The sequence below is a fragment of the Acipenser ruthenus genome, chromosome 7 (assembly GCF_902713425.1).
Source record: "Acipenser ruthenus chromosome 7, fAciRut3.2 maternal haplotype, whole genome shotgun sequence".
Lineage (NCBI taxonomy): Eukaryota > Metazoa > Chordata > Actinopteri > Acipenseriformes > Acipenseridae > Acipenser > Acipenser ruthenus.
This window is the reverse complement of record NC_081195.1, coordinates 5,711,051-5,783,139: the sequence shown is the minus strand read 5'-3', so window position 1 is coordinate 5,783,139 and position 72,089 is coordinate 5,711,051. Positions and strand designations below refer to the sequence as shown.

The window sequence follows — 72,089 nt, the reverse complement described above, 5'->3', positions numbered from 1 at the left end:
CCCTGTCACGAACTGCAGTAAATGATTGACCTTCTAATAGTATTTTAGTCTGTACTGTTCATTGATCAAAAATCACCTGGTCTTATTGTTTTATTTACCCTGTCACCACTTTCAGCTTCTGTTGGGAATTCTGTTTTCTGCTGAGCTTGCGATGTTTGATGAGGTATTGATTTAATTTCAAATTATGATCCGCTTGAGGGACAGCTTCAGTTGTAGGCAAACCTGGCAGCATGCATAACCACATAGTTTTCTTTTTTGTCTATATAAAGACAGATATGTGATGCAGTGGGTGATTTCTGCCTTTTTCCCCTCCTTGGCTAGACATCGCCCATCAATCTGGTGACAGGTCTCAGAAATGTATCACAGATTGCTTTTCGTCCAAGTTTGTTTCATTCTGTTGACTGGGCAATCCTGACACAGTAATCTTTTAAAGGGAATCTTAATGGGAGTGCTGTCCAAATTACTGCAGCTGACAGACGGGCAGAATGATCCCATATTATGTGTAATACAATACTTGCATTGTATACACGTTATGATTTGAACTATGTGGGGGCGGAGAGTTTCTGGGCTGGTCTTTGTCCTCTAGAGGCCAGTAACCTGCAGACATCCGCTCTTGAGTTCCTGGGTGTAAAAAGATGCCGATTGGCTCGTGGGATCAGAGGACACCCACTGAGCCTCGGGGCCCTGAGCTGTGTGGGGAATCGCCACGGTGAAGGAAAATAATAATAATAATAATTGGGCATTCCAAATTGGAAGAAAATTGGGGGTAAAAATAATTGGTGATTCTAAATTAAAACAAAATAAAAAATACCGTGTTTAAGCAAGAAAATATAAAATGTTTTAGTGGTAAGTTGTCGAGTTGTCCTGCTAACCTAAAGTTGATTGATAAATTGATAAATCTATTTTTGTGTGTTTGTGGATGAAAACACACACACACACACACACACACACATGCACACACGCACACACACTGGGAAAGTCACTTCACAATGCTGCTGTGTAAATAAAAATAAACAATGAAAAAACACTTGTAGAAGAGCAATGAAACTTGGAAAGTAGAGGCCTCATATCGCAGACAACACGAGTCAATTACTTTCACCATTGGCCATGTGTTTTTTCTATTACTTGTTTAATATAGCCACTGTTGATCTTTCTTTATATTGATGGCTTTTTAAATGACACTCAGTATTGCCACTCAGTTTGTCTGCGGATGGTTTTTCCACTTTAGCAGTGAGAAGTAGCCAAGTGAGTTGATGTAGTATGCATACTGTACTGTATAGTAAATGATTCTCGAGCCCTCAAATTACATCCTATCCTATATCTAATTCAGGTATTACAATTAATCACCATTCTAATAGGATTAGGTTCACAGACACTGACTGCTCAGTGAAACACAGAGCACAGTGGCAGTGATTAGCATTCTGCTGTTCTTTCACTCTTATCTGCACAGCTTGTAGATTTTACATTTCTGAAGAATGAAACGCATGCAGTTCCTGGATCTGCTCTCCTGGAGAGATTAGGTGGCGTTCAAGGTCACTTCTGCTATCATTTAAAGACTGAAACAATAGAAAGGTAATTAGTTCTTCACTGTCACCAAGAAGCACGTTGATTGTCACCTGGCTGTTTTCAGGGTTTAAATTACTGCAGGACGCTTCTTGAAAATTAATGGGGAGTGAAGGTTGTGGGTTCAAATCTCAACAGGGGTTCTTACCAGAAGCCTGCATTTCAGCAGTGATATAAATATTTGCGGCATATATGAAAAAATGTGGGTACTACACACATCACCCCCCGTATAGCCAAGCCACAGAAACAGGTAGGACTTGTTGGGAATTTTATAGTTGCTGTCTGTCTTTCCTGTCTTCTGTTACCATTAGGATTATGCTATTCCTTTCAGAACAAAATTGCTTTTGCCTTTGCACTTCAAAACAGGGCCCCATGTGGTTTAATCTTGTGAAGGAGAATAAGATGCCTGCACATTATCTTCCGTTTAAATTGGCACTGGTTCACATACATGTGTGACTGAGCCATGAACCATTCAAATACAGCAAGTATCCCTCTCTCTATTAGCATTACAAGTACTTTTCTGGTATGTGTTTAATGTTGCACATTGCTGTACACAACCCATCTCTGAATACTGTATTGAGAGTTAAAAGTGAAGGAACGAATGCTTTACAATCCCAGGTTTGTTTTGTACATCTCAATGCTTCCTCATTAGGGAATGACATCATATCCCTGATGGTACTTGATTACCCTTGATCCTGTGTATGGACTCGTTTTCAAACAGTGCCAACCGGCTTTGAGGTAGGAGACTAACAGTGATACGGTCCATGGCATAAATGCTGCTCGCCTTGTCTTTCCCTTTCCTCGTTTCTCCCACGCTACACCGCTGCTCCGCTCTCTGCACTGGCTCCCTATTGCTGCTCGCATCCAATTCAAAACTTGTACTCGTCTATCGCTGTTTTGACCTTTCTGCTCCCTCCTGTCTCCAGAGCCCACTCCTTCTCCACCCTTGCCCCTCAGTGGTGGAATGACCTACCCATGGATATCAGGACTGTTCAGTTCCTGACCACCTTCCGGCGCACCTCTAAAACTCACAACTGTCGACTATATGGCACCCAGTTGTACCAGTACTTGCATCAGCTTGCACTTGCACTGAACTGCTCCACACCTGCCGTATTCTACTACTGCTCTTAATTATAACTACTTCCTGTATCTTGTATTTGACGTTACTCTTATAGGTATCCATATTCACGTTTTTTGTAATTGCTGTTATTGAAATCATTCTCATCCATTGTACTTACTACGCGCTCATACAGGACTTAACTCGTATAAGCAAATGTTTTTAATATAAATTAACTGCTCTTAGTCGAACCCGCTGTTCTGTGTAATTATTTACTGTATTCTCCAGTATTCTCTGTATGCTCTTATTTGAATTTTATCTTATTTGCTACTGATTCTATTGTATTTTATAACTGCTCTTATCTGTAATGTGATATTCTGTAATGTGATACTTTACAATGTGATATTTTGTAACAGTTGTAAGTCACCCTGGATAAAAGGGCATCTACTAAGAAATTAATAATAATAATAATAATAATGATAATAATAATAATAATAATAATAAACACGGACGTACCGGAGTGGTTAAGTTCAAAATGAAAACATGGATTTAGGGAGTTACTATCAGATAAACAGTTAGCACAGATTTTAGTCATGTTCTATGATCTGTTTTGTTACTTCTTTCTCACATGACCGCCTCATACTCACACTTTTACAGTCACTGGGTCACTGGGTAGGAAGTGTAAGCCAGCAGATAAATGGCAGTGTCTCACAGGGATATAAAACAAAATGCCAGCACCCTGCCTTGTCTCTTGTGGTATAGCTTTTCTAAATAGTGAAAGCTGGGAAGCTTGTTTGAAAATGTCCCTTTTTTGTATCCTTGTTGTATCAGGTTTAAGTGGGAGCAAGGTAGTTTTGTTTGCAAGCTGCTGGACCTGTCCTGTTGTTTCTTGTAGGACAGAAATGATAATGGAAGTGTACGCTCCTTCATTTAATGTTCGCTCTTTCTCAGGCTTGGCATTTTGAATACTGATCAACTGAGCCACTGACATCTATGGCACTTAATGAGCCAGAATGCCTAAATAATGCGGCTTCAGCCAAAAGGAATTTCCATCTCTTTAGACTGCTCATTGTAATACATTTTCTTTACTACACGTCCGTTTCACTGTTTAGTTTCATGTCTGATGTGGTTGAAGGGCATAGAATGCTGTGAAAATGTCTTATACAAAGCTTTGTGGGTGAAGAGCTGTTTTTTTTTTAAATCCTAAAATGGCTTGATAATAGGCATCAATCAAGAATGATGGACTTAGTTGAGCATTAGCATTACTTTGAGCAAACGGTTGAATGATGTTTTTTCGAAGACTGTAAGCCAGTGGCTGTGCTTGCTGAATATTGTAGGTAACAAAGGGGTTTACCTATAGCATCCCCCAATTGATGGCCTTATAATAGCTTCTCTTATGCATAGAGATAGTTAATTGTTGTTGAAATAAACTTTCAGGCATATATATATCAGCTGACATCAAAAGTATCAACATCGTTCCTGCAGCTTGTGCAGTACTGAACTGAAGCGTCTCACAGGAGATATACATCATTCTGAATGATGTTAATTTGAAAGAAGGAAGGAGACATTTGAAACAAAATTGTTTGGTTTGATGCAGCTTCCTTCTCCCTTGAATCACAGGTCCGGGAGTACTGTACCCCATATACTGTGTTCTTTACATCGCTGTTCCTATGGGGTTTTTTTTCCACGAAATGGAGTCTAGGGAGAGAGCTGACTTATAGTAGAGTCATCTTAGAACTGGATGGCATTGATGGTGTTTTTCAGCATGCCAACTTAGATGCTGTGCCATCCTGCTGCATCGTTCTGAAACTGTGAGATAGTTCAAGAACACAACATGAGAGTGTTGGGGGACTGCTTATGGACAGATGTTTCAAAGTTAAGAAAAAAAATACATGAAATGAAATGTTGAATGAACCAAAGCTACAAACAAGGATGTTCGTTTTTAGTGGTTAGTCTTAAAGACTGCAGTTTGTACACTGACCCCTGACCCCTGTGTTGTAAAATAATGGAGTAGCCTGTCATGTACTGCGTAGCGTCACACAAGCACCATTCATCAGTGAGGACAGGCTTTTCAGAACAGTCGTTTTTGAGTTATCTAGATTTATGGATAACGGTGAAAGTTTTTCCTTGTTCTGACAAAAACAAAAATAGAAAGTGTTTTAGTGCTGTGGTTGATAATTACATTGAAGCATGGAACACTGGGCTTTTAAATGTTTCAGCAGTGTTTAGAGGAAAGGATTCATTAGTGATATCTAATAGATAGATTTGGTTTGTATCGTCATTCCACTGTGATGATGTAATGAAGCCAGTACTCAGCTAACAGTTGTAAAAAATAATGTCCATTTACACTCAGATCAAAACATCACAGCCTGATTTTAAATCAGTTAACAGACTCAAATTGTTAGGTAATGCTATAAGAAACTAAGGGGATAATTTGATCAACCTATACCTGTAACACCACTGGGATAAGCCAAAGCTTTATTTATGTAGAGCACCCTATAGCACTGTGAAACCACCCTCCATCGAATCAACCACCTACAGTATGGTTATCCTGAGATGCAATTCAGAGGGATTCCCTGGTGCTGTGAAAAGCTGTAAATGAAACCAGCTGTGGCTTACCCAGTGGAGTGTACAGTAAGTCTGTTAACTGGCTCATTGGTGTGTCTCTTTTGGATTAACCCAGGATGATTCGCTCAATACAACAATTAGTCAGTTTAATACTAATTCTTAATTAGGCTTACAGAACAGCATGCAATATGAACAATGCATACTTACCAATTTTGTGGCAGTCTTCTCTTCTTCCTCTGGCCTAACAAAAGAGCTCTAATAACCCTTTTTATACATAACCTGTGGTTCCATCATTCTTCAACAATTCTTTCTTTTTGTAACTGTTCTCCAGTACAGGATGGTATCCTTCTGTCTCTTTTCTCTCTTGCTAATAAGATATATTACTGTAAGAGATTTCACAGACATTGGTACAGAAAAGTACAAGACAATATGCCAAACCCAAATAAGAAATGTGTCCTTATCAGTAACTTTCTGCAAGCCTGCCTTTACATTGAGCATAGCAACATAGAAAAACAATAGCAAACCAACACCTCATCTTGCAACATGTTTTTTTAAATCAACTCCTGTGTCAGAGAGACATGTTTTAGTTCACTGTCTTTATAAATTCACTATGTTATCACACTGATGCGTGCAGCCAAACGTGACAACATTTATTCGTGGGTTGCCCATTGATCTCTTCATTCGGCTTATCTGATCTGTAAGTGGATTAGAGTCATGAGACGACATTCAACTTGTTAAAAAAAAACGAAAGAAAAGTGCATTAAGTATTATTGTGCAACAGAGATACATATTGTCTCTACATAAATATCTTGTACAGTAAGTTGTTATGCACATCACTGAGCTCCGCCAGGGTCGTGTTCACTTTAACAGCCTCGCACAAAATGAATTGATAATTACTAGATGGTTTCTAAAAGCTGCAGTAACATTGTTATAAGCGACAGCATTTTAAAGCCTGCCCTATAAGCACAGAGTAATGATGATCCAGTACTTCAGAAGTGAATACTAGCTCTGATGTGGGTAACGGCTCAAAAGGCTACAAGGCTGCACAACGTATACAAAGCATATGCACCACAAAATATCTGTAGTATAGCTGTATGTGATATGCACGCTGTGGTGAGCTCCACTGAGATCACTAACATGGTTTCCTGTACTGTCCAATCTAGCACCATGGCCTATCTATAGCCATAAGTTTTGTAAAGAAAAGTCACATTTGTAATTTTAGTAGTATGTTCTCATTGTTTTACACTTTTGGGGAGAATTTCTGTTTGTTGGATAATTCTTTATAGTATATTATGGTGTTTTTGTTGTACCCTTGCTTTTACATATCTGATTCAGAATGAAAAGAAGTTCATCTGAAATTTCCAGTCATCTAATGGTGTTATTGAACTCCCGTACCTAGCTGTTCTTTATGATGTGTCCCACTATTCGAATTTGCATGTATTTTAATTTAAAATTATTTAATGGCATTGCAGTCAAGCAGAATATAGTCCACCTAATAATCTTCCAAAACATCCATACTTCATAACCCCAGACAGATATCTGAGTGAGCGTGTGGCATTTCAGAGGTGTTTTTTCTATTTTTATATAAAACATGCAGCCTGAGGTTATTTTTACATACAATTATTATTATTATTTTTACATACAATTATTATTATTATTTTTACATACAATTATTATTATTATTTTTACATACAATTACATTATTTTGTACACATTATTTTTACATACGATTACCCATTTATACAGTTGGGTTTTTACTGGAGCAATCTAGGTAAAGTACCTTGCTCAAGGGTACAGCAGCAGTGTCCCCCACCTGGGATTGAACCCACGACCCCTCTGGTTAAGAGTACAGAGCCCTAACCACTACTCCACACTGCTGCCCCAGTTGCTTGTTGCTTATGTAGTTCTTGGGAATAAAAAAGTAATGTATCTACAACATTGCAAACCTGTTTACTGTAAATTCATCCATGGGTGTTTTCTTTATTTTGTGTAATGGTTTCCTCAATCAATCTTGAATTGGAGGAGCTTAATCATTTTATGTAATTCTCTGCAGAGTTATGATCGACCTGTTTCTGTTTGCCGTGACCACCATGACACCGGCCCAAAACAGCACAAACTCAAACAGCACCAGCGGTGAGTAGATCTGTACTGACTGTCTCAAAGTACTGCACAGCGAGCGGGCGGGCAGGCGGTGTGTGTGTGTGTGTGTGTGTGCGCTTTGTAGCATAAATAACCACAACAGAAGAGCGCGAAGACTTGAGATTTAGCTGACACAACTACGTGTGCAGGGGAAAATGCTAACCAGTTGAATCAGTCATACATGCGTAATACAGTTTAAGGTCAGTGTATCTCATTATTTACATAGTTCCTCTACAGTAACATGACTAAAACATCCAAAAATACTCAAACCATTAGGCCTGTTTAGGTTAAACAATGCTTTGAAAATGAGAATAAATTAAGAAAACCACTCTAAAATGAACAATGTAATTAATCAAAATAGGCTTAAAAAGTGTCACAGCACTCCAGAGAACTTGGAAATAACAGGTTAAAGTTAACAAAGAGTTTCATAAACGGCACGTTTGACCCATGTGGGAATATATTCATATCTCAGATTGCTCAAATTGGTAATGCATGATCTACCATATTTGGCATATTAAAAATAAACCAAAATGTGCTGGATCTAGTACCGGAGAGCCAATGCCAAAACTGGTCAAGATCCATGGATGCAAACAGCGAGCAAAAAAGAAGCAGGGCCGTTCATAAGAATCTCTTGAGAGCAGCATGGTTTCCTTCCCGAGCCTGCGTGGTTATGAGAGGAAGGTTACAGCTAAAGAAAAATAGCAGAACAGGAAGTGTAGGCACGTCTGCAAAAAAGTACAGTTTTAGTATCATTTCATAGACTCAGAATATGTGGTTGACATTCACTAACAACCTGACAAAATATACATTAACAGGAACATTGTACATGTACAACACATTGGAATAATCAAAACCAGAAAGCTGTTAACATAGGCCTACACATTGTGGTAATATTGTGCTACAGTACTTTATATTCACATGGCGTGGGAGTCTGAGAATAACCAAAGTGATCTATAGAACCGTTTGCTTGTCCCCATCGACTCCCATTATGTTCTGGCCGGGACATTTCAATCTGTTCATAACAAGTAGGGCAGCAGTGTGAAGTAGTGGTTAGGGGTCTGGACTCCTGACCGGAGGGTCGTGGGTTCAATCCCAGGTAGGGGACACTGCTGCTGTACCCTTGAGCAAGGTACTTTACCTAGATTGCTCCAGTAAAAACCCAACTGTATAAATGGGTAATTGTATGTAAAAATAATGTGATATCTTGTAACAATTGTAAGTCATCCTGGATAAGGGCGTCTGCTAATAAATAAATAAATAATAATAATAATAATAAAAGTAGAGGGTGACATTAATACGAGTGATCTTAAAGGGGTTTGACTGTAAATGTAAACTAAATGGGGCAGCAGTGTGGAGTAGTGGTTAGGGCTCTGGACTTTTGACCTGAGGGTTGTGGGTTCAATCCCAGGTGGGGGACACTGCTGCTGTACCCTTGAGCAAGGTACTTTACCTAGATTGCTCCAGTAAAAACCCAACTGTATAAATGGGTAATTGTATGTAAAAATAATGTGTAAAAAATTAATGTAATTGTGTAAGTAATATCTTGTAACAATTGTAAGTCACCCTGGATAAGGGTGTCTGATAAGAAATAAATAATAATAATAATAATAAATGTAGCAACTAATTAAACCAGGTGTCATCTTAAACCCAGCAAGCTGCACAATTTATAGGCCAAGAGAGGAGTGCCAGACTCAAATCTGACTTGCTAGTGGTGGATGAAACTAGTTATTTTCTTCCTGGTACACTAATATCAGCATTTTGTGTTTAGGTCTTGGAACAAAGACAGATTCGAACACAAACATTGTCACGCCACTCCTGGTGCTGTTCCTGCTGCTTCTAATCTGCATTCTTTCAGCTGTCTATCTTCTCAGGTAAGAGGGCGTTCTCAGAGAGCTATGGGGATTGCTAGCTGAGACAAGTGCTGTTCCTGTAACCGCCCCCTAGACGAGGTACAGATTACTCACTAAGCCTCTCTGAGACAAACTGAAACCACCATCCAGGAAGGGCATTTTCTGAGCTGAAGCCTGTCAACTGGTTAACAACATACTGTATGTAGCCAACTAACCCTGGATTTCTGATGAGAAGAAGCAAGCTTTCAAGTTTTAGATGGTTTGTTGGATATATATGCATATACTTTATAGTAAGACCTGTTAACCTTGTTCAAGTTTGAAGTGCAATCTGTTAATATTTGTTTCTGATTTATTTACTTTGTAGGTTTAGAAACCAGAGGAAGGCAGATGTCAGTACTGTGGACAAGAAGATACCAAATGGCATTTTAGAAGAACAAGGTAGATTTACATTCTTATTTATTTAGTTGTTAGCTGTACACTTCAGAAGGGAAGAGCTCTTAAACTAAAAAGAGGTTATTTCTGTTTTAATATAGGAGAGCTCAGAAGCGTTGAAATAGTGTTTCCTGTGGGGTGTAGCTTGTTCTGTAGCTTTGCATCTGATGAAATGTACTTTTGTTTTATATGGGGAGGCTTAGTCAGAAGTCGCAGATAGACACAGACAAAGAGATGTTTTGTTTTGTTTCAGAGGAGTAAATAAAGTTTAATATTTGGAATGGTAACCTTTTTGTAAGAAAACAAAACAAAAGCATTATCATTTTTACTATTGAGAAAATAATGTATATATTTCTACGCAGCCATTATCATGCATTTTTAAAATGAAAGTTGTACAGTTCAGAAGAGATTCATTCTGCTGGGGCATATTTTATGTTTGTATGGGGTGTGTGTGCGTGTGCGTGTGTGTGTGTGTGTATAATATATATATATATATAATATATTTATTGGTAATAAAGCTAATTTGATTCAATTAGGTGAACAAAAGTACAAAAGGTTAAAGAACCTCTTCATCATATTTATTATATTTTGCTTGCTGTTTACTTGTTTAATGTAGGTTCAGTTTGACAATTCTACTTTGACAGTTTTATTTCTGTTTTTTCATTTCAAATACTGATAATATGTAGGATAGTACTGTACGCATCATCACAAGGTTCCCAGCCTACTCCATCCATGGATTATGGGGGGATGCTTTGAGATGACCTTTGAGAACCATATAAATAAGCCTGTGTGTGTATCACTGTCCACTGTTTGAGTATCTCATTACCACCACAGTTGCAAGCAGCAGCAGCAGTAAAGAAGAGCTTGTTCATATTAAACACGTCCACTGCTTCCATTTTCTGCCTCCACATAGTACCAGTTCCAATAATATATTTGCTGCTGCAGCGTTAGTCATGAAGGTGGACATCATACCGTGTTGAAATCTCCTCTTTCTAGGGTATATATACAGACGTGCTCAAATTTGTTGGTACCCTTACAGCTCATTGAAATAATGCTTCATTCCTCCTGAAAAGTGATGAAATTAAAAGCTATTTTATCATGTATACTCGCATGCCTTTGGTATGTCATAGAATAAAGCAAAGAAGCTGTGAAAAGAGATGAATTATTGCTTATTCTACAAAGATATTCTAAAATGGCCTGGACACATTTGTTGGTAACCCCTAGAAAAGATAATAAATAATTGGATTATAGTGATATTTCAAACTAATTAGTTTCTTTAATTAGTATCACACATGTCTCCAATCTTGTAATCAGTCATTCAGCCTATTTAAATGGAGAAAAGTAGTCACTGTGCTGTTTGGTATCATTGTGTGCACCACACTGAACATGGACCAGAGAAAGCAAAGGAGAGAGTTGTCTGAGGAGATCAGAAAGAAAATAATAGACAAGCATGGTAAAGGTAAAGGGTACAAGACCATCTCCAAGCAGCTTGATGTTCCTGTGACAACAGTTGCAAATATTATTAAGAAGTTTAAGGTCCATGGAACTGTAGCAAAACCTTCCTGGGCGCGGCCGCAAGAGGAAAATAGACCCCAGATTGAACAGAAGGATAGTGCGAATGGTAGAAAAAGAACCAAGGATAACTGCCAAAGAGATACAAGCTGAACTCCAAGGTTAACGTACGTCAGTTTCTGATCGCACCATCCGTCGCTTTTTGAGCGAAAGTGGGCTCCATGGAAGAAGACCCAGGAGGACTCCACTTTTGACAGAAAAACATAAAAAAGCCAGACTGGAATTTGCTAAAATGCATATTGACAAGCCACAATCCTTCTGGGAGAATGTCCTTTGGACATATGAGTCAAAACTGGAGCTTTTTGGCAAGTTTTGGCAACATCAGCTCTATGTTCACAGACGAAAAAATGAAGCTTCAAAGAAAAGAACACCATACCTACAGTGAAACATGGAGGAGGCTCGGTTATGTTTTTTGGCTGCTTTGCTGCACCTGGCACAGGGTGCCTTGAATCTGTGCAGGGCACAATGAAATCTCAAGACTATCAAGGCATTCTGGAGCGAAACGTACTGCCCAGTGTCAGAAAGCTCTGTCTCAGTCGCAGGTCATGGGTCCTCCAACAGGATAATGACCCAAAACACACAGCTAATAGCACCCAAGAATGGATAAGAACAAAACATTGGACTATTCTGAAGTGGCCTTCTATGAGTCCTGATCTGAATCCTATCGAACATCTATGGAAAGAGCTGAATCTTGCCATCTGGAGAAGGCACCCATCAAACCTGAGACAGCTGGAGCAGTTTGCTCAGGAAGAGTGGGCCAAACTACCTGTTAACAGGTGCAGAAGTCTCATTGAGAGGTACAGAAAACGTTTGATTGCAGTGATTGCCTCTAAAGGTTGTGCAACAAAATATTAGGTTAGCGGTCCCATCATTTTTGTCCATGCCATTTTCATTTGTTTTATTATTTACAATATTATGTTGAATAAAAAATCAAAAGCAAAGTCTGATTTCTATTAAATATGGAATAAACAATGGTGGATGCCAATTACTTTTGTCAGTTTCAAGTTATTTCAGAGAAAATTGTGCATTCTTCATTTTTTGTGGAGGGGTACCAACAAATTTGAGCACGTCTGTATATATATTTGGACAGCACCAGAGATCTGTCCCATCAGCAAATGTGAACTCACAAATGCAACAAAAAAGTTTAAGAATTTTTTCAAAACCGTACAATGCTCATTCGAAAGTCTTGTATTTTACACCCTGTAACAAATTCTTAATAATGGTTCTTATAATATGGCAGCTGTGCAAGTATATCACCATACCAGCACAGCGTGGAGCTTCTAGAACTACTCCCACCAATTCACTTGACAACCAGTGTGGCAGGAGCAGCTTGGCCTGGTGCCGTACAAACCGCCCAGAGTGTGGAGATATCATATTTGAACACCCCTGTGTGTTACTGTGTTCCTGTTGCTTTATTTGAAGTTGATAAGGGCTCCTTAGTTGCCTGTATTTTTTTCCTCTAATTGCTGTTATGTTTTAGACCTCATTAAAACTCAGGAGGACAATGCTGGAGAGCTGAGCACACCGTGCTCTCAAGGTCAGGTATAAACAATGCTCCTTCTCTGTGCCACCAATACATCTCGGCCTGTGTAAAACACCTTCTGCTGCCTCACACTCACATTTTTTACTCACCACATTCTAACTGCTGTAGTAGCCAGTCATTGGGAGGTGGTGTTTAGGATCGTGTTCCGTACTAACTGGGCTGGGCTTCTCTGGACCGATTCTACTTGAACCCTAGGCCAGCTTTAGAGGAGAATTACTCACTGGTCACTGGGTTAACATGCCCTCCCAGTCTCCTGAAGAGGCAGGTAGGTAGTTCTTACAAAAAGGGCAACCCACAGGCAGTCTCTGCAGCTACTCATATCCACAGGGGCCATACACCTAATACTGTATGCTTGATAACAGCAACAAGCATGAGCATAAAACATACTTTTTTCAAGTATTCTTTCTGCAAAGTATCTTTGATAACAACCTTTTAATTACTTAAATGCTATACAGGACTTCAACTTCATTGGCAAATGTTTAAAGAAAGGGGGTTTGTGTGTTTTATGGGTTTTCTGTATTGAACTGTATTCATCTCAACAACAGGGTCTATTAATTTCAGAAATTCCAGTGTACTTCCATAGGACGGAACGGTTTTACGCTGAAATCCTTGAAATTACGAGTCCTACATTATACAGAATTGTGTGTTTGTTAAATTCAAGTAAAAAAAAAAAAAAAAAAAAAAAAAAGTTGTTGTTGAAACCCCATGTTATGAATCCAGCGCTTGCGGGTTCATACAAACAGTGCTGCCTTTATAACCCAGTAGCTTGCAGTCAGAGGCTTTGCTACTTATTCATTATGGGGCTAATGGGAGCTATAATATTAGACAATTCAATTTTAATGAGGAAGCACTGATTTGTGCTAAATCCAGAAATCATATAAAGTTGTTTTTTTTTTTTTTTTTTTACAGCGTTTACTGTATTTGTCATACACTTGTTACCGTAAATGCTAATAACAGTGTATTTCCATATCGCAGAACAACAGACTGTCATGCTTCTCACAAGATCACCGTCTGCTTCTAAGAAGTACTTCCCCATTCCTGTTGACTGCTTGGAGGAGGAGTACAGGATACGCTCAGCCGATGACGGAAAACTCTTTCGGGAGGAGTTCAACGTATGTGTTTTAAAATGATTGCTTTTCATAATACCACCTCAGTAGACCTGACTTGATGACACCTTTTATGAAGGATAATTTAGTCATGGAGATAAGAGACAAAACAAGGAAACTGTGACCTGGATTTCAAAAGACTTCTACAATAGATACTCTGTGGGTTTTCAGTTTTCCAATGAATTACTCAACTTCCCTCTTCGAAAGTTTGTTTGGAGAAGTAAATGTAGAGGAACAAAAAAACTGATCCATGTCCATAGTGTTATAATACATCTGTGGTTCATTTACAATGATGGCACGAATCAGGGACTGCCAGTGGATGACCGTGGGCATAAGAGTGGAACATGCAAACATATTATTGGAAACTATTTATAGGGTTTTTAAAGGGACATAGGTGTAAATAGCCTTAATTTGAGGAAAAATATCAGAAACTGTCTATTGTGTTAACTGTATTGAGGTTAATAGTAAAATAACTAAGAACTTGTGTTTTAAATAATCTGCATTTCCTTTGACTTGACGTGGATTGTTACTGCAAACTGTGGTCTGTGCCATAGTGTATCTGAATCCTGGAAAGGCAACAGAACACTAATAATGCTGAGGTAATGACTGTTTCATTCAGTGCAACCAATACTTCCTCGCACCCAATCTGGAGAGACTGCATTAGACCTCTTTACTTTGGTTACATGTGGGAAGTTGCTGGCCAATTTAACATGGGCTTGGTAGCTCTACTGTTATTGAATAGAATACTGTATAATGGAGGCGCCCAAGCATGCATCTACAATGATATACTTTCATTTATATATACATTTTACTCCAAGTACCTTAAACCTAGCGACCCTCTTTCACAGCACAGGCACTCTATAAGAATGAGCTATGGAAAGCTATATCTTGAGTTTTCATGTTCTTCCTGTTCTATTCATGCTGCTGTAAAATCATACCATGCCAACAGCTCTAATTTGGTATTCATAGCTGTGGCGCAGGGTGTATTTTACTGACACACTTGTTAATGTTCCTTTGCAGTCTTTGCCAAATGGGTACACACAAGGCACATGCGAGGAGGCCAACAGAGAAGACAACAAAGAAAAAAACAGATATCCAAACATCCTTCCATGTGAGTTGTTTCATTAAAAAAAAAAATGATACAGGAAAAGACAGCTGAGGCACATGCATGTGGTTTAACCACAGATCAACACGAAGCTTAAACTGACACAAATAAAACCTGTTCTGTTCAAAATAACCTGTTTTACAAGCTGGAACACATAACCGTTGTTATACCAATCAACTCTGGTTTACTACAGTGGTATAAGATGCCATTTCTAGGATCATTCTTTCCAGCAAGATTGTGGTTGCTGTCATTCATTCTGCGCCCTGTTTCAAACTTGTAATGTTGTTCAGTGCTGGTGATCTGCTGGCTAGGGGGGACTGCAATAGTGTCAGCAGATGAAGACTCACTGGAGCCCTTCTGACTTCGTTGCACAACAGAAATGTGTTAAGTCACAGTTAAAGCAGAAACCATAAGGTTATTTTCATTCCTGGGACTTTTTTATTACATTTTTTAAATCTGGGCGTACACAATAACTTGTTTGAAAATGCAGGTTTTAGGGTAGTGAACTTTGTAAATCTTCTAAATGTACAAAAGAAGCTTTTTATGGATAACAGTACTTACCCTTAAGTTAAATGTCATTCAGTTTACAGAAAGAGTAATTATTGTTACTTCTGCTTTTTATTGACTTTCATCCAGTTTCACAGATCTGACTTATCACTATAAATCTAATTAAAAACATTCCTTAAATAACTTGCGAGTTAAAACTTTGGGAATAGAGCCCATAGTCCTGGAACAGCCATTTGCATTTTCCTTAAGAAGCATCACATTGAAAATTGGAATACAGTACATTATTACATCTTCCTTTTTTATTTTCACAGATGACCATTCCAGGGTGATTCTGACGCAGATTGATGGCAATCCTTGTTCAGACTATATAAATGCCTCTTACATCGATGTAAGTCCCTGATCTGTTGTTCGTTACTTATTTGAAACATATTAGGCTAATATAGTTTAGACTCACTCAAGGAAGTCAGATTAAGATACAGCATTTGCCCATTTATATTATTATTATTATTATTATTATTATTATTATTATTATTATTATTAATATATATTTTTTTATTAACCAGGGATACAAGGAAAAGAACAGATTTATAGCTGCACAAGGTATTTTATTTAATTTACTCTGCCCAAAAAGAAATGAAAGAGATTTCTCAATTTCTACCGTATGTGTGTCACCTACCTGTAAAACTTCTTGCTGATTTCAGGTCCGAAACAAGAAACCGTTGCAGATTTCTGGAGAATGATATGGGAACAGAAATCTGCAACTATTGTTATGTTAACAAATTTAAAAGAAAGAAAAGAGGTATGTATGTATGTAATATATATATATATATATATATATATATATATATATATATATATATATATATATATATAGTGCCTTGAAAAAGTCTTCACACCCTTGAACACTGCCTAAAAGGTACAATTCAAAATGCATTAAAGTAGGAGTTTCTTTCACTGATCTACACAACATCAACTACACTTTCAACGTGAAAGAACAATTATAGAAATATTCAAAAAGTAATCAAAAATAAAAAAAATAAAAAAGTCTTGATTTGCATAAGTCTTCACACCCCTTGAGTCAATACTTGGTGCAAGCCCCTTTTGCAGCAATAATAGCCATGAGTCGTTTTGGATAAGTGTCTACCAACTTAGCACAGCGGGATGGTGCAGTTTTTGCCCATTCTTCTTGGCAGAATAGCTCAAGCTCTTTCAAGTTATTATTTGTTTATTTAGCAGACGCCTTTATCCAAAGGATAAACCACACAGCCTCCATAGTTGGCTGGGGATCATCTGTGGACTGCAGTCTTCAAGTCTTGTCAACGATTTTCTATAGGATTCAGGTCTGGGCTTTGACTAGGCCACTCGAGGACATTCACTTTCTTCTTGCTGAGCCACTCCATTGTTGCTTTTGCTTTGTACTTAGGATCATTGTCCTGCTGAAAGGTGAATCTTCTCCCCAGTCCCAGGTCTCTGGCAGACTGAAACAAGTTTTCCTCCAGGATCTGCCTGTACTTTGCACCATCCATCTTTCCCTCAATCTTCACAAGCCTCCCTGTCCCTGCTGCTGCAAAGCATCCCCAAAACATAATTCTGCCACCACCATGCTTTACTGTAGGGATGGTGTTAGAAGGGTGATGTACCGTGTTTGGTTAACGTCACACATATCGTTTAGCATTGAGACCAACAAGTTCCACTTTGGTCTCATCAGACCACAAAACCATCTCCCACATGTGTGCAGTGTCCCCTAAGTGTTTATTTGCAAAAGCTATGCGGCACATCATATGACATCATATGGCAGTGGCTTCCTTCTTGCCACCCTCCCATACAGGCCGTGTTTGTGGAGTCCTCTTGAAATTGTTGAACAGTCAACATTTTCCCCAATCTCAGCCAGAGACCTCTGTAGTTCTTTTAAAGTAATCTTAGGCCTCACAGTGACCTCCCTCAGCAGTTCCCTTAAGCCATGGCTACTGACTTTGGAGGGATGGCCTGATCGAGGCAGTGTCTTGGTGGTGCCAAACTGTTTCCACTTTACAATGATGGACCTGACAGTGCCCTAAGGTATATTCAAAGACATTGAAAGTTTCTTATAGCCTTCCCCCAATCTGTACCTTTCAATAACTTTATCCCGGAGTTCTTCTGGCAGCTCCTTGTTCGGCATGTTTTGCCATTTGCTTCAAATTCACTTCATACAACAGAAACAGCTTGATTCTTCATCCATGAGTATTCGAATCAGTTGAACTACTGTGATTGGACACAGGTGGGCTCTATTTAACTTATTATGTGCCTTGTTATGGCAATTTGTTGTACCTGAGCTAATTTGAGTTTGCTATGACAAAGGGTGCTAAGACTTATGCAATCAAGACTTTTTTTTTTTTTTATTTACTTTTTGAATATTTCTATAATTGTTCTTTCAAATTGAAAGTGTAGATGATGCTGTGTAGATCAGTGAAACAAACTCCTACTTTAATGCATTTTGAATTGTATTTTTTAGGCAGTAGAATGTAAAAAATGTTCAAGGGTGTGAAGACTTTTTCAAGGCACTGTGTGTGTATATATATATTTTTTTTGATTAGATTAATAATGTTACAGGAGAATTGAAATTGATCACAAAGTAAAGGGTAATACAGCTCACATACGGTATAACACTAACTAAAAGTGAGTATCTCCTTATAGTAATTTCTCCTTTAGTTTTATGGAATGTAGTTCTTGGTATTTAGCTCATGGTTGTTTAAACAGTCAATAAAACTATTTATAGCCAAAAGATCATTTTAAGGATGTTTGAACATATTAGAATAAGACTATTCAATGTATCAGAAAAAAGTACTATCTTGTTTTAGAAACAAAACAGTTTGACTCCCCCCAGATATGTCATTCACACGGAGGTCCCGCTGATGACAGCAGAGCACCAATCCATACTGTAACATATATTTCATTGCTGCAGGATAAATGTGATCAGTACTGGCCTGACCAAGGCTGCTGGACGTATGGAAATGTTCGTGTTGTAGTGGAAGATTTCACAATCCTCGTGGACTACACCATACGCAAGTTTTGTGTACAGTATGTAAGTAGAGAGCTTACATGAGGTGAAGCCAATCAAAGAAACAGAATGACTTCTTCAATGCTGATCGTTTGATCTTGTGTCATACATACATCAGTGCTTCTGGGAAGTTGTTCTGTCAAAACAGAGAAAATTGTAGAAAAAAAAGAAAACAGGGAAATGTCTACACTGTTTCCAGACAGAAGAAGATCAAAATATATTTCAGTCAGATTGCTTTTGATTGAAGTAGACATAAGTTTGTTAATTATTCAAAATAGTAGCTCTCTCTAAGAAGAGTTGCTTAACACCATTGAAATGAAGGCACCATTGAGATAAATACACATATAGCAATACATTGCAGTGCTGATGCAAGTTGATGGCATGTTTCCATTCATATGTTTTTCAATACTTGAAAGCAGTTTTTCTGAAATGTTACTGGGGGCATGTTTTGGGAAGTGTTGGTTGGGTTATGCAGGGCTTTGTTGCTGGAGATTCGAGAGAGATCCTTTTGGTCCTCATACTCTCTCTCTTTCTCATACATTCTTTCATACAGCAGACCAGTGAGGGCTCCAAAGCCCCCAGATTGATTACGCAGCTTCACTTCACCAGCTGGCCTGATTTTGGAGTGCCTTTCACACCCATCGGAATGCTCAAGTTTCTAAAGAAAGTAAAGACAGTCAACCCCTCCTTCGCCGGCCCCATTGTGATTCACTGCAGGTACAGTAACAGTTACCAGCTCCAGTATAGCCTACGTCTCTGAATGGGTGGTGTGTCTCCCAACTATTCCCACCTGTCACAATGTACTTCTTCACGCTTGCAGCACTGTTTTGTAATAGAACGAGAGTGTAAAAAAGATAAGGAAGGGTAAACCTACACATAGATAATCTGCAGCATCAGATAGCTGTCTGGCTGAATTGCACTTTGCTTTTAAAAACTAGCAGGTGCTTATTGAATGGAGCCAGTAGATTAGCAGCTAAACCTTGCATGTTACTCATCAGCACCATCTTCTGTTGCATTCTGATATAGCATCCAGAATTGTCTTACTGCTTCACCAGCACATATTGAGCCAACAGTACTTGCTGTTAACACAGAAAATAAATACAAGACAGCAAACATTAGATAGTATGCTTTAATAGACAACATGTGCATACACCAAAAGAAGTTTCAATTGTATTGGTTGTTACAGATGGATTTAATTTAGGTTTATAAAGTTTTTGTAAATTTGTAGTAACAAATCCACAACATATGATGTACGTTGGCCAACATTGGCAATTCAAATTAATTATTTTTTTTTTTTTTCTAAATAATACCAAGGTTGTGAATGCAAATACCCAAAGCAACATAATGAATATAATAATGTGTTTTATATGTTATTTGCTTTGTAATAACGGTATACTTTGTATAGAGAATGTATAGATCATTCATTGTGTATTGATGTAGTTGTGTTATATAATGCTTTAATTTCTTTCCACTCTTCTTCCTCTGCTAGTGCTGGCGTGGGCAGGACAGGGACCTTTATCGTGATTGACGCTATGATTGACATGATGCACGCAGAGCAGAAAGTGGACGTGTTTGCATTAGTGTCAAGAATACGAGAGCAACGTTCACAGCTTGTTCAGACTGATGTAAGCAGATACATCTCATTGAAAACAATCATACAGTATAGGAATGCATTTATCCTTCACAGCATTAGCATTAACCACTGAGCCTCTGCATACAAATGTACCCGCAAAACAATAGAACAACAGGAACTTCTTAATGCGGGGCACCATAATGATAATGCTGTTGTTGAGAGACATAGTAAGAGATTGTGATACATGCTGCCAACTATGATATGTATTCTAAAATGATATGTATTCTAAAATATGTATTTTCTATGCTATTTGCATAGCACAAATAGCATCTTGTACAGTACCAGTTGGTTACTGTCTCGCTGTGTTGCCAATGTGAGCTGATTTTATTTTAACCACAGATGCAGTACTCCTTCATATATCAAGCTCTTCTGGAATATTACCTGTATGGTGACACAGAACTTGATGTCTCCTCCTTGGAGGGACACTTACAGAAGCTGCACAATACCTTGGCTCCATTTGACAGAGTTGGGCTGGAAGAGGAATTTAAAGTAAGTACAACTTTTGGGACAGTTAGTAGCTCAGCTTGAGCAGCATGTCACATATTGTTTGTAGTATTTCTTCCTGTGTGCAAAATACTGTAATAAAATGCTGCATTACTCGAGTAGTGTGCTGCTTTAAACAAAACACTTAAATAGTATGTTCCTTATATACTTGTATACTGTGATTATGGCTGAAATAAATTCTTACCATCAAATAAGGAAATGCTGAAGTATGTTGAAAGCTATAGTTTTTTTTATACTATTAATATACGATTCTTATTCAATGTTATAACAGCGTGGTAAAGTGTAGTCAAGCATTGTAAGCACTGGTAACTTCATAGGAAAAGCATTATGCAAATGTAAAGGGATAAAGCAATGAACATATCAGATGTACCAAAACCTCAGACAATTTTTATGACTTCCTTGTTGCTATAAAAATCCAGTATTCAAATGTGCTCCAGTTTGGTTAACCTCATGTTCACGTTGCAGTAATTTAACATCTATGGTTTGATTTGGTATGGAAACAAATGAATGCTTCTCTGTGTGCTGACCCTGGAACACACATCTATCAACCTCCATATCGGAAGAGAGGACCAAAGTAAAAATACTTTTACATTGTTACTGTTTGCAGAAATTAACTAATGTTCGAATAATGAAGGAGAACATGAGGATGGGTAACCTGCCGGCAAATATGAAGAAAAACAGGGTACTTCAGATCATTCCATGTAAGATATAACTGCCTTGCCATATTATTATTATTATTTTTTATTTTTTTAGAGATTAAGGAATGCTTTACTTTACTGATGCTCATTTATATTTTCAAAATATGAACTACTATTTTTGCTTCCGTGCACAGATGACTTCAACAGAGTGATTCTCTCGATGAAAAGGGGCCAGGAAAATACAGATTACATCAATGCATCATTTATAGATGTAAGTGCATTGTTTCTATGCTGAGTTTGGAGTGCCCATATGTGTAATTGGAGTGCAGATTGGAAAGTTTATTATTTGTAATTATTTTTTTCACTTCTAACCCAGTACTGCTGCATTTATAGTATTAACAGGAACTCGCGTGTTAGGATTGCAGTCACTTAGTGGGAAGCATAGTTAAAAGGATGGAAGAAGTCTGTGTCCCTACAGTTAAAATTACTTATAGGAAATGTTAACAAGCTGAACTGTAAATAATGATACACTCCTGTATGGTAGAATGTTGTAATGACACCAAGTCATTCTATTTCTCTATATTTGAACATGACTGGGACACTGTAGCTTTCAAGTGCAATCAAAATCTCAAATCATTCAAATGCCTTAGGCTAAAGATTACATATCTAAAATACAGAATGTGCCAATGTTACCTGAATGAAAGAGGTGTAGCACATAAGGGCGAGCCACATCAACAGTGAGCAGACAAGCAGTGGTGTCATTTTAAGAAGGCAACAGGAAGGTACCATTAAAACTCTCAGCAGAGTCTTGAATTCTACAGAAAATCTAACTCTGGAGTATAAGGTCACTGTTTGTGTTGTGGTTTGAATTCTTTAATTCTTGGAACTTTTTCCACTTGCCACTGTGCTCTGGTTCCTGTTGGCTATGGGTGAAACTGCTGTTTAGTTGACGAAGAAAGACAAGTTGCTGCTTGTTTGCTAGTTGTTTTCAAGCCCACACATAGTTACTGTTATCTTCATCATGTGGAAGCAGGCCTGTAACAGGGGTTTTTGTTATGTGTGTGGGTCGTCACTGAACAATACTGAGGCAGACACAGCACTGTGTGTTGACACACCGCACAGGCGTGCAGATTTAATCAACACAAGTGCTGACACTAGGGTACCAGCAATGATAGCCCTAATGTCACATTTAATAAAGAAAACAAAACAAAGCTCAAAATGTTCAGTTCTGGTCACCTTGTTACAAAAAGGATATTGCTACTCTAGAAAGAGTGCAAAGAAGAGCAACCAGAGTTATCCCGGGTTTAAAAGGCATGTTGTATGCAGACAGGCTAAAATAATTTAATCTCTTCAGTCTTGAACAAAGAAGACTACGCAGTGATCTGATTCAAGTATTTAAAAGCCTAAAAGTTATAGACAATGTCGACCCAGGGGACTTTTTTGACCTGAAAAAAGAAACAAGGACCAGGGGTCACAAATGAAGATTAGATAAAGGGGCATTCAGAACAGAAAATAGGAGGCACTTTTTTACACAGAGAATTGTGAGGGTCTGGAAGCAACTCCCCAGTAATGTTGTTGAAGCTGACACCCTGGGACCCTTCAAGAAGCTGCTTGATGAGATTCTGGGATCAATAAGCTACTAACCAAACAAGCAAGATGGGCTGAATGGCCTCCTTTCGTTTGTAAACTTTCTTATGTTCTTTTGTTCTTAAAATAAAAGTGTGCCACACAAGGCAAGCGCTAGTCCCACTAAAAGGAACGTCCCGCTCCAGGAGCCTACTTCTCTACGCAAACCCTCTCTATACTGTTTGGCATCATCCTTAGCAAGGCGTCTCCTGTTGCGTGTCCCAGCTGCTTCCATAAAGGCACACATGCACTCAAAAACCAGCGACAGGGTCTCCCTGTCACTAGGCCAAACATAGTGTGTGTGCAGATTTTATTGTGCATGTGACAGTTGGATAAGAACCGGTGTGATTCAAGCCCATTCTTTTCTTTTTTTTATTGTGGGTTGGAGAGTAGGTGAAGTGCACTAGAGATTAAATTTTAAAAAAAAATCCAGAATGTTTGTTCACATCATTGATAAAAACATTAGACAGTGTTTTTGGTTTTTCAACTTACAGTTTTATGGTCCCTAAGAGTTTATGAAGAAGTGTTTTTAAAAAATGCAAATGTGCCATTTTCTTTTAATAAGCATTTTGTAATATGAATGAATAGTTCTCTAGAGTATGGCTTGTAAATTTTGTTCTTTGGTTTGTTCAGGGCTATCGACAGAAGGATTACTTCATTGCAACCCAGGGCCCTCTGTCACAGACAGTGGATGATTTCTGGCGAATGGTGTGGGAATGGAAGTCTCATTCTATTGTAATGCTCACAGAACTACAAGAAAGAGAACAGGTGTGTTTATAAAGGGATTAGTTAGTGACCAGTAGTCAAATTCCAGGTCGTCAAAAAAGCTTACTGTCTTTGTAAACTTTATCTACTGAGTTATTGACTAAAAAAAGAGCCAGTATGAAAACCCTTTCAGAATGCACATTGTCAGCTGTTCATAATGTGCCGAGTATGAAAGCAAGGGGAAATTAGAAGCACATAGAAGAAGGATACAATGTGTGGTTTCAACTACATAAAAATTAAATATGCATAACTTAAGAAGTCTTAACTATATAATGTATCCTTTCATGTTTTACAGGACAAGTGCTTCCAGTACTGGCCATCAGAGGGCTCTGTAACACATGGAGACTGGACAGTAGAGATAAAGGGGGATGCTCGCTGTGACACTTGCAGTGTGAGAGATTTTATGCTGTCATTTAGCCCAGTAAGTTCTCTTTTAAAATGTAATTCTTGTGTCTGTGTGCAGGCATGCGTTTCTTTATTTGTGTTTGGTTTTTTTGGGTCGTTTTCAGTGCTGGAATCCCCAGTTTATTCAGAAAGCAGGTAAACAGACCTCATCAATGCCCTCTGATGGAATAAGGTGGTAATGCAGCCTTGAACAGAAAGTACTGTGTAGTCTGTGATCATTCGAATTTGAATACAATTTTCTATTTGTGTAATAAATGACCTTGTGCATTTTCCAGGTGATAGGGCTGGAGTAGAGGTACCCATACGAAAGTCCATGCATATGTGGTGCTTTACAAATTGCTTATTTATTTTTTCATTTATCTGGAGATGTTTGAACATTTATCTAGGGATATACTGACTGTCTGTCTGTCTATATATACATGCAGATGTCACACCTACACAAGCAGTTTATCAAGAGAACAGCTTATTATTATACAATAAATTGTGATGCAACATAGGAAATGTGGAAGCAGGCCTGTAACAGGGGGTTTTGTGATGCAACATAGGAAATGAAATACAACTTATTGAGAGAATCTGGGGATATAAGGAAATCTGTCGTTATTTACGTATGTATTTTATATTTTTACATCCACATAGAGGGGTTGTGGTGAATTACATTTTCATGATACTGGTAGTTCTAACTTTTTGTTTACCATTGTACTTGTTTTTAGTATACTGCAAACTAAAGTGAATACACAGTAAACTACTAAATGAACACAGTAAGAGATAGCCTGGATACATTCATGTTTTGCTTGGTTTACAAATACATGCATGGGATGTGGAGACGCTTAATGCTTATGATCTGATGTGATGTTTTTTTCTCTCCAGGAGAAACAGACGAGGCTAGTCCGCCAGTTCCACTTCCATGGCTGGCCTGAAATTGGGATCCCGGCCGACGGGAAAGGGATGATCGACATCATAGCAGCTGTGCAGAAACAGCAGCAGCAGTCTGGGAACCACCCCATCATAGTGCACTGCAGGTAACACCACAGCCACCCAATCATAGTGCACTGCAGGTAACACCACAGCCACCCAATCATAGTGCACTGCAGGTAACCCCACAGCCACCCAATCATAGTGCACTGCAGATAACCCCACAGCCGCCCAATCATAGTGCACTGCAGGTAACCCCACAGCCACCCAATCATAGTGCACTGCAGGTAACACCACAGCCACCCAATCATAGTGCACTGCAGGTAACACCACAGCCACCCAATCATAGTGCACTGCAGGTAACTCCACAGCCGCCCAATCATAGTGCACTGCAGGTAACACCACAGCCACCCAATCATAGTGCACTGCAGGTAACCCCACAGCCGCCCAATCATAGTGCACTGCAGGTAACACCACAGCCACCCAATCATAGTGCACTGCAGGTAACTCCACAGCCACCCAATCATAGTGCACTGCAGGTAACACCACAGCCACCCAATCATAGTCCACTGCAGGTAACTCCACAGCCACCCAATCATAGTGCACTGCAGGTAACACCACAGCCACCCAATCATAGTGCACTGCAGGTAACCCCACAGCCGCCCAATCATAGTGCACTGCAGGTAACACCACAGCCACCCAATCATAGTGCACTGCAGGTAACTCCACAGCCACCCAATCATAGTGCACTGCAGGTAACACCACAGCCACCCAATCATAGTGCACTGCAGGTAACCCCACAGCCGCCCAATCATAGTGCACTGCAGGTAACACCACAGCCGCCCAATCATAGTGCACTGCAGGTAACACCACAGCCACCCCATCATAGTGCACTGCAGGTAACCCCACAGCCACCCCATCATAGTGCACTGCAGGTAACCCCACAGCCACCCCATCATAGTGCACTGCAGGTAACCCCACAGCCACCCCATCATAGTGCACTGCAGGTAACCCCACAGCCACCCCATCATAGTGCACTGCAGGTAACACCACAGCCACCCAATCATAGTGCACTGCAGGTAACCCCACAGCCACCCAATCATAGTGCACTGCAGGTAACCCCACAGCCACCCGATCACAGTGCACTGCAGGTAACACCACAGCCAGGGGGCTGAAAATACTGCTGCAGCACAATATATTTTATTGGTGAAGGACAGAGGTTAATATGGTTAATAACGTTCAATCTATTGGGGTTCTAAATACTGATGATGCTTAAACAATTAAAAAATAACTCTGTGCCATTTTACTTATTTTCTACAGACAGAAATACAAAAACCCTGAGCTGCAGTCACCTCTCATACCTGCAGTAGCTCAGAGGGTTGCAGCAAGGTCAAGTGTCTTTAAATAGTCATTTACAAATGTAGGATGAATTAATAAACGTTTGTTAAACTGCTTATGTTGGCATTGCTCAAAGTGAATTTAATCAAATAAGCAGCAAGTGTTATTTCTCATTATGTTAAAGCTGCTGGTATATTTTTAGTACCTTTAGTTGCAAAGTTGCACTGGGTTAAGTATTTTTTTAATGAAAAGGGTACCTCTAGGATTGATTTGGAAGATTCTATGATCCAGAATCAATTAGAGACAAATAAATGTGAAATGTTGTGCAGTTCAGCCTTTTCCTTAATCTGATAAAATCGGCTGACAGCAGGAACAGCAGTTACCAGGCTTACCTGTTCATTTAAGTTGCATTTAAGGCTTTCTGATGTCAGCTGGGATCAAACCTATTCACATCTACCATCCTTTAGGGTCTCCTACTTTGCTGTGTGACTCATCCTCATGCGAGACAAGAATTGGAGAATACTTTGCTAGTACTGTATGCAAGTGCCGGAATATAAACTCTGATAGAAATATTTTATTTTTACTGGCTCGGCTTGTATTGTATTTTGTTTAAGTTGCTTTGCCAATCAACATTTTATATTGTTGTGTTGAAACATTGTTATCCTTCAATGCCAGAGCAGTTATGTGTGTTTGTTACAGCGCCGGAGCTGGAAGGACAGGTACATTTGTTGCACTCAGTAACATCCTTGAGCGAGTGAAGGCTGAAGGTCTTTTAGACGTGTTTCAAACTGTGAAAAGTTTACGCATGCAGAGACCCCACATGGTGCAAACACTGGTATGTACGACTACGACTACTACTACTACTACTAATAATAATAATAATAATAATAATAATTACGATGAAAATGGGATTGGAAGGTTTGATCCCTAATATCTAACTTTTAGTGTATAAAAAACACAAATGGAAAAAGATCAAGCTTAATTTAAATGCTTAAATCTGTCCAGTGTAAATTGCAAACACCCATTTCTTCTTTTTCAAATTATGATTATTCCTCCCTTTCAGGATACACACAATGCATTACAATACAACTTGGAGTTTTAGATTATTGATACAGATTCCACTAATGGTGAATATTTCTTTTGCAGGAACAGTACGACTTTTGCTATAGAGTGGTACAAGACTTTGTCGACATTTTCTCAGATTATGCCAACTTTAAGTGAATAACTCTGCCTTTTAAATGCTGATTGGCCAGGGTTGTTTGTATAACTGCATTAAATTATCATATATTTTGCTATGCACTTGTCCTTAATGCAACAACAAAAAAAAAACATAAACGCTGTGTCATAGTGTCTTAAACCTTTGTTTTCTGTGCAAATGCCCAAAAGAATTGCTGATGTAAATGATACATAAATATTTCAGGTCATGAAATTTGACAGTATTACATGTATATGAAATTGGGTATTCAGATATGGCCAAAAGTTTTGCATCACCTAGAATTTTAGGATTAAGACAAAAATTTAAAATTTAAAATTAAAATGTTATGAACATAATTTAGATTTATTTAACATCATGTAATCAAAGAAACTACAAAATTATATTGGAAAAGTCCACCGGAAACCAGAATAGTTGTACAGTATTTCATGTTAGATTTCGAAATGTCACATTTTTAAATTTGTCAGTTTTTCGTTAAGTATATGGAAAACTACAAATTGATATGTAATTCAATATGTTAACATAGCATTATTCAGCAGGTTTCATTTGACTTTATGAAGCAAAATTAGTTCATTTTATAGGGTGATGCAAAACTTTTGGCCAGAGCTGTAGCAGTAGTAGTTGCTCTTACATTATATACAGTATAATACATTGTTTGTTTTAAATGTATGCTACTTTTCATTTGCACACTACTGTGTTCTGCCAACTGAGATAGTCATTTTTTTAGGAAGGTAAAATACTGCTCTTACATTTTAAGCACTTCTATGTAATATTTATGTTAGTTTATGTAATTGTGTTTGTTTGCTGTCCCCCACCCCCTGTACATTTTTATTTATTTGTTTATTTAGCAGACGCCTTTATCCAAGGCGACTTACAGAGACTAGGGTGTGTGAACTATGCATCAGCTGCAGAGTCACTTACAATTACGTCTCACCCGAAAGACGGAGCACAAGGAGGTTAAGTGACTTGCTCAGGGTCACACAATGAGTCAGTGGCTGAGGTGAGATTTGAACTGGGGACCTCCTGGTTACAAGCCCTTTTCTTTAACCACTGGACCACACAGCCTCCTACATTACAACAGCATTTAAATATGTATATATAAATGGTCAGTTAGACTTGGAAATTAGTAGAAGGAATTTTTAACTGGAAAATGATGTATTTGTTGATGGAGCAGAGTGGTATCACAATGTCTTCATGGGTCTGTGAGCTCAAACAAGAAAAAAGATTGCAACTGTCAACAAAGAGACTTAAGATTTTAAAAAATGGACCCTATGCTAGTACTGTACCTGATTAGACCTTGAGATGCATCTTATTGTCCCCCCCAATGCAGCCACAGTCTTCAATAGCCCAACCATAAACCGAATACTCTAGCCATCAAGTATCAAGTTATGCAATGCACATGTATTCCATTTTAAAGCATCTTTCTTTACGCCTAACCCACTGCTGAAAACTAATATTGCTACATTATTATACGAAAATATTTTTTTTAAAGAATGTTATTACAATGAGTCACATCAAGTTAACTGTTATATTCCACATATCCAGGGCTGTTCATTTGTGTAAATGGGTACTTAAAATTAAATCTGCAACATAATTAGGAAGTATGGAGTATGTTCATATTATTTGGTACTGTACTGTATTCTACCCATTTTTTAAAGATGTGAAGGCTGAAGCACAGTACTTGATTTACACTGCCATGTAATAAGGCTGTCAATCTTCCTAGTGAAGCAAGCATGTTGTGTGTGTAATATATTACTGTGAAGATGTGTTCATTTGTATATACTTTTTCTTAATATGCTACAGCAGCAGAGCCCTAGTTCTGAGGTCCCAAACTGCAGATATATTTTTAGAATTGTTCGTACTTATTTTAACATTTGGATGTTGCATGGAGCAGCGCTATATAGTGATTAGAAAAAAATATTTCTGATCAGCATTTATTGGAAATGGTCACTGAGTGACTAAAACTTAAAAACTTTAAATGTGTCTTCTTTGTAATTTAAAAAAATAAAAAAATATTAAAAGACCAAAATCATGTGAAAGGCAGAGCTTTGTGTGTGTCATGATCCCTCTAACAAAATGAAAACTGAAAAAAATGTAGTTGCATTTGTGACGGTGAAATACAAATGCTTTATTTGAAAAGTTATATTGAAAATGGTAATATGTAAATGAAATTATTATCATTGCGCATAAGAGTGTGGATTGGGCTTGATGTTTGCTACTCTACAATCGTACCGTAGCTTGCACTGTTGTTTCTTTTTTGTAAATGTCTTGAGGAAGTTTATGTTGTCTTTGTATATACAGAATGCAATATCAAATACATTCAGAAAAACACAACTATAATTCATACTCTTTTTTTTCACGAACGTTGCATATTTAAACTTCAGTATTAAAATAATTTATTTGAAATTTCATATTGTATCAACATCAGTCTATGTGGCCTAAGCATTATTTCGCTATTTGTTTATGAAAACTCTTTGTGTGAGATAGACACAGTCTAGAATAACGGAAAGATAAACAATTCAACAGACCAAGTAGCACGAAGAAGGTAAAACAAATAGTAAGTAGTCAAAAAGCCTTTGTATTGATTATCCCTCAAAGTCAGTGCTTGAGTTCTAGAAATATTTATTGTTAATATATAAATAAATCACTGGGTTATATAAGGATCTTCAGTGACCGGCCATAATGGAAAATATATGGCTGCTTAATTGAGAAGTAGGATGCATTACAACGGACAGAGAGCACCATAAATGTAATTTTAGAAAAACAGTGATTTTTAAGTTTGCTAAATGTCAAATGAATTACCTCTACATGTGATGCATACATTTTGAGCACTGAACATTATGTTCACTTTCTGAAAATGAATACGCCCCTCAGGTATTCACAAATAGGAAGGATATGTACCTGGGGACAATTATGTTTTCAATGGTTTGTTTAAAGGGGATTATGTCCTAATGGCAGTGGATGGTGAAGGCCCTGTATGGTCCCACAGTGACACAGCTATAATGATGTATAAAAGTGTAAGTAAACACTAATGCTTCACTCCTTGTGAAGAAGCTAACCTTGCACAGTAAGTTGTTTATTATATTTATTTTTATTTAAAGATTTACTGATGCCTAATGTTAACATGTTTTAAGATAGTTATTTTGAGACTTAAACTATATTGCATTTTAAGGAACTCTTGACGTATGTGAAATTAAGGGGGTGTTTTTTTAAATGAAATGCCACCTAGATGTAGTTTGTACTTGATTAAGGATCATATATATAGATAGATAGATAGATAGATAGATAGATAGATAGATAGATGTACTGCTACTGTACCTTCTCTTGTTTTTCTTAGTTCCAATGGCGCTTTCAAGAAAAAGCATTCTTCACCTTGCACTGCTTGCATTAGTCGCTCAGATCTGTACTTGTCAGCACTGGTCTTATGGCTGGCTTCCATTAATGAGTTACAAGCATCTTTAGAGGTAAGCACTTGTGTAGGTATCTGTGAAGGTTGTGCTGTGTCGCTGCATATGGTAATCAAAGCTTTGAGACTGTTTTTTTACCACTTAAAGCTGTTATTTTCAGCGAACTCCTTTTTTCATAGAGAATACATGGAAATAAAAGTGTCAGATGTTTACAAGTAGGCAACACTTGTTACATGACTTAATAAATAACTATTGTATCAAAACCTGTCACCACTGTGTAAACAGGGGCATAGCTAGGAATAGATTTTTTTACTGAGGCAAAATTCTAATTTTTGTCTTAAAAAAACAAACCCTGCATATCCTGTTCATGAAGCCTGGAGACTATTAATGCAAACTGCACAGCAATATACAGTAAGTCGCTAAGTCTTTACCCAGTGACCCACCTTGGATGATGTTTGAAATTTCATGACGCATGTTTTTAAACAAATCTCCCAGCAAAAACAACACCAACCTAAAATTACTCTATTCACACTGTTAGAAATATGTGATATTAAAAGGACATGAAGAATAGCACTTATAAATATGAATAAGTAGATGGGTTTATACCTTTATTGACACATGCTTTTGGTTCACTGCTACTGAAGTTAATGCTGAGACTGGTGACACTGATGCTACAACTGGAACTGGTAAGACTGGTGATGCTACTGCTGGAACTGGTGCTGACACAGCTGGGACTAGTACTGCTACTGCTGGGACTGGTAACACTGGTGCCGCCACTGCTGGAACTGGTGCTGACACTGCTGGGACTAGTACTGCTACTGCTGGGACTGGTAAGACTGGTGCTGCTATTGCTGGGACTGGTAAGACTGGTGCTGCCACTGCTGGAACTGGTAAGACTGGTGCTGCCACTGCTGGGACTGGTAAGACTGGTGCTGCCACTGCTGGAACTGGTAAAACTGGTGCTGCTACTGCTGGGATTGGTAAGATTGTTGATAGCCTACTAGTGTTAAGACTGATCGGACTGCTGAGACTGTATGATGACACGATTAAAAACACTGATTTAGAAGGCTTTACTTTAAATAGAGTTTGCCAATCTTCCTATTTGAAAATAAAGTAAGGAATCTGCTGGATTTGAACCAGGACTCCAAGGTGGACAGCACAGCATGCCATCTCACTTCCGTGCAAGTGCCTCCTTTATCATTGTCTATATAGGGAATTATCCAATTCTTTGAAGAAACAGGACAAAACCAGCTGGATTTAGTCATTCACTAGCACAGCATGCTAGTGAATGATCACACTGCACCACTTGGCTCCATATGTTTCCAACCTGTATGGCAAAGTATGGTGGCCCAATAAGTCAATAAAACAAAGCATACTTTGTGTAGTGTTTACCTGATCACAGGCTCAGAAAACACTTCAGTATGATTGTGTATGCACGCTGAAACTAAACATCACAGGAACTTGTTTAGCGATAAGAAACTGAAAAACACTGTAAATCCGATGTATGTGACTTACATTAGAACATTTATTCTGTCTCATGTTTTAATATATGTTTGTACGACATGTATAAATATCAAGAAACAAGTGGATATAAGCAGATCATGTTTCATGAACTACATTTATATGAGATATATTTTTTTCCTTATTACTGATAATAATTGAATGAAGAACTATTTACTTCAACACACACATAGTTATGCCGCCTTCTTGCTGCCAGATGGACTGAGACACTTATATGATCATACCAATACAGGAGGCAATGAATATGATTAAGGAGCAAGAATCAATTGAAACTTTATTCAAACCCACTAATATGGGCACCAGGACCCACATATGTCACCTGCACAACCTAATAAATCTTAAGCCTGTTTCACACTGACACCTACCCGGGTCAGTCACGTGTAGTGTGAAACAAGTTAGAAGAAATAATTGGGGCAACCTTGGCCCCCATTGGTTTTACAGTTGTGCCTATTTGCTTTGTGCTGGGCAAGGTTGCGCCACTGGTTTCTTGAAACTTGGCTTGTGTTTTTGATACCTCCACTTTAAATGGCTGGACACTTTTGATAACTTGGCAGTTTTTTTTCACATTTCCAGTGTGTTTTTGTTTCAGATATCACTTCTTTTTTCACTTAATGTTCGTGTGATTGTATTAAATTGAAATACGATTATTGATACATACTATTTCATACCAGATTACCTTTTAGAAGGCAAAACAAATAAAAAATTAAATGTATGCTTTGCTTATTGAGCTTTAAGATACTGTATTTACCTACTGTTAAATTGGAAAGATATTTCATTGCCACAGTGTAGCTGATTTTAATTTAGGGGACAGAAGAAACTTTTTTTGAGGAAAGTATATAAACTAAACTACCAACCATGTCTTCTACTCGAAGTCTACTTTCGATAAAGAAGTAAATGCTTGAAAGGCCAAACTGTGGAGGAATATGGAAAACAGAAATGTAACACATGTCCACAAATTAATAAATGTTTAACACAATATAAAGCTGCCAAAGGAATACATCCATAATACTATACTGTAAAAAAAAAGGTTACCGGTTAAAAAAAACAAACAAAACAAAACAACAACAAAAACGAGACAGTAAATGAAACACACCGCACACAACTTTGTTTTAGTATGCACTAGATTCACTTTACAGTTCTGTCTTTTTTCATTTTCATACCTCCGCAAAGTTCCTTGTTTTTGTTCAACCTAAATTAAAAACAAACCCCTTTTCTAAGTCATTCACAGGACAGACTGGCAGTTCGTTAAACTCATCCCCGCCTTCCGTAACTTGGCCCGCGCACATCGACTGCCAATAGAAACACTTCGCGCATAATTTCAAATCGCTTTCAAATCACATTCGGTAATTCGGCTACTACGCCTTTCCCCAAAACTAGTTCACGTTATTATTAGTACTTTACTGTTCAGGAAAATATGATGAAAATAATTCGTATCGCCAAATGTTGCTACACGTTAAAGACGTTTTAAGAACATTTTGGTTTGCTTTGATTTGTAAACATAATACATGAGACATTACGCGGAGGGATACTCCACATTGTGAGTTGCAAGCAGGGTTGCAGTCGCGCGCGGTAAGTTTGTATGAGATCCAGGTATCGGGGACGAGCAGGTCAGAAGACTTGGGCTGCTTTTAGTATTTAAATTTTAAAGATAAACCTTTTTTCTGACTGTCAATGGATTAGAGGCTTCGTTGAATTTCTTTAAAGGTTGACAAGGTAAGGCTTTTGAAAAAAAACAATTATTTGTTGATGTTACAATAACAACAGCTTTTTGTACTGCAGTCGCCCGCCAATTTTGTTAAACCATTACAAAAATAATGGCTCTGTAAAGTTTTGTTTCAACAGCTAAGTAATTGTCGCTTGGATACAGAAATATCGAAACTTAAAATATTAATTTTCACAGACTCTTGTGTCACATTTGTTTTGATATGCCGGTAGTAATACCGTACTGAATACAAAGTAAAGAATGCTGTCTGTTAAGACATTATCGTAGCATGGTGGTGCCAGGGATTGTGGAAACTTGGTGTGTTTTTGATTTATTTTTTAAAGGACATGGAGAATATATCGGCCACTTAATGCTCGTGGTATGATTTGACTTTTTTGAAAACGTTGGTTACAACTGTGCCATTGAAGACATCAGTCGATTATTTAAATACTGTAATACATAATACAAAAAAGACCCATCTTGTACCACCTTATGGTATATTTAATGTACAACTTAACGATGAAAATCGTGATACGTTACCTACAGCAGTATTCAATAAAATAGTTTTTGTAAAGCCTCTTCAGAATACCAAAACTTATAATCAACGGCAAAGTGTACTGTAGAGCTAGGTACATTTTTAATAAAAATGCAAAAGATAAAATGGCAACAATATGCTGCCTGCAAATTGTTTTTTTTAAGCATAACGGTTACTTTACACTAAGTAAACCTTAAGTACACCTTTGTAAAATTGTTAATGTATTATATATATTTCCTGGTGTGAATCCCGATCATGTTGTTGATATTAGTTTAAAAATAAGTAAATAATTATATTACATTTTAGTTATTTATATATTTTATATATAATCTTTTCAAACTACTCTTAACCACCAAGATGAATTTGTTGGATTGTTTTGACCAAAAAAAAAAAAGTTTATAGCTTCAGATGAAATTTTGGTACAGGTCGCAGATTTTGACGCTAGCTGTGTCATGCGGTAACTGGCGAAATAACAAACATTTACTTTACACCAGTAATTATCACGGATCTAATGACAGTAGATTCACAGCTTATGTAATCATGTGATAGGGTCTTTTAAAAGCAATTTATCAAGCTTGTTTATTTTGACTTCATTTGTGGAGGTAATTCTACTGCTGTAACACCTGTTTTCCTTCTACATGTGGTGTGTGTGTGTGTGTGTGTGTAGTATGTTCATTTGAGCTGCTTTCAGACACCTTTTTGCTTTTGTGTACATTTAGTTTTGACTCCAATTTAAGGACCTGGGGGGGGGGGAGCGGGTTCTGAAGTTTAGACATTTGACACTTTTTGGTTCAAACTTTTTTTTATAGGTGAGAAGATTTTTTGTTTTAGAAAATGCCGTTGTATGGAAAAATAGTGGTTATCAAAAGGAGTGGAGCTGATGGAACAGAATTCCCTCTAACTGCACAATCATGCTTATTTGGAAGGTAGGTTTTGCATTTTATTCATAACATTTATTTTTGTAAATGCACCTACTGCTGATTTGTGAGGTGGTCTCTGGGTATTGTGGATTGTGAAACTTGGGCATTTAATGATGCCCCTAAAGCCAGAAGCTGGATACATCTAGTTACTTTTTGGCGATATTAATATTGCTAAAATATACATTTAGGTTGCTAATAATTACCTGCAGGTTTTCTTTTCTTATTTAATAATTACAATTATCTATAGTTGTGAACATTACATGATTGAACTTTTTCGACATTAGAGCAGGGGAATGAATTCTGTTTAGTACACAATTCATATTTGGTATCTTATCTATTTATTTAGGAAGCCTGATTGTGACATTCGCATCCAGCTGCCTCATGTTTCTAAAGAGCACTGTCAAATTGAAGTGAATGAAAATAAAGAGGTAAGTGTTTAAGGGTAGATGTAGCTAATATCTATCAGGGTTCTCCCCAGGAATTCTGTATAGCTGGGTGGCAGAGCATTATAGCCGGCAGCACTTAACGGAAAAATAAAATTGATTTACCTTAAATATATAATAAGACAAATAATTTGAATAAGATGACATTTAATAATGAATAATAATCTACCCTAATTCATACACAGGCTACACTGCTCCATTTACCCCCTTTGCAATCTTTTTTTGTGTTTGCCAGAGCTTGCATGCCAATTCTTTACTGTAAAAAAGCCATTTCCATTCTCCCCCCCCCCCCACATAACATCATACCCCACTATCACTGTTTTTTTTGGGGGGGGGGGGGGGGGGTTACGCACAGGCCCCTCTTTCGCTTTGAAGTTGCTGTTCGTTGTTTATAGCAGGTTGCTCTTTATTTTATACATTCTTTTTCATCATACATTTTGGTTTGGTAATTTCCACATTCATTGTCATTGTTTTGGCTTTGAAAATAATCGTTTATTTTCTTAAAGCGGTCATTTTAACATTAAAGCCTCTCAAAGAGCTGGAAATGGAAAACCCACCCCTTCAAATCTCTGATTGGTTAAATGTAGTGTCAAGACAGCTGTCATGTGGTTCCAAGATTTCTCGCCCAACGCTAGCAGTGCAATCAATCCTTATCGTTAAAGGCACAGTAGCATCTGCAAGACGAACGGCTCAAGGCTTTCCAATATTAAAGCTTTTTGTGGCCGAAAGTTTAGAAAGCTGCAGTTGCTGTACTCTCAAAGCTTCATAGCTTGGGAGACTGATGTGCTGACTTAATATTGGAAGTTATTAAAAACATGGCTGCCGTATTGAAGTCATGCAACTTGTTTAGTTTTCTGCTCCATCAGTAGTACACTTTAGTTGGGTTCCATTTTGATTTTCTAAATACATTTCCATCATTGTTAAACTTCAGGCCATGTCAATGATACAAATCACATGCATTATCACATCCATTGTACTGCATATTTACAATTTTATTAGAAATGTCATTCCCTAGATTATATCCCTTAGGATGCTTTGTTTTTATTTACTTTTTGGTATATCACTAGTTTTGTGTTTGATATTGGTAGTTTGAAAAGAGATTTTAATTTGCTGTGTTCTCTCTTTAGGTGATTGTAACAAATTTGAGTGCAGTTAATCCTACTCGTTTGAATGGTAAAATTGTACAACAATCTGAATCTTTGAAGGACAGAGATGTGATTACTATTATTGATCGTTCTTTCAGGTAAGTGACCCATTTGGGGAAAGCATTAGAGCGCGTACAAGGGGATTGTACATGTTAGCTTAAATGTAAACTGAAATTGCTTTATCTTTCTGCCCAGTTATAAGTAGAATGTTAATCTAACTTGACTAACACACTGTTTCAGGTTTGAGTATCCTCCTGAATTGACCCAGAAGAAAAGACAATCTGCATCTGCAAAAAATGAAACCCTGCAGGTACATAATTTCAAAAGACCCTCTTAGACTAGGAACTGAACCAATAGCATTACATGAGTAAGTGTATTTTCCAGAACACTCATTGATGCTGTGTGGCTCCTCAATCCTCATGGAGTAGCATTTGTGCCGAACAACCTGTAGTGCAAATACAGACTAATTATCTATAATAACATGCAAGTTACACCAGTTTTATCTAAAAGGTGCCTTTAGACCTTGGTTAGTCACATAGAAAATATTTAGCTTATCATATGATTTCTTTCCCCCATGTTGGTTTTGAAGAAACAAAGTTCACATATACAATACACAAAATGATATAATGTAAAATGATTACTCAGCTATAAAGATGCAGTAGATCTATTAATAGAAAGTGGTTAGTTGTTCTGGGGAAACGTTAACGAGCAGAAACAGTGTGTTTCCTTCCCCCCCACCGTAAGTCTCATGAATTTGAGTCACAAACTTTCATAGAAACAAACATCAATACAGTAAATAGTGTAAAAAACGTTATGTCCCCAGCAAGCACTCATGCCCATTGCTACAATTTTACAGATCTGGAATATCGTGTCCAATGTACATGTTTCTTTATTTCAATTATGTAATGTTGATCTTACATAATGCTGTATAAATTCACAGGTGCTTCATGTTCAGCAGGTGAAGGACACAGTGTGTTTGTCTCCTGGAAATCAAAGGAAATCCACCACCTTGACTTCAGGTTGGTAACATTTAGAAGTCTTAGCTACTTATTATTTAGGTTTGTAACAACTGGTTCACAATTTAAGTAGTAATAACAGTATATAATATGCATGTACTGTATGATTATGTTGCTCTCTATCAGGATTTCTGTGATGTATTGTATACAGATATAATTAAACACGACAATTAACAATATTATCTTGATGCTAAACATATGTATTATTTCTGTATTTTTTTATTAGATGCATCATATGATCTAAAAGAAGCTAAGGTTATTGGAACTGAACTGTTAAGTGAGGCACACATCAAAAATGCTACACCTGGAGAAAAGGATGCATCTGATACAGAATTCGCCCATAACCATAGGGGAAACCAGGAGAAGCTATTGGAGGGTTTGTCTCCTTTCAGTCAACTTTATAAAACGCTTAAACTCCAATTCCAGGCAAATGATGACCACCAAGCCTCTAGCAAAGGTGGAAAAACACCAAGGAAAGCATCAGGCGATGCAGCTCAGACACCTTTATCAAGACGTAAATCTGATAAAATTAGTCCAACCCGAGCCGTTAAAATGCCCATGGAAGTTAAAAGTACACCATTACCACAAGCCCCTCTTTCCAGAATAACTCCAAACAGAGGCAGAAAGTCCTTTGTTTGTGAAAAGTCAGCTGAAGAGGCAATGTTGCAAAATCTAGTTTCCTGTGTTTCTTCAGAGGAGAAAGATACTTCAGAAGATCAATTGAACAAGGAGATAATTGACTCGCCAAGGTCTAGGAGAAGGAGCAAAGTAATGAATGATTTACAGTCTGATGCTGTAAATGGTGAAACCTCACAAATAACAAGCAATATGACAAATATTATTGTAACCCCCAAGAATGATCGTCGTTCAACATCACGTGGTAGGTCCTCAATACATATAGTTACGTCGGCAGATAATGAAGATGATGGATTTGTTGAACCAAGTGTTTCAGATAATGAGGGCAGCTCAGTAAACAGTACTCTAAAGTCTACAGGTAAAGGTCGACCAAGAAAGTCCCCATTAAAAGATGACCATGCAGGAGGGAATTACTCTGTTTGTGAAAGTGTGAAAGAGAAACCCACAGTGGTTGAGAATTTGATAGGCACTGACCAAGAAACTCCTAAGAGACGTCGCCGGTCTTCCCAGCCAACACCTGTGAAATCGGCAGAAAAAGAGAAAGACTCTGGGGAGGAAGCACAACACAAACAAGACCGTTTTTCTAAAGCTAAAGAAACTCCAAAGTCTAAAAGGAATAGCAGTCAGTTTACACTGCAAAGATCCATTAGTGCAGATGAAGTGCTAAAAGAAATCCAAGAACTTCCATCTTCAGCAAAGAAATCGTCGGAGGAGATGGCGTCGGGAGGAAAAACAGAAATGCCTAAAAAAGGCAGGAAAAGTATAGAATCTGAAACGCCAGCTTCTGAAGCAGAGCTTACTCCTAAGAAAGTTTCCTCTTCACCAAGGTGGCGAAGTAGATCACTTTCACCTGCCAGTCTTGAAACTCAGGATCCAGTCAAGAAAAATGTTAATGGCATCATAACACCACAAGAGGAAAAGAAAGTGGCAACACCAAAGAAAACACAGAAAAGTCCTGTAATAAATGAAGTTTCACCCAAACAGAAGACTCCTAAAGGCTCCCCAACAAGAAGGCACTCGGGAAAAGCAATGCTGAAAGCTGAAGAAGTACTTTCAGAAATTGAGGCATTGGCACCACCTAGTGGAGAAAATGGTGCTGTGGAAACAGGTACAGTACTGCAGCAGAATGTGCTGATTAGTTACATTTTACCTAAACAAATGCTTTTTATGTTAACTCAGATGAATTTAAAGGAAGTACAAAGGGCTGTCAATTAATTGCAGTTAACTTCCGTGATTAACACATACATTTTTTGGGAGATTTTTTTTTAAAGCACGTTTATTGCACTGCTGTTTTGTTTGTCAGCATACCGTAATTTATTTCCTGCGGCACCATTTTAGTGTCACGGAACCGCATTATGTAGCAAAGGGCTGAATGACTCGTGAATGGGACGTTTATTTTTTAAAAACATTGACGGTTCATTGGATAGAAAGATGGTCACTTGTATCTACTGTCAATGAGTTCCAGTATCACAGAAGTGCATCTAGTCTGCTGTACCACCTGTGTGTTAAACATGCTTTCACTTCTCAAAATACACTAGTAGTTTTTTCTGCTACAGACAACAATAATACAACAACAAATGAAACCCATCGGTTTCGACAGAGTACTCTTAGAAATGAAGGATCACTGCAAACCCATGAATCAAGCTAAGTACAATATTACTCCAACCATTGCAGACCCGTTAACATTGTAGCTTTGTTTCATTTCAAAAACCACATTTATTTTTAAACAATATTATGTACAATTATGTTTATTATGTATGTATGTGCAGGGGTGGACAAATCACTACTATTTGTGGTCGACCGATGGGCTTCCAAAAGGTAAACTATGGTAGCCCACCACAAATTTTGGTGGCCCACATTTTTCAGTAGATAAAAATTTCCATTTAACGCTACGCACCATAAAAAAAAAGAAACACCTAGACAGATACAAATGTAAGGTGGTAAGGTTCAGAAAAGAAATCCGACATCACTTGTTTTGGGTTTTTTACCATATATAACCAGATACTGCCAAAGTTTGCTAACAACCTAGTTTCTGTTAATATTTCTACCAAACAATAACAAGCTAATAATAGTTTCCTCATATAAAATGTAGGGAATTATGTTTGACTGCTTCAATTGCATTATTTTCACAGACTATCAGTACTGGGGACTCAGTCTGGGTTTTTGATCCAACCAATATCTCATTAGTTTTAAAATATTCACGGCGTAACAAATTAAAACAATCATGTTCTGGGTCCTAAATGGACTGTGGGAATTATTATTATTATTATTATTATTATTATTATTATTATTATTATTATTGTTTATTTCTTAGCAGACGCCCTTATCCAGGGCGACTTACAATTGTTACAAGATATCACATTATTTTTACATACAATTACCCATTTATACAGTTGGGTTTTTACTGGAGCAATCTAGGTAAAGTACCTTGCTCAAGGGTACAACAGCAGTGTCACCCACCTGGGATTGAACCCACAACCCTCCGGTCAAGAGTCCAGAGCCCTAACCACTACTCCACACTGCTACCCTTATGCACTTGTAGTGTTTTTATTTTTCCTCACCTGTGCCATTTATATAACCTAGCCCTACCTTTTGTCTTCATTAGCTAAACAATTTTGTACGGTTTACTTTTATATTTTTAAATATTCATAAAAAGATCTATAAAACATGTAAATATAAAAATGATTAGTTAATTTGTTTCTTTACCCTGTGCACTCGCACAGTATCCACTGCGCATTATCAGTAAATAAACTCTGCAAGTGTTGCATTTGTTTTCAAGACGTATTATTATACAATCAATATACAAGTAGTACTGTACAAAAACTTGTTGATCTAAACGTGTACATAGAATATAAACATGAGCATGGCTTTCTGCTGACTTAATTAAAACAACAATAACGTCAGAGTATACATTTAAAATAGTACAAATGCATTGCACACTTTATAAAGACATTACCATGTGAGAGGGGCTCCCTCACAATACCGTTAGCTAATTGTTCAATTGGAAATAAAAAATAAAATAATGCACCTTTATTAACTTTCTACTGTGCATGAGCTGCAGTGTCCCTGCACCTCGGTAACACTGATAGCCACTGAGGGTACGGTAAAAGGTCTTAAGAATGTAGGAACTGAATTAATTACATGATAAGATTTAAAAAAATAATAATAATAGTAATATTTCAGGTATTTAAACTACATATTTTTATCTTTTTTTTTTTGTCTTAATTTTAGGTAATAAAAAGACTTCAAGCAAGAAGCGCAGGAGTGGGGAACTGCAAGAGAAATTAGCAGAACCACCTTTAAAAAGAAAGCGAGTTTCCTTCGCTGGGCACTTGAGCCCTGAGCTGTTTGACAAACGCTTGCCACCCGATTCTCCTCTGCGGAAAGGAGCTATGCCAACCAGATTTAGTCTGTCAGTTGGGAGCAAAGGACCCTCAGTATTACGGAGGGCGTCGGCAGTAGGAATCAAGTATTCCTTGATAAAGGTGAACCTTTTTTTTTTTTTTTTTTTTTTTTTAAATTACATTTGGTAGTTATCTGTGCATTAATGAATATGTATATCAATTTAGCATTTAAATAGTGTGTACTACAGTAACCTAGAAGCAGGTAATTTGTTTTTTTGCTAAATATACACTGACTTTCTATCTGCCAATTATTTTAATCTGTAGAAATGTACTTCAGAAAAATTATAAATTCTATATTTTCATTGCAGGAATTTTCTGAAGATACCTTAAGTTCTTTAAAGCCAAGTCCCAATAAGAAGGCATCCCCTAAAAAAACACCCTCTAAACCAAATACTCTATCGCCTGACAAGAAGTCCCCGAAGCCGATTGCCAAGACTCCCTCTCCAGCTAGGTCTGTTGCCAAAACCCCCTCCCCTGGCAGAAAATCCCTCGCTGGCGCTGGCAAGACCCCCATTCTGACAAGCTTAACTGCAAAGATACCTTCATCAGACCAGAAGTCCCCAAATGTTGCTGATGTAGAACCCTCTCCTGGCCAGAAATCTCCTACAAGTGCTGCCAAGACACCCTCCCTGGCTAGGTCTGTGGCCAAGACCACCTCCCCTGGCAGACAGTTGCCTGCTAGTGCTTTAACTATTACTAAGACACCCCCTCCTGGTAGGAAGTCACCTGCTAGGTCTGTAACCATGACGCCCTCCCCAGCTAGGTCTGTAACCAAGATGCCCTCCCCAGCTACAACCATTACTAAGACACCCCCTCCTGGTAGGAAATCACCTGCTAGGTCTGTAACCAGGACGCCCTCCCCAGCTAGGTCTGTAACCAGGACGCCCTCCCCAGCTATGCCTTTAACCAGGACGCCCTCCCCAGCTAGGCCTGTAACCAGGACGCCCTCCCCAGCTAGGCCTGTAACCAGGACGCCCTCCCCAGCTAGGCCTGTAACCAGGACGCCCTCCCCAGCTAGGCCTGTAACCAGGACGCCCTCCCCAGCTAGGCCTGTAACCAGGACGCCCTCCCCAGCTAGGCCTGTAACCAGGACGCCCTCCCCAGCTACAACCATTACTAAGACACCCCCTCCTGGTAGGAAATCACCTGATAGGTCTGTAACCATGACACCCTCCGGAGCTAGGTCTGTAACCATGACGCCCTCCGGAGCTAGATCTGTAACCATGACGCCCTCCCCAGCTAGGTCTGTAACCAAGATGCCCTCCCCAGCTACAACCATTACTAAGACACCCCCTCCTGGTAGGAAATCACCTGCTAGGTCTGTAACCAAGATGCCCTCCCCAGCTACAACCATTACTAAGACACCCCCTCCTGGTAGGAAATCACCTGCTAGGTCTGTAACCAGGACGCCCTCCGGAGCTAGGTCTGTAACCAGGACGCCCTCCGGAGCTAGGTCTGTAACCAGGACGCCCTCCGGAGCTAGGTCTGTAACCAGGACGCCCTCCGGAGCTAGGTCTGTAACCAGGACGCCCTCCGGAGCTAGGTCTGTAACCAGGACGCCCCCCGGAGCTAGGTCTGTAACCATGACGCCCCCCCCAGCTAGGTCTGTAACCAAGATGCCCTCCCCAGCTACAACCATTACTAAGACACCCCCTCCTGGTAGGAAATCACCTGCTAGGTCTGTAACCAAGATGCCCTCCCCAGCTACAACCATTACTAAGACACCCCCTCCTGGTAGGAAGTCACCTGCTAGGTCTGTAACCATGATGCCCTCCCCAGCTAGGTCTGTAACCAAGATGCCCTCCCCAGCTACAACCATTACTAAGACACCCCCTCCTGGTAGGAAATCACCTGCTAGGTCTGTAACCATGACGCCCTCCCCAGCTAGGTCTGTAACCAGGACACCCTCTTCCAACAGGAAGTATTTATCAGGTACTGCCAAGACACCCTCTCCAGCTATGTCTCTAGCTAAGACACCATCTCCAAGCAGAATGTCGCTCACTGGTGCTGCCAAAACGCCCTCTCCATCTGGTGCTGCCAAAACACCCACTCCTAGTAGGCGGTCACTTGCTGGTGCTGCAGAGATGCCCTCCGCAAATAAATCTGTAACCAAGACACCCTCTACTGGTAGGAAGTCTCTTGGTACCAATACCAATACCACACCTGTAGTGTCAACCGCAACACCAAAAAGTGGTACACCTTATGTTAGGGGACGCTTCTCCATTTCTCACATCAGCACACCTTCACCTATTCCTGAACAAAGCACTGTTGCATCTAAAGCAGAACCTGTTGCTGAAGAAATACATTTTGATGCTGTTACACCTAAACCATCCCTAAGAAGGAAAAACATTCAGTCTACAGCAAAGAAAACCCCTTCGAGGAGAAAGAGTTCTGGTCTTGATGTAGTTCGTTCAAGAAGTGGGGCATCTAAAGCAAACTTGCTAGGTGGGTTTAGACTGAAATTATTACAAATAATCAGATGCAATTGTAAACTGTTAGCTAATTTTGTGTCTACTCAAGCCTTCACTACTGGGCAGTATTTGAGTCAAGGAACATGTATTTAGGTGTTACTTTACATAATTCAGTTAATAGGGGTGAGACGATACACCAAGGTCACGATATGATACGTATCACCATACACAAGCCACGTGACACTAATGAAAAACTCATCTCTACTTGACGGACTTGAAAATAATTACAATTTCAATTCTATAGACTCGGATTCAGTTCAAAATAAATTATATTTATTTCCCACAAAATAGTAAACCACTAGTTTGAATTAAGACAAAGCAGTATGTCAATTAGATTCCTGGGATATCCATTTTAGCTGAATTAACCAAATCTCCTTCCCACATTTCTGGGAGGAAAAGAAATACTAAGCACTGCGTTTGATAACTATTAAAGTACAAACTTTGGTCATGTGTTTCTTTAGAAAAAAAATAGTTTTTCAGCATTAAGTTGTGATGTCTAATCAATAACAATTTTAATATTTTAAAAGTACATCAGCGTTTTTGCTTGCATCATACTTAACTTTAATGCAATAGATTATTATTATTATTATTATACCATACATTTTATCACTTAAGTATTTGTATTTTTGAAGTTAAGGTTTAGTATTATTTTATTTTGTATACTATTCTACACTGCTGTTTTTAAATGTGGTTAGAAATAATTAATTAGATTAAAATTAATGGCAAAATTAGTTTTAAATAAGTAACTCATCAGCATTAACACATTTCTTTAAAGAAAGTAACATTCAACCAAATAAAAACATTATTAGCGCACACTGAAAGGTGAGCAAATATAAAATAACTCATAAGAAATGCGTTATGTTTTGTCACCTATAATAAATAGCTTTATAGGAAACAGGAAACGTTCTTTCTGCAAAAATGTCAATTCTTATAGCCTATCTTGCATCACAAATGACCCTTTCCTTGTGTGTGTGTGTATATAATTATATATATGCAATATATATACTGTGTGTATACTAGTAACTTTTGTAAAACTACTGTCATAGCAGCGAGTTTCTACAGACACTGCTCGTTTCCTGATTTCTCTCTGTTCACAACAAGGCAGGCTGTCTCTGCCTCCTCTATACTCCCATTGGCCAGGCAGTGTTTCTGAAGCCATTAGTACGGTGTGTTCCCTGCTTGCTAGCAATAGAATACAGAAAGAAAAAAAAAAAAAACATTCTTGTTATTTGGGCTTATTATTATTATTATTTATTATTATTATTAATAATAATAATGTTTTTTTTTCTCTAAGTTTTGTGTTTTTCTCAATTGTTTCACTTTTTATTAAGTCATTTATTTCACGTTTTTGCCCGTTGTAAGCTACTCATTTCAAGCTTGGATCACACAAAGGTATATCGTATCGTGTTGTAAAGTATTGCGATGCATCAATACACGATGAATAGTCTCACCCCTAGTTAATAGGAAAATACTTTTGAACATACAATAGTAAAGGCTCATTTAAATGCTGTTCAGGTATCTAATGATTAGTGTAATACTGTACTGTTTTGAGGTTTTTATTTTTAATATTTTAGTTGCAAGATCCTGGGCTGATATTGTGAAACTCGGGGCTGCCAAAACACAGGGAATGGTTTTTGCAAAGAAGCAGGTCCCGAAGGCGAAGAAGGTTACTATTAAGAAGGTTACTTCAAAAATGCCAAAGGTAAATCTTTTCAAACGTTCATAAAGGAGCTTTTTGTTAACTTTATAAATGGGGTTATGTAGATTTTTGTGTGGGTACGAATATCGATATTTTGATATTAATACCGATAATAATTTCCATATCACGATACCGTGAGATTTGAAATAATTCAGCTAGGCTCCCAGAGACATACTTTTTATTGTTAATACTACTAAAAATACAAACTCAGTATAATCAAGTTTTCAAAAAACTGCGCATCAACTAAGAAACAATAGTCTTTTTTTAAAGCGATAAACCACCTAAAAACAAACTTAACACAACATAATACAGTTAAAGCGGTTTAAATAATTTGATATATTATTGATATATATGTTATAAGACATATGGTTTTGAATGGTATGTCCTAAATTAAAAGAAATACGGTGACCATTTTAGCGGTCTTTTATCTGTAATTAATAAAACAACAGCGCTCTCTTGTAAAGGAAGAGAGAAAACGTGGAGAAACAAAAGGTCCTCCATAGATGACAGAATTAAAGTTAGTAAACTTGTAAAGACAGTAAGTGCTAGAAAAACTGCTGGAAAATTCGGCACTAGAAAGAAGCAGATATAGCATTTTGAAACGGAAAGAACTAGGGCTTGTTTTAGATTTTTATTTTTGTTCACGTGTGACTTGGTTTTGAGCCGATTCAATATATTAATTAAACTGTTAATTACTAAACAAAGTCGCTTCTTTTTACCTTGATGTCCTGATTGACTTGCTCATTGTGTTTCACCACCTTCATTATTCGAACACAAGAGCAAGCAATGACATTAATCACTTCCCAGGGCTTGAATTTCATTTGTGTGCTGGGGGGGATTTCCCCCCTATGCTGCAGCCAATGGAGGGAATTCCAAAATTTGGGAGACTGGCAAAAGAAAAGGCACTTTTGCATATAAAAAAAAAACTATATATATTTAAACTGCATCATCATTCACATTGGTGTTGCTTTAAAATAAGCTGCTTTTAGGAGACCTAACAGCTGTTCATCACTGTGAGACAGAGCACTCTCCATTGCTTTTGCATGCAGCAGGAAAAGGTGCTTTTCTTTTTAACCAGTGCTCCATTTATTTTTTTTAACTCTTTGTCCTACTCGAAATTATTGATAACTCAACTCAAAGTTGTTTTTTTTTTTGTGGCCCCACCTCCAAGTAGGGATGGGACGGTATAAAACTTGCTCGGTATGATAACCGTTAAAGTAAAACACTGTGGTAACCTTAATATCACGGTATACAGTACATCATGCAAGTTATAAAATAAGGCTTAAAAAATGATGAAAGACTAATGTAAATCACTTAAATTACTGTAATTCACAAAAATAAAACCAACAAATCACACTTCCTTTCAGGGAATGATATAAACATTTGGTATTTAGTATTTTACTATGCCAAATAACTTGGTATGTTTCTTTTTTATAAAGACAATCAGAATTAAAAAAAAAAAAAAAAAAAAAAAAAAAAATTGTACACTCTCAATGTTATACTACAACAGTATTAAGATCTATTTGCTCAAAATTACGTGGTGCTGTATTTTGTTGAAACATTTTAACATATAAAAAAAAAAAAACAATGACTACTTTGTTTAGCTGATGGTAAATGGAATTGGAAATAACCGGTCTTATTGCTTAAAACACAAACATGTACCACAGGTTATTATTTAAGAGCAGAGATTAGTTTATTTTTTTCAACCGGATAAATAAAATATATATAGCAAAAAAGAATGTATTTTAATACTGAAACGTGTTATTGGATTTATAGCTACACGTCACGACATTGCACAAGTAAGCTTCGATGATTATTACACGTGGAGTTTGTAAAAACTAAGAAAATTGGAATACTGTTATAACTTGTTTAAACAAAACCACATTGATAATAAGTAAGCTATCCTTTTGCAATCGCGGGTCTGTGCTCATTTTATTTGAGACATTGGTCGTGTTCTTAGATTTCCTCAGTTCTGTACAGTGCTGCACAGAAATTTCTGTGCAGATTCTGCATAGCCCAGCGCAGCTTTGAAATGTTACTGCGGGAGGCTGGCTGTGGCTGTGAACCAAAGGAACGATGCAAAGATCATGAGTGACCTGTTCATCGTAATGCAAATAACCACTAAAACTACTGCTGCCACCTTACAGCGGAGGCGAATGACATTTTATCATTATACAATGAAGCCGTGAACAGCCTTGTCAACGCTATATTAAATAAATCAATCCATTATTTAAACAAACATAATGTATAAAATCTGTGATAAGTGATGTATAATTTTACAATAAAGTTAATGTTAATCAATTACATTAAACTGACAGTTGATAATCCAGACAAAATATAGCACGTTGAAAATGTGTGCTGCGCTGCAAGGTTTGGAGAATGCGTTTCTCTAAAAGCTGCGTATGACGTCAAAAAGACACCAGCCAAGAGCAGCCAGCGCAGCAAGCTCTGGGTAACAACGCAGCAATTGAAACGTGTATTCTGTGTCGTTGACCATTTCCTTCAAAATCATTATCAAAATACAGTATCCATTCACAAAAAGATTTTTGTCAGACACTTTGCTAAGGCTGCAAGTACCATCGCTTGATTTAGAAGAAACGTGTTTGCAGTTGAAAAAAATGTGTTAACCGGTGTATAAAGGAATTACGATAATTGTGGTGTAGAATAAAAGGAACGGTATTAATACTGTAATGTACCTAAACCGCGGTAAACCGAAAAACCGGTATACTGACCCATCCCTATCTCCAAGTTTATTACTTTTATAAGGGATAACTCAAATTCTTTTACCTTGAATTTCGTGATAGCAGAAAAAAATTTAAAATTATGCAACATGAATGTGATTCAGAGAACACAGAGTTCACTTTTATGGGAAGACTTGAAAAACTTGTTAAACTGCATTTCACAGTTAAGTGCGAACATCTATCCTGGACTTTTTGTCTAAAATTTAAGGGGATTTGTCTGCATTGGCAAAATGTGAGTGCCCTAAAATTTTCATTTTTTTCTTACCGTACTGTTTATTTGGCAGATGCAGTTATCCAAGGTGACTTACAAGTGCTACAAGGCAATATAGGTTACAATGCAAGAACAATATTTCAATACAAAATGTTTAGAGTACGTGCAAGTTTGTATTACTAAACACAATATAAGGTAAGATCTAACAAGTTAGGATTTAAAGCAACTTATGTATACAATGACAATAGTAGTGCTGTAGTACAAGGGCTGTTAAATAAGGCTTAGAATACATCGATAAATCGATGCATCGCCTATCGTTTCACAACTATCGATAGTCAAGCCTGTGCATCTTTTTTTGTGTAAAGGGTTTTTTAAAAATTTTTTTTTTTTTTTTATTAAATTTGGAATCTGCAATTATTTTTTGTATTAAGTGCAGAGCTTCTCTGCTCCCCTCAGGACTGACTCTGCATGCGCTGAGCTCACCTTCTCCCCCCTGCCTTGCCCCCTGTGAGTGTTTACTGATGGTATTGCATCTGTGCAGGAGTCTTCAAAGTAACAGAGCAAGTTAAGAGGTTGGGCTAGAATTACAAATACTGTATCGACCGAGCTACAAATATAATGCCATCCGATGTTGGCAATTATTTTCTTAAATAAGACAACAAGAAAGTAATGTTTGGGATATTCCAGTAACACAACTACTCTGTGTGACCATTTAATGAGATGGCACCCTACAAAACTTCAAACAAAATGTGCATTTTTTCATCTGAACTACCCTGTAGTAAAAATTGTTCCAAAAGTTGTATCTTTGGTCAGAAGTATTTAGCATCCCGGCATGGACAACTTTTTTTTTTTGGGGGGGGGGGGGGGTGTATTGCTTTTTTTTTGGTATTCAAATCAACATGAATAAGGTAAAAACAAAATTATTTAATATATTGAATTACTATATGCATTTCAGATGTAATCAATTTAATATGCATATTACTGCGTTTTTTTAGTTTTTACCCTTTCATAACGTCAATTAATCGATGCAAATGCATTTTTGGAAAACGATATATCGATAGTGAAAAATTAGGCATTGCCCGAAAGTGCATTGCATTTGCGCTGTAAAACAAAGCACAAAGCACCTAAACAAAGCACAATATTTGCTGTTATTTCTCTTTTCCATATTACAACACTGAGCCTTAATGTTAAATAGTTTGTTTATGCTTTATTTTTTTGTTCTACAGTATTCTTGATCAAATGAAACACAAATTACAGTACTGCTGTATAATTTATTTATTTATTTATCGTCATCTGTTTGTTTGCTCAGACTAAAAATATTTATAAAAAATAATTGCATTTAACATTGGGTCAATGATGAAAAAATGCTATATGAAAATGAGCATTATTTGCTCGCTAGAGAAGGCTACAAGAAGATTTCCAAGCATTTGAGTATCCCAATTTCAACTATTGTTTCTATTATCAAGAAGTTCAAGACTCATGGCACTGTTGCAATGCTCCCTCGGTCTAGAAGAAAGAAGGTTATTTTACTAAGAACAAGTGGAAGAATTGTGAGGAAGGTTAATAACAATCCGAGATTGACTACCAAAGGTATTCTAAGTGAATTGGCTGCAAGTGGGACTGGCGTTTCCATTTCAACCATAGGTTGCAGGCCAAGGAAAAAGCCACTCTTAGGAAAACGTCACAAGGACAATTGGTTAAAGTTTGCAAAATGACATTTGAATGATGGATATGTGTTCTGGTCAAAGGTTTTGTGGATTGATGAAACAAAAATCGAGCTATTTGGTCACGCTGATAGTCGTTATGTTTGGGGGATGTTTTGTGAGGTGTACAAAAAAAGAACACCATACCTACTGTCAAGGAAGGAAGGTGGTAATATCCTTCTTTGGGGCTGTTTTTCCTTTAATGGCACAGGAAATTTAGTTCCAATACATGGTAAAATGGATTCCATAGCATACCAAAAGCAAAAGATATTGACCAATCATATGAAACCCTCGCTACAAAACTTGGTTTAAAGCGCATCAAAATCTACTCTAAAGAAGAATAAAATCAAGGTTCTGGAATGGCCTAGTCAAAGTTCCGATCTAAATCCGATTGAGAATCTTTGGTATGAGTTGAAGAAGGCTGTGCACAAGAGAAGTCCTCGGAATTTGAATGAACTGGAACAATTTCGTGCTGAATGGTCAAAAATCACTAGAAGAGTTATGCCAAAAGGTCATTGACAAATATCTTAATTGTTTAAAAGAGGTTATTGCTAAAGGTGCCTCAACTAGCTATTAATTTAATTTTTCTTGTCACGGTATGGATACTTTTGAATTAGAATTTTTGGAGTTTTGCAAAAACAATTGCATAAATAAATAATTCTATTTCTTAATTTTTTTTTTTGTCATCCACAAAAGCAAAACTTTTGCTAGAAAAGATTTTTCCTAAAATTCTTTAAAAAATTTCTAGAAATTATAAATTTCCATTGGGCTATGTAAACTTTTGATTTTTTTTTTAAACAGCATTTTTACTAAAATGCTAGAAACTTTGTTTTATGTAAAAATGCATGGGTGGTGGTGGAGGGGGGGAGGCTGTCAGTGAAGTACCATTGAAATTGCATTTCTTTCAACAGACCCCAGTTAAGAAAATCAAAGACCATTTCAGTACTGGACATGCAGATTCTCCCGTGACCATTGTTGTTGGCAGAGCCCATGCTAGAGCTGTCAAGCCAGCAGGGCAAGTTCCAAAGCTGGTTAGAAATGTGGCATTAATGAAGAGAAGCATGGAAATGAATGAAAGTTTTACAGGTAAACTAATTAATAGATTTTAAATATAGACATTTTTTTTGGGGGGGTGGGGGGGTAGTTGAATTGGCAAAACTAACATTGACTGAGTGTGCTGGTTCATACACTATTTAATATTTCAGATAGGATTTACCTTGAACATTGCATATTCTTTGTCATCTAGTATATCCAAGTAAGAACACAAACAATATGTTAAGCAAAAGCACGTTGTAACTTTTGTTTCCGTCGTAGTATGTACATTTCTAATTAGCCACTGCCCACCCATGTCAGGACTACTGTGCATCTTCATGATGTGGGTCAGTTTGTCAAATGGCCTATAACAACAACACTATCTAACAAGTGGTATTCAGACAGGTCTGAAGTTATTATTATTATTATTATTATTATTATTATTATTATTATTTATTTCTTAGCAGATGCCCTTTTCCAGGGCGACTTAGTTGTAAACAAATACATTTCAAGAATCACAGTGCAAGTAATAATACAGTTAAGAGCAAGATAAACACAAGTTAAACCTATGTGTTGAAATTGTCATTACAGGAATTGCTGAAATGTTTAGTACCCCTGTAAATGAGAAACCAAGGAGAACACCAAGGCGCTCCTCTGCCAGCACTGAGGTTGTCTGTTCTACTCCTGTTTCTTTAACTGATGCCTCTGTACTGAACACCCCAGAGGAAACAGGTCAGTAATATTTACAACTCCTTTATTGGTTTCCCTCTGAATTGAGTGTACATTTTCTCCCACCCTGAAACACTAACTGCAAAGCCAAAGTGTATATACTATCCATAACTTAATTACTCAGTCTTGGTTAGAGCAAGACTTCATAGGTAGATGTTTCCACCAGACCAAGAAGTTTTATTCCTGAGCAAGGATTTGCCTGTGGTGGAGGGTGCTGCCCAGCACTGATGTAACATTTCCAGCATTCCCAAGAAATGTGATTTACGATCTAGTGTTCTGGTGTTGCACCTCTATTTTTGTCATGTGTTTAAACTCTCCAGAATACATTTGTTCACCCTAATTTATTTATCCATTTAATAGGTGAAATGGTTGTATCCCCATTAAGCGCACCCAGTACTGCAAGACGTGGAAGGTATAAGGATGCAGTGACCTGTCTTCAAGAGAAGGAATCCAGTTACAGTGCTGTGAAGACCCCTGTTAAAGAAATTATTGCACCAATCAATCTCTCTGGTGGGAGTCAAGTAAGAGTTCAACCGTCAGAAGAGGTGGTATATACAAGTGAGAAAATGCAATCCCTTGTTGAAAAGACAGCAGCTGAAATAGGTGAAGGTTGTAAAAAATTAATGAGGACCCCTAAACAAAAGGCTGAGCCACTGGTGGCCCTTACAGGAGTTAAAAGGCTGATGAAAACACCAAAACAGAAGTCAAAACAAATAGAAGACTTCAGAGGGATCAAAAGACTCATGAGAACACCCAAAGAACCTAAAGTACAGATAATTGAGGATCTTGTTGGGGTGAAGAGAGTAATGACAACTCCGAAACAGAAAGCATCACCAGTAGAAGATATGGTTGGAATAAAAAGATTAATGCGGACCCCTAAACATAAGGGAGAGTCTGTTGAATATATGTCTGGCATTAGCAGAACTATGAAGTCTCCAAAACTAAAGATTGCTCCTATAGAAGAATTTGCAGGTTTGCAAGAACTTATGGAACAGCCCGAGGAAAAAAAGCAAGACCACGAATCAAGAGTAAACATAGAAACACTTGAAGCTTTGGAGACCAAGGTAATTGTTGGTGAAACAAATCCATCTTAAGTCATTTTTACATATCCACCTACTAATACTTTTTGGGACAACCATTACATTTCTGTCAATCTATGAATACTTTTGTATTTTTGGTATTTGGTTTTGAGCTTTAGTTTACTGTTTATTGCACGGGGGGGCAAATAACATGATACAAATATAAATATTTTTGTACTGGAATTTAAATAGTACAAAATATATTTAGATGGTGTAGTGGTGCTAAATTTAATTTACTTGTGTGTTTTATATACTGTATCTCATTTAATGTTAAAAAGTGGGGGGGGGTCCCCAAGTGGCTCACCTGGTAAAAGCACAGCCGAGTGGTGTGCAGGCTGAGTCATACAGTGCAGGTTCACGTCTTGGCTGTGCAAAGTCGCTGCTCTTTGCTGGGGTTTCCGAAGGGAGTTGCATTGGCTCTGGTGCTCCCGTGGGTTGGGGAGGCAAAACTGGCAGGGACTGTTTCTCCTCATCGTGCTACAGTGAACACTGCTGTTCAGGCACCCAGTGAGCTCAACAGCGAGGCTAACCTTTGTCCTCCAGAGGTTGGTAGCTTGCCTAACATCCGCTCATGAGTTTGTGGTTTTAAAAGAGGAAGCTGGTTCGTCGTGGGATCGGCGACACCCACTGAACCTTCAGTTCTCCTGAGCTATGTGGGGAATTGCTTCGGTGAGGGGGAAAAAATTATTGAACATTCCAAATTGGGGAAGAGATCGGGCCTAAAATAACTGGGCACACTAAATAAAAATAAATAAATAAATAAATAAAAAATTCAGATTTCCAGTTTTAATACTGTAGTGAAAGTTACTGAGATTATTTGAAAATTTTGTTTTGTAGAGAGAATCGAAAAAACATGAAAGTGTTAAAACACTGGCCATCCTAGCACAGTCCAGTATAGGTAAGTGTCGGATTACTTAAATGAAATATTTCCTGTTTTCCTCTGATTCCCAGAAATCGCAGTATCTATGTATATTAAAGTAACTCCTCTCCTAGTTAATTAACTATGTTCTAATTGTTCTGTTAGTTTTTGTCTGGTACTTGTTCTGTGTAAGGCTAATTATTTTTCGGCAGTATTTTAAGTTTGATATACATGACTTATCCATGTAATTGTTGAGCTTTATGAAAGGAAAGTTTCTATTACGTTTTTCTAATTGTTTACACATGTTCCAAGTAAGGTGAATGTGTTTATTCATCAGGTTTAAATGAAACTATTTAATATCCCTACTATGCACGTGACCTAATAAGTTAAATCTGGTAATGCATGGTTTTATTTTTATAGCAGCCCAACAGCCACCTTCAAGGAGATCTCGTTGTAAAGATGGTCAAATATCTGTATTGCCTACACCTTTAAATAATTCTGGAAGACCAGAGCAGGTGAAACTGACAATGGATATTGAAGAGGATTCAGCTGTAAAAAGTTCAACTGACACTCCAAATGGGAGTGTTAAAGCTTCCCCAGCCCAAACTGCTTCTACTAGAAAGTCTGGAAGGGGTAGGAAAGCATCAGATGTTGAATTGTCATCTCTGGAAGCAATTTCAGTTGAAGTTTGCTCAGTTAAAAGTGATAACATTTCCAAACCTACAACAGAGTGTGTCAAATTATCACCTACCCCAAAGAGAGCAACACATGGAACTGAAAATAAGGATACTTCTAGAAGTGATACCCTGGGATCACCTGCCTTTGAAATTGCTTTAGTTCAAGAATCTTCCATAGATTCTATAAAATTGTCTACCCCATCCAGGAGATCACAACATGGGAATGAAAAGGACACTGTACAAAATGAAAGCTCACTATTATCCCTACCTGCAAATAAACCTCAAAGAGGAATGAAAGGAATGCAGAATGTAGAACAAAACCATGCATCTATAGAACCCGCAGATTTAACTGTTGAAATTATTAAAGCTTCTCCTGTCTCTACAAAATGGACACACAGTGGTCAAATTAAAGAAGTTGAGATGCCTGCTACACCTCCTGCAACAAAATCTGGAAAGGAAACAAAACAAAAAATAGAGGAAGTTGCACATATGTTGAATGAAGTAGCTGCTGCTGAGGAAAGAGTCTCTCAAAGTGTGTCGTCACCTGCAGCCAAGAGATCACATCATGGTGCCATCAAGGATGTTGCAGAATTGGACACATCTGCCTCACCTGCTGCTATGAAGAAAGCTTTAAGAGGTAGGAAGGCACAACATCATTCAGATGACACACAGTCGACATCTACAGAAGTAGTTGCAGCTGAAAGTGTAATGCATTTGCCTATGCTGAAGAGATCACAACGAGGTGCTGTCAAAGATGTTACGGAAAAGGCGATAACTTCATCACCAGCTCCTAAGAAATCTGGAAGGGGTAGGAAGGCAAAACAAAATTCAGAAGTCAAGCATGAGACATCTACAGAAGTAGTTGCAGCTGAAAATATAATGTCTTTGTCTTTGCCTATGCCGAAGAGATCACGACGAGGTGCAGTCAACGATATTGTGGAAGAGGAAATAACTGCATCACCAGCTCCTCTGAAAAAATCTGGAAGGGGTAGAAAGGCAAAACCCAATTCAGATGACATACAAGAGACATCTGCAGAAGTAGTTGTAGCTGAAGAAAGCAGTCCTTTCTCTACAGCAAAGAGATCAGAACAAGGTGCAGTCAAAGGTACTACAGAATTGGAGACCACTGCATCACCAGCTCCTATCAAAACATCTGGAAAGGGTAGAAAGGCAAAACCCAATTCAGATGACACACAAGTGACAGCTGTCCAAGTAGTATCAGCTGGAGAAAGCCTTCCTGAAAGTGTAATGCGTACGCCTAGAACAAAGAAATCACAAGGTGCAGTCAAAGATACTGCAGAATTGGAGACAACTGCATCACCAGCTCCTACCAAAAAATCTGGAAGGGGTAGGAAGGCAAAACAAAATTCAAAAGACCAACCTGAGCTGTTTACAGAAGTAGTTGCAGCTGAGGAAAGCTGCCCTGAAAATGTAATACTTTCCCCTGCAACAAAAAGATTGCAACAAGGTGCAGTCAAAGGTACTGTAGGAGTGGAGACAACTACATCGCCAGCTCCTACCAAGAAATCTGGAAGGGGTAGAAAGCCAAAACCTAATTTAGATGGCAGACATGAAACACCTGTAGAAGCAGTTGCAGCTGAAAGTGTAATGTCTTCACCTTCAACAAAGAGATCACGACGAGGTGCCAAAAGAGATTCTGCTGAAGTGGAGACAACTATATCCTCTGCTCCAACAAAAATATCTGGAAGAGGTAGGAAGGCAAAACAAAATACAGAAGATATTCGTGAAACATCTTTAGAAGTAGTTGCAGTTGAGGAAAGCTGTCCTGGAAGTTTAATGCTTTCCCCTACACCAAAGAGATCACGGCGAGGTGTAGTCAATCACACTGCAGAAGTGAAGACAATTGCATCACCTGCTCATGCTAAGAAATATGGAAGGGGCAGGACGGCAAAACAAAATTCAAATGATACACAAGAGACATCTATAGAAGTAACTGCTGCTGAGAACTGTCCTGAAAGTGTAATGCCTTCCCCTACAACAAAGAGATCACAAAGAGGCGCAATGAAAAATACTGCTGAAGCGGCAACAACTGCTGCTCCTATTAAGAAATCTGGAAGAGGGAGGAAAGTAAAACATGTTGAGGAAATAGACCATACCTCTACAGAAGTACCTGAAGAAAGCCAAGCTGAAAGCGTAAAAATGTCCCCTCTGTCCAAAAGATCACGTCGGTGTTCCATCGAGGATACTGATATGCAGAAAACTAGATGTGGAAAGAAAGTAGCTCCTGTGAGAGAAACAAGAGGAGCCACAAAGAAAAATGCAGATGATGCAGAAACAGAAGAGCCTGAGACCTCTAAAAATTCAGTGATTATGGATAAAATTAAAAATCTTTCAAAAAAAAATGTAAAATGGAGTACTGTGCTAACAGTGGAAAATGATACACCTGAGAACAATGCTGTAGAACATCTGCCTGCTACTGATAAAAGGTTGCAGAGGGGGAAAGCCAGAAGTGAAAAAGGAGAAACTCTGGACCTAGATGAGGTACCAGTGCAACTAGCAAAACCTCGTAGAGGACGACCTGGAAGGAAACCAAAAATGACTGAAGCTGAGATTGTTCAGGAACAGGTTGCTGATGAGCCAAGTTCTAAAGAGGAAAGCAAACCGGCTGTTTGGGTCAGTTCTAAAAGGGAAGCCTCTTTAGAGATTATTTCAAGCAATGTAACTGTAATTGAAAAGGAAGGACTTCGTGGCAAAAGTGGAAGTAAAAGAAAAATGATCTGTAAAGAGTCTGCTAATGCAAATTTTGAAGAGCAGGAACATTTGTTAATAGAAGTAGCTCCAAAAAGAGGTAGGCGTGGAAAAGCAAAGACAACTGTTGATGAGGAAGCACAGAGCTCCACAGGTCCCAGTGCTTCGACAGTTGAAATTAAAGCTGTATCAGTAGTAGAAACGATGAAACCTAGATCAATCAAGAGGACAGGGAGAACAAAAGCATCATCACAGCAGAAACTTGATCTTCCAAAAGAAACTAATGATCACGTTATTGATGAGAGTGCATCCCAGGCTGAGAAACTAGTTAAATCAAAGAAGCCCATTGGAAGGGGCAAAAGAAAGCTCGAGCTGGAAGCAGAAACTGAGGCTGATGTGTCTTTCCTAAGTCCTTTAATGTCGACCAGAGGAAAGCGTGCTAATCTAACAAATGAAGCTGAAACCAGAACGCTGGAAAGTAAGTGCTGCACAATTCTTAGGTTAAACACCCCCACTTCTTTTTCCAGATTTGTATAATGTAACTGTGCCAGATGTCTTAGTATAAGAAGTAATTTTGCAGTTAGCCCTTCTCGCACCGATTTTATTTTACAAGATAATGTCTTGTACAATAAGACCCCACCGACACTCAACATGGCAAATTGGTTTGATAATTGTAATATAAATATTCAGATGTTTCCTTTTAAAAAAGTAAATAGATATTAACTATTTACAATTGGTATACTAATTCATACTTGAAATAAAACGTATGAGTTGAGGTATGTAATGGTTGCATGCATTTAGGGTAAATGGAAACAGTGGTCCACGTATCCGTATACATTTATTTAAATAAATGTTTTAAACCAGTTTAAATTAATGTTTCAAATTAGTCTGTGTCACTACATTTTTAGATACTATTGTACTTATTTTATTTTTTAGCTGCAGCTAATGATGAAAATGTAACTCGGGGAAAGGTTTCTAGAAGAGGAGCAGCAGCATCCGATAAGAAAACTGCAGCCGCAAAAACAGAAGGCAAACCAGTCAGAAGTACGAGACGGAGATAGACATGTAAACAGTTGTGTCTTAAAAATTGGTAGCTTATTTGTATTGTTTTGTCCATCCAATAATTTTTTTTTTTTGGCACTGCAGCTTAATTATGCTTGTATCTTTTCTATCTTAAATACATACTGCTCTGTAAATTCATTTGATATATATTTTAAATATTCCCCATTTTATACAGCGGTGTGATACTTAATTTCTGAGAGGTAAGACGTGTATATTTTTGCAAAGACATTGTGTCTTTTAATATTAAGTCATAATCGGTATGCATTTGTTTTTTTATGCTTGGTGATAATTTGATGCTGGTAAAGTTTTTTTTAAACAAAACAGTTGCTTTTTTCTGTAGCAATTATCAGAATAAAATTTGTGAAATTTCTTTGCTTTGTTGTTACTGAATTTATTACCTTAAACAGGTAAAGATGCATCTACTGAAGCGGGTAAGACATTTGCACTTATTTGAATGGATTGTTTTACTTATACCGTATTGACGTACAGCAGTGTTAAATCTACATGACCCATCTTGGAGTACATTTTTGGTGATGGACCTGTATAATTGCAGCAGCTGATGCAATAAAATGTAAGTCATATTTACTTTCAATAGCATGTTTCTCTCGCCATTGTTAACCTAACATGATGCAAATATGTGTTTCAGATTAGTAATTGGAGTTTTCACGATCTTTAGCTTGACATTGACGAGATGTTCGCGTAATGTTCTAATTAGACTATATGTAAACTTTGGCATTCAGTTCTGTCCTGGTGGCTTTCTCAAATTATGTTTGTAAAATTTGCAATTTCATATTAGAGATTAAAAACTGCAGGAGGCTAACATTAAAATGAGAATTAATTTCAGGGAAAGCCCTGTAGACAAAATTCACCCTAATAGAATTGTGCATTTGGTGCTGCGAATCATGATCTATATTCACAGGGGAAGGCTTGTCAAAATCAGTATTGTTAGTCTGTAGTTGTATTCACAGTATTAAACCCATCAGTGAAGTCAATTTGGGGAAAATGTGAACATTATCAAAGAACAGTAAATTAGCAAGAAATTAAAGCATGTACTCCTACATTTCCTAAACATAAGATTCCTTCATTAAAAACCTTTCATCAGTGGTTTAATATTCATAGCTGTAATTTACATAACTAAAATCAGTTTTCACTGATGAGTGACAACTAAAGTATTTTTTCCTTGTAATTTCTGTTTTGCATGTGCTCTTTCTCCACACCAGTTGCATATTGCTGAATATATTTATTAGTAAGTAAGTTTTATTTATTTATTTATTTTTCTCTTACTGGAAAGTGAGAGTAGCAGCAGTGTGAATAGCTAGTAGTTAATGAAATCCTATAGGTGGTGTAATCATGTTTTCCTTTTCTGCTTGTACTGGTTGACACAATGCAGTGTCTATATTTTGTGTTGCAAGTGCACCTATAGTGTTGGCCAAAGAATTTTCCTTCATGATTTAAATGGGGAAGCACTGGCATTTGTGGCAGCCTGAACGGGACAGTAGCATTGCAGCATTATAATTGGGGCTTCTGAATTTTGGTTTTAATCGATTTTAAAAATAGATAAAACACCCCAGATACAAAAAGACACCAGTGTATAGCTAATAAATACGGGAAATGGTTACTCAATTCATGTTGACTTGGCCCCTTTCCCTGTGAAATACAAATTAAAATACCTACAAAAAAGAAAAAAAATTCCCCAGTGAAGTTGGACAATGTCCCTCCTTCATGACTTGTATCTTACATTGATTTGTTATGAATACTTTAAACCCACCTCAACTACTGAGTGGCAGCAAATTCCTACATTTCTATTGTCGGACTGTAACATGCTTGCGAGATTTAAAACAAGATGTTCTTCCTCACAAGACTTAAAGCTATATTACAGTAGGTTAGTGCAGTGGTTCTCAAACTGGGGACTATCCTGGGGGTGGGGGGGTGTTGGAAGGTTCAGTGTTTGTTTATTTATTTATTTATTTATTTATTTATTTAATTAATTAATTACAGCACACATCTTAACCTAGGCTATACCATATATCAGGCAGATACCTTATTTGGGCTTTATTGGCTATTTTGATTGGCTCACAAATAATTCTTCCACCAATCAGAGGGTTACTTACAGTACTCCCAGTGATCCCACCCTCTGTCAAACTGGTATACAGAACAGATTAAAGAAGCACTGGACAAGAGAAATAATGTGTCAGATAGCAAAGTGGATATGCGAGTGGCAGTGATGAAGCCAGTTTGCCTGAAAACCGTTAAAAGTAGACTGGACATTTCCATCAATGGATTTAAAAAATGTGGAATTGATGATGCATTCAGAAACCCAGAGGCAGTGAAAAAAATCCCCCAACGTATAAATCTGCCGAATTTAATACCAGCCAAAATTTCCCGTTACACGGTATATATTAACTTAAAACAAATCTTTATGTTGACACCTCCAGGCATGTCAAAGTTTGTAGATGGTGCTGTGCATCTGACTGCTGCCTTTTAAGCTTGCATATTTTTTGGATGAAGTCCACTGCCATCTGGTAATGTGTGTTGTTTATCAGCTTACTATGTAGTAGCCGTTGGTCACAATCAGTAAACTGTAATTTACGCTGTTGTGTTTGCTCTTATTATGATGGATCGGTGGCTGGTTCGTGCAGTGACATATAGAGAAGCTGCAGGCATGTTGGATTTTTTTTTACCGGTATATATGGCTGAAAATAAGCATAGAAAAACAGAAGCCCAAATTATAATCCTTATGATGTGCATATGTGAATTAGGATTGGTGCAGCATGTTTTATGTGCATTGTCCAGTGTAGCGAAGTTTGTATGCAATGTATAGAGCTGCACGATAATACCGATATTGTGATGTACATCAGGCAATACAATACCGGTATTTTTGGTTAAACTGATTCAGGAAAACGTCTACTGAAAAATGTCGGCTATTGTGAGAATCACTTCCTGCGAGAACTCATAATGCGAGCAGTGCTAACACAAAAGAAAATGACAGAAGCACACTGAGATTTTGAGCTGGTAAAGTTGTGCAAAGCAAAGTCACATGTGTGGAATAATTTCCTAATAAAATCTAAAAAGGATGGCTGTATAGCAACAAACATTGGGGTATGTTGTTTATGCAAGGCTGAAGTAAAGTATGCTGGCGGAACCACCAACCTCACATATAGTGGTGTAGTACCGGAACGCCAATTAAAATACTGTTTTTTTTTTTTTTTAAACAAATTGCATGAATTCACGTTTTATTTGTACATTGAACTCGAGGTAACATTTAATAGGTAATGCATGCGACTTTTAGGCTACTCCCCCTTGATCAGTGCTGCCAGATTAGCTTGTTTTGAAATCATCTAGTGGGTAAATGTAGTCTTTGGTGGTTTGGTTATTTTTTTTTTACTATTTCTCATGCACATTTTTTTTCTATTCCTTTTGATTTGAGGTCATCTCCAGTGCAGAACTTCAATGACCACAATACCCTGTATAGTATATTGCGTCCTCCCCGTCCTGTCTTATTTTTTATTTTTTTCTGGAGCTCTGCATCCAATAAAATTATGAATTACACAAACGCTCAGTTTTTTTTTTTATTCGTCGCTGACAGGAAAGCTGAGTGGTGGCGTATCCAGACCAGACCCGGAAGCTGACACAGATTCAGGTACTTGCAGGGTTGAAAGCGCTGGGGTGCGGTTTTATTCAAAATAAAAATAAAAAGGTTGTACAAAGAAACACTGCTCACAGAGCAAAATAAAAGATATAAACAAAACAAAGTCTTGCACGCTTACTATGCACCGTGCTGGTCCCTCCAGCACAAGCAGTACTTATAATTATTTTCTTTTACTTTCCTTTTTCTTTTTGTTTAGTTATTCTCCACTCTCTCACATACCTCCTTCCAAACACACCACTCCCGACCACGAAAAGCTGCTAGTTCTTATGCAGGTAACCATCTCCAGATAGCAATTAATTAATCAGTCAATCTGGAGATAGTCGCGTTCTGCACGAGTTTAAATATCTGCATAGTTGACCAACTCTTAATTCGCTGCTGACTATGCGCTGTCTGGTAGAGACGAGCTGCAAACACCGCCTCTACCAGACCATATTTAAACGTTGGTTGAAATCCTCCAATATTTCCACCATAAATTTCCCAAGCCATACATTTAAATACAATTCATTCATTTATTTTTACAGTACAATCACCCATGTTTTCAACCCCACACAATACATCTAAATACATTGTTTCAAGCATTCAAAATTCTAAAAGGTATTGACAATGTCGACCCAGGGGACTTTTTCAGCCTGAAACAAACAAGGACCAGGGATCACAAATGGAGATTAGATAAAAGGGGCATTCAGAACAAAATAGGCACTTTTTTTCCAGCGGAGAATTGTGGGAGTCTGGAACCAACTCCCCAGTAATGTTGACGCGGACACCCTGGGATCCTTCAAGAAGCTGCTTGATGAGATTATGGGATCAATATGCTACCAACGAGCAAAATGGGCCGAATGTCGTCCTTCTTGTTTGTAAACTTTCTTACTTTAAGGCAAGTCGTTTATTCCAAACCCCGGGCCTCTGCACTGACCAATATATAAAGCGGCTTTAAAACAGTGTTTATGGCCAGGATGTACTTTTCAAAAACATGTTTAATATAACATTAAAATAAATATTTATAATACATTTTTTGAGAATTTTAAATAGCTTTCAAACCAACACTGTTTTTCTATTTTTGGGAACACATGCATGTACTTCAGAGGATCCAAAAAAAAGTGTTATTGGACATTTCATATGAGAGTTTAATTTGTCATATTACATTCTAATACTTTAAATTCCATAAAATTGCAAAAAGCACAGTTTACGTAGATTTATTTTGGTAGCAAGAAAACATCGGCATCATTTGACGTTTGAATTCCAATAAATATTGCAAGATTGTGTTCAGTATTGCAGTATACTGCAATACAGATCCTCGGTCCCAATACCCACCCCTAGTAATGTATATAATAAAACAGCAGAAGTAGTATTCCACAGCTGTTTGGTGTCAAGGCATGCTTGTGCCCCCAGATAAATTGAACAGTTTGGTTTCTAATAAACCCAAATAACTGCAAGTACTTTTACTGGAGGCCCCATGCTTCTTGGCCCAGGCATTAACCCCACCTACAAACCTGTGTAATTTTTCCCTAAATGGGTGCTATCTGATAATATTTTTATTATGGCACAGCAGTGTTTCCAGCCATATTAACCTTAACTGGTATTTTCTTCATTAATGGTTTGGATAATTGCATGGCTCCAACACAAAACAGCATGTATCTGTGTTTCTAAATTTAATTTAACCTTAGTTTCTCCTTTGGAAGACCCCTTGTGTATTTTCACTTTGCTTACCACAAATTAAACTTTCGCTGATTGTTTACCAGACTCAGAGCCCCAGTGCATTTCTATAGATTTTTTGTATTTTATTTTATTTTTATTATGGATTTATGCTAGTGGCCCTCATCTGCATGAAAATTATACAATTAACTTTTGATTAACCAGCTCATTCAGTTTATTTATTTATTTATTTATTTATTTATTTGACACTGCAGTGTATGGAACACTCTGCACTTTTAAATTGGGAGCAGACCTATCATTACAAAGCCTTCGACTGGGGCTAAACAACATTTGCAGACAATCCGGGTCAAAACAATAGGCAAGGCTTCTAGGCTAGAATGTCATCTTTAAATATTACAGCCCTGATAAAAGCATCCAGATTGCGCTTTATCATAATACAAAAAAATCAAAGCTTTTGTGTCTGGCAAAATGCCAAGTGCTGGTGTCTTGGGCTTCCATTGTTCAGGTCTGCGAATGGCATTGGATTTACATTGAGGGATAGATTTGGGGGGTGGGGGTATTATTCTACCAATATGGTACATCACGTAGTACACTTATCTTAGACTGACAATAATTATCGGGAACAATGTACTTTAGAATTACTTTTTTTGGGGGATATTTAGGCATCCTAGACATAAGGAAGGGAACATAACCGCATTAGGAAGAAGGACGTCTCGGAAGACTGGCCACCACTGCAGCCCTCGATTTTTAAATGTGCTCTGCTACCCTGGTGCTTGCAAACAAGTAGAGAAAGAAAGGCTATGCTTCTATTATTTAGTGTAATAATAGATCCCAACACGTTTCCTCCCAAGAAGATAAGATCCTTTGGAAACCAACAAAAGCATCAGTATTAAACACTACCAGAAATACACATGGGCAAAGTGTGACATGTTAGACTGTGTTTAATAGTTACAGGGGACTGAAATGAAATACTGCTGTCTAGTTATTTAAAAAAAAAAAAAAAAACATGGTTCACCCGTATGTTATGCCAATACTTGCCCATTGTACCTAATGAGTGGTCTATGGTTTTGCTTGAATTAAAACAGGAGCCCTAGTTTTTACGTTTGTTATGTCAGATGTAACAAATTCCAAGATAATCTTTTGTGGTTTTGCTTTTAAAATATAATTTTGCTGATCTAGCCTATGTTCCATATGTAAATGGCTGGCAACTAGAACTGAATGACAATTCAGATGAAAGTGTCTTGAATACTCATTAAATATGTCTACAAAATATACTGTGTATTTATTTATTTATTGATATAGATAGATAGATAGATAGATAGATAGATAGATAGATAGATAGATATATGCTGGATTCTACCAAGTAAACACCCCAATTTGAACAACCTCCACCTCCCTCAAATTTTAGATGAAAGCAACATTTTCACTATTTTCTGTTTTTTATTAACCATGAAGAAATAATGCCTGAGGGGAAATATCGCGGCTCAACCCCCCCAACCCCACACACTTTATGCCCACTGGGTGTTGACTTGGCAGAATCTGTTTATATATATATATATATATATATATATAATATATATATATATTACACACACACACACACACACCTATAGTACATTCAACAGTTTATCCTTAAAGGCACGGCAGTGAGTCCTTGTATTTAATTTCAAAAAGCCTCCTTGTCTGAAGCTTGTCTGAAAAGGTTTACAATGTCTTTATGCAAGAGGTTTTTATTGCTTTAGAAAAAAAAAAAAACGGAATTGTCAGTTCTGAAGACACTGCTTGTTCCACTGGGTAAAGCAGAGAAAGCAATTGGCAAACGATCTTTAGAAAAAAAAGGACAGAAACAGCAGCAGAATGAAGATAAAAAGGACTGCATGCTTTTTTCTTGCTGAAGGCTGGCAACAAGGAATCAGTTGGAGAAGAAGAGAAATATCTGATAGGTCATCTGTTGTATAATGAAAGAACCGGAGACAGGAGACAGGTTGGAAAAGCAAGGTGATTTAAATAATCCAAGGAAGGGGGCTACTGGAGGGTCTTAAAAAAACATGAGGTTGATATATAGTTTATAAAGTGACCAAAATAATTAACATTCAAATGAGATTTGAAGAGACAGTGAAATGGAAGCCAGTTATACTTTGAGACAGTTGCGCAATACAAAAGGTATACTTTGACAAGTCTACTTTTGTTTCCTTCAGTGGTCCAATCTAAAGCATATTTTGTTGTTACTGTTATTATCAAGAGTCATCATTATACTATTAGTAAACAGTAGATGTGTACACAATATAAATTCTTTTTTGTGGGTGTAAAATATTGTTTGTGATTGAGGCAATTTTAATTAACATGCAAGGATGTTGGATATCTGGACAATGGGAAAGTTCTGTTTTAACAAAGATACAGTATAAACCCCCTCTACACAAATGTAACTTTTGAACATACCATTTTTATTCATATCTGTTTTTGTTTTTTTTTGTCCTCTCGTGTATCCATGAATTTAAGGGGAATGTAATATTCTTCCTGCATACCCCTGATTCTTGTACAGAGTGCATAGCTATATTTTCATTCATCAAAGTCACTTACTTTAGTGGTAGATCAATATAAATCAGAGCCATTTAGATCACTAAAATATCCTTTGCAATATTATGAAAACACATTTCTAACAGTGCAGGTGTGTATTTGATTTTTAAAGAACAATTTCTTATTGGTGTGAAATATCCGAGTAATGTTAACTAGCTATTTAGCAGTTAATTCCATTTCATTCGCAGATCAGGGTCAGTTCCTGTTTGCACACACACACACGAACACCTTTTTTAGTGGGGGCTGAATGTGGAGCAGAATTGAAGTGGATTGAATGAACACATCATCAGGAACATGCTAATCAATTCAAAATATGTGTTGCCCCACGTTCATTTCATTTAGCTTTAATTGTGCAGATTTATGTTTTACTCAAAATGATCTAAAGAAACACCACATTTTTTAATTTCTAGATTGTTGTTTGTTCTCAGCAACCAAAAAAGTGATTTTTTTTTATACCAAAGTGCATCAAACCATCAAGCGGACCGCTTAGAAAGAGGGTGTCAGTGTGCTCCTGTTCTGAAACTAAACATCTGTCATTTTTAAGGGATATCTTTTATTATAGCATACATTTGCAAAGGAGGGAGTTTAAGGTCAGGTTATAGAGGGCATAAAGCATGTTGAGAGGAACTTTGATGTAAAAGGGAGGTGGGGGAATCACACGAGTCTGTGGGACATATGGGGTTTATCAAGCAACACTGGTCCGTAATACTCGGATAACAGTGTAAAATGTTCTACTTATAATATGATTTTGAAACAGTTTTGAAAATATTTGAACTAAATGGAAAGTAAGAAGCATTTTGAAAATTGTTTTAACTTTGCAGGTAAAATACATGCATACAATGCCTATATTAGTCACAAGTTATAACAATTTCTTCAGATTTAAAAACTGAAACAGCCTTCAGAAAGCATTGTATGTATTGCAAGCTTTTTTACAGTTGAAGTTTTCATGATGAGCCCTTTGCTATTGCCATCTAATTAACTTTGGCTATGAATATTTTAGAAAAACATTTAAGAAATCTTAATTTCCTCATATCTTTTGTGTTAACCATAAATATTTGTAGCAATCCAGATGTCATGATGTGCAAGATAAAAAGGAATATATTGACCCGCTATGAATTCCTTTGCACACATATATCTTGCTTTTAACGCTACAGGACACTGAGATACATCTGTGCATGCAAAAGAGTTAAGTACTTTTCTGATTTTATTATTTACTTAAAATACAGTCCAACCCTTGGACAAAGTACTGGCGCCAAGTGCAATCCTTTTGTTCTCCGATATTTCTTTTAAAATTGTCATTTGATTTCTCAAAATATTTTGTAAACTACTTCCCAATCCAAGCGTAGTGCACTGTTTATACGTTAATACAATAACAAAGCATACTTCACCTTTTGTGCAATGAAAATGTACCCATACTATATAATGTGCTCTCCTGGGAGACAAGAGACAATAACAAGAACTTTATATATACTATTATGAAGTCTGAAATGTTTCAAAGGCTGAAATGGAACAGGGTAAACAATTTTGCCCAAACAGCGCACTGTACTTACTTCACATCTGTACACATGCAAGGATTCATCGTTGATATGAAACTACTTGTTTTTAAGAGTGACAGGGACGTTTTTGTAAACCCACCTTGTTATACAAGAGAGATCTGGTGTAATTTTACACAGTAAAAACATTCATTAAGTTAAAAAGAGAAAAAAAGGTTGAATGTTCAAGAAACACTGAAGGTTTTCATAGCTTCTGGCAACTTGCTGTACTGTACTCCACTAGTCAGTCTAATATATGAAAAAATAAGGAGTCTATTAAGTGAAATGACATGTGAGACATAAAACCCAAATTTAAAACCTGTTATTGAATTACGACTTGGCATCTCAAAGCACTGGGGGAAAAGTTGCTTCTTCCTTCATAATGTTTACGGTTTTGAGCACTTGCTTTAATACTGTGCTGGAGTATTATTTTGTGTCATATAATGTATTTGTAAACTTTATTCTGGCACCACTGAAAGCGAGATTGTGTGCTTTATTGTCCATGCCAAGCAAAATATTATACAGTGTTTGTTATTTTAATGTTAAATAAACATTTTGAACAAAGGTATTTCTCATAATGGTGCTATGTGTTTCACAATAGCTTTCAATTACCTGCATTATGTAAAGCCAAACAAACGGAATACAAAAATCAACTGGGTCGTTTTAAAGACATCATTTACATACATGAAATTGCAACGAGACGACTGCAGTATGTTTTCTATGAGAATGTAAAGCAAACTAATGGTACAACATTAAGAATGCAATCTCCTTTTCAAATCTATGCAGCTTTGGGTATCTAATCCTAAACCTGGATGGGCACCAAGGACCCATTCATTTCAAATATTCACAAAACAAGGTTGAAAGAACAAAATACTTGGTTAATAAGAAGCTCTGCTTTAAAATCAATAGAATATCCTGATGCAATTTTTACATCTTGAGCCTGTCTGATACTTCACTTTATACAAATCAGCTACTCTTTCAACAGTGGGCAAAACCATGTAAAAGTGAATAAAGGCAGCTCTGGGGAGAGGAGGGATTCAAGCACAAGCTCAGGTGATGAAGATGTATTGGTCCACATGTCATTTGCATTTCTCATTAGCCTAAGCAAATCATTCGGCTAGCGTTAGGAAAACTATCAAAAAAATTGTATTACCCCAGTATGACTGATGGCAAAACCAGCAGTCTATGAGCTGCGTGTTTGTCGGGCTCGTGTCAGACCCTAACTGGCTTGCTGTTTCGACCTTCTTAAGTAGCCAAATCTTTATTGAGTGTTGGGCCACAGGGACGTTTTAGCCTTTGAGAAGGTTGTTCTGGTTACTATTGCTTTAGTGGATAAAACCCACAAGGATGCTCTTTTAACTTGTTTAGACTCTAACTGTTCTGTTTTATTTGATTTTGGCCCACCAGGGAGGTGGCTAATTTAAACATGTCTGGAGTGGCTTTCATTCTGGGCTTTTTAACTTGAACAATGCAGGCAGGTGATCTTTAAACTGTTCCTTTACCCTTCCTTTACCCTTGTCTAAGGGAGATGCAGATGTCTTAGATTTGACTTCAATAAATGTGACTCATGCACATTTAATACGCACACACACAGGAATACACAAACCCATTTTAATATACTGTATAAATGAACACTGAAATAATTCAAAGATGCCAAGAAAAGAAGCAAAAAAGTTACAATTTCTAAATAAACTATTGAACAAAAAGACATTACTGGGGCTGGAATTATATATATATATATATATATATATATATATATATATATATATATATATATATATATATATAAAATAGGTCAGAATTTGGAATTGAAATGAAAAGTGAATTTATAAAATTCACACATAAATGCAAACTGATCCCATCTAAATGTTTGCAAAGGACACTGGACTGCTTAAAATAATCCAGCATTTCAAACATCAAACAGACTTTTCTGTCTTGTTAAAAATGAAAAAGCTTTCAATGTGAAGGTCAGTTACTCCTGTGTCACTGACAATGACATCATCTGGCTAGTTTTTATGGCAAACTCCATATGCTCTATCACTTTGAAAGAAACATATTTATTTATATATTTTTTTTGTCTGACATGACCAATAATCTGATATATGTTGGATAGTTTTCCAGCTACATTAGTTTTTAACCATATATTTGCAAAATATTTTGCTTGATTTTCTAGACAGAAAGCTTTCCCTAGTGCTGTAATAGTTTCTTCATATTTCATAAGGGCATCATGCAAAAAAAACAACAACAAAAAAAAAAACAACATTTATTCAAAAAGGATTACAAAGTAATAGGGCAATTGGTATTTACATCAAATACATAGTTAATTTTGAATAGCATTTTCCTAAAATGCCTAAAGGGGGTACATTTTAACCCATTGCCACAGGAAGGCAGAAAGCTCCAAGGGAAATGAAGATATCAAGGACCTAAATATTCTAATGATTGATTTGCACCTCTAATCATGGGAGATGTGTTTTCTCTGTTCTGGAGGTCCTGCAGTTCTGTATTCCAGTGTCATCAATGTCCATTAACAGCTTCAAGAGTGGTCAAGTTTTAAAACTCAATCTCCATTAAAAACTATTTGATTCAATTTGGTCTCAACCTAGATTATGTAATACTTTATGGGGAAAAAAAACAAACTTTAATAGCGTGTTTTAAAATGTAGTAGCGCAATAGTAGCATGTGCGTTTAAAAAAAATGATAAGATATAACATTACATATTTCCCTATTATTATTATTATTATTATTATTATTATTATTATTATTGTTATTATTATGTATTTACTGTACAGTATAGTAAACTATTACATTGCAGTTTACACCTAAATATAAATGCAGGCCTACATAATGGTTATGGCAAAAATGTCAGTATACAAATTCTACCAAAAAAAAAACCCTTAGTGTGCTACATATTTCTTTTTTTGTTTTAAAGTTAACAGAAACTGAATAAATATTACAAATAACTTCATGAATGGGGGGGGGGGGGGGGGCACCTTTTATCTTCAACAAAAAAGAACAACTTCTAACTTTTGACATATTTCTCAATATTAGAAGCTACTTACCTTGGCACTCTTACTCTTATTTAAAACCATGGCACCGCATCTTCATCTGTCTTCTTTTACTTCAGAAAACGTGTTTTGAAAAAGACAAAAGTGCAAAATAAATGGGATGAAAAACAGAACATATGTTTATAACAGAATGTGTAAAACAACGTTTCAGACATTTTAAAAGGAAGCAAACTCTGCTGTAAAGGGAACCGGTGTGGTGTTATTTTGTGGTATGCATTAAAAAGTGGTATACTGTGTACTGTGCTTGCTCAAGCATGCGCAAATGATTTTAGCTCAGAAAACAAGGAAACGCCCGTCTGAAAGGGGTACGATGAACTGAGTTTGGACCTTAAAGTTGATTTTTCACAATTCAGCAAATGTATGTGATTTTAACTGATGAGCAACACATTGGGTTATCTA

At 37.4% G+C, this 72,089-nt stretch overlaps 2 protein-coding genes across 15 annotated transcripts in view; both read left to right on the top strand.

Moving 5' to 3' along the window:
• Positions 1-29,847, top strand: part of LOC117415910 (receptor-type tyrosine-protein phosphatase epsilon-like) — a 62,103-nt gene extending 32,256 nt beyond the window's left edge. For 4 of the 8 annotated variants that reach the window (XM_059026205.1, XM_034026824.3, XM_034026825.3 and 1 more), the window contains 20 exons: positions 7,242-7,321; positions 9,096-9,198; positions 9,542-9,615; positions 12,662-12,718; positions 13,700-13,836; positions 14,851-14,941; positions 15,754-15,830; positions 16,006-16,042; positions 16,144-16,241; positions 18,384-18,503; positions 19,033-19,196; positions 19,969-20,104; positions 20,452-20,601; positions 21,224-21,317; positions 21,449-21,525; positions 23,514-23,648; positions 23,941-24,066; positions 24,918-25,069; positions 27,000-27,135; positions 27,447-29,847. In XM_059026205.1, the coding sequence (XP_058882188.1) occupies positions 7,242-7,321; positions 9,096-9,198; positions 9,542-9,615; positions 12,662-12,718; positions 13,700-13,836; positions 14,851-14,941; positions 15,754-15,830; positions 16,006-16,042; positions 16,144-16,241; positions 18,384-18,503; positions 19,033-19,196; positions 19,969-20,104; positions 20,452-20,601; positions 21,224-21,317; positions 21,449-21,525; positions 23,514-23,648; positions 23,941-24,066; positions 24,918-25,069; positions 27,000-27,135; positions 27,447-27,521 (2,119 nt within the window). In that variant the 3' untranslated portion in view covers positions 27,522-29,847. Of the gene's footprint in view, positions 1-2,282; positions 2,302-7,241; positions 7,322-9,095; positions 9,199-9,293; positions 9,437-9,541; positions 9,616-12,661; positions 12,719-13,699; positions 13,837-14,850; positions 14,942-15,753; positions 15,831-16,005; positions 16,043-16,143; positions 16,242-18,383; positions 18,504-19,032; positions 19,197-19,968; positions 20,105-20,451; positions 20,602-21,223; positions 21,318-21,448; positions 21,526-23,513; positions 23,649-23,940; positions 24,067-24,917; positions 25,070-26,999; positions 27,136-27,446 lie in introns of those variants that run through there. The other 4 variants (XM_059026207.1, XM_059026206.1, XM_034026830.3 and 1 more) reach the window with 4 other exon arrangements.
• A 3,948-nt stretch (positions 29,848-33,795) lies between these two features.
• On the top strand, positions 33,796-59,584 carry LOC117414494 (proliferation marker protein Ki-67-like). Of its 7 annotated transcripts, none has more exons than XM_059026203.1 (17): positions 34,017-34,154; positions 35,488-35,604; positions 35,945-36,026; positions 37,169-37,284; positions 37,427-37,496; positions 38,127-38,205; positions 38,429-39,946; positions 42,070-42,323; positions 42,551-43,395; positions 43,486-44,687; positions 46,288-46,415; positions 51,979-52,153; positions 52,691-52,831; positions 53,189-53,892; positions 54,745-54,805; positions 55,187-58,630; positions 59,089-59,584. In XM_059026203.1, the coding sequence occupies exons 2-17, from the start codon at positions 35,513-35,515 to the stop codon at positions 59,211-59,213; spliced, it is 9,036 nt and encodes a 3,011-aa protein (XP_058882186.1). In that variant the 5' UTR covers positions 34,017-34,154; positions 35,488-35,512; the 3' UTR covers positions 59,214-59,584. The 7 variants fall into 7 exon arrangements, with proteins under 7 accessions (XP_058882182.1, XP_058882186.1, XP_058882187.1 ...); XM_059026204.1 differs by having other exon boundaries at positions 42,551-43,635; positions 43,846-44,687; XM_059026199.1 differs by lacking the exon at positions 34,017-34,154 and adding an exon at positions 33,796-34,010 and having other exon boundaries at positions 42,551-44,687.
• The last annotated feature ends 12,505 nt before the right edge of the window (positions 59,585-72,089 follow it).

Coding starts and splice junctions, on each gene's coding strand:
- LOC117414494 (XM_059026199.1), top strand. CDS start 35,513: ATGCCGTTGTATGGAAAAATAGTGGTTATCAAAAGGAGTGGAGCTGAT. Junction 37,497..38,126: donor CAAAAAATGAAACCCTGCAG/GTACATAATTTC, acceptor ATAAATTCACAG/GTGCTTCATGTTCAGCAGGT. Junction 52,154..52,690: donor AATGAATGAAAGTTTTACAG/GTAAACTAATTA, acceptor TTGTCATTACAG/GAATTGCTGAAATGTTTAGT.